Raw genomic sequence first — 72,089 nt, 5'->3', positions numbered from 1 at the left:
CATGGGTAAAAGGGGCAATTTATCCAAGTTGCAAAACGGGATGATTATCAGCTTTCGGGTCAAGGATGGCAGTATTTATGAAACAGCGCAGTTTGTGGACTGTTCGCGTGCTGCTGCGGTGAAGGAGTATCGTAACTGCACAAATGGCACCATTGCGAATAACCGACGAGGAAATTGCAGAGCACCACATGCCTTTGATGTGAGAGGTGAACGTCGGCTACGAAGGTACTTGAGGGCCAACCGACAGGCTACAGTGGAGAAGCTCACCGTCATAATGAACTTGGGGGCTTGCAGATGTGTGTCTAAAATGACAGTTCAATGAGCATCTAGCTGCTGTCAATGCTGCATAACTGGTGGTTATAATAATGTGAATATACCTTGTACCTATAAATCTGTCAATTTCACTGAGCAGCTTATCCACTATACAAAGTGCAGAATGCTTGTTTATTATTACAGCTATATATTTCATCATGCAGCGCAATCAAAATGTGTAATGTGACACATTGATGTGCTCAGTCAATCTATGTCTCCCACTTGTTCTTCAGTCACTTTCTGCCTCCCCCAGTTACCCTCTGCCACCCATTGCCTTCCACCGTCATCTACTGTATGTCCCAGTTATCTACTGTCTCTCTCAGTCACCCACTGTCTAGCCCTGTCATCCACTGCCTACCACTGTCACCCACTGCCTCCCGTACTCACCCTTTGCTCAACCCCTGCCACTCTCCTCTCCTGCTCTCATCCACTGTCACCCTCAGCCTCCCCAGTCATACTCAGACTCCTGCTGTCACCCATTACCTCCTGATGTCATCCACTTCCTTCTGCTGACAACCACTGCCTCCTGCTGTCACCGTCTGCTCCTCCCAGTCACCATCTGCTGCCTGCTGTCACAAACTGATACCCTATGCCTCCCCTTCACCACTACCTCCCCCTGTGTGTCTCACCTCCCACTGTGTTGACTCACAACCCCAGTCTGCCTCACCGGCCCTGTCCTCTTAAGCACACACACCCTCTTTAGAGACCATGTTACTTTTCCGACATGTGCATGCCTTCAGCGCGTGCAACAGTACACCCTTTTGGTATTTTATCAACATGTGCCTATTTTTTGTAATGTCACATTCACAAAAGTACTGTAACTTGCAAAAGAAAAACATGTCTGCACATGCATCAAAATTAATCATAGATACATATAATTAATGTTGGTGAGACAGGCAGCTATTGCTATTGAACTGCATGAAAGTATTTTCCATCAGCGATGATATACACTAACATACTTAAGATGTTAAGTATTATTTGAGGTGCCTAATATTTTTATACTAGTTACAGTCCGTAAAAATTACGGAACAACATAACGGTAATGTTAGCGCCGGCGGCTGTGCAAGCCCAAACGAAGCAACAATGGAATCGATCTGTCGGGCACCATCAATATGCAAAACACTTGAACACCCCCCAACAGAGGTGAGGAGCAGTGTTAGCCTTTTATTATATAAGATTTGTGACATTTCACAGATGTTTACAATATGTTACTTCTGGCACACATAGTGGTAAATTGATTGTGGTAGCCCCCTTTTTGCTGCTGTTTCATAATGCCACAAACCCTGAGGGGACAACAGAGTTATTTATATATTTTCACCTCACCCTTTTCTGAACATGAATAAGTATCTTACTGTCAGTTGGCTTTGACATTTGATACTTTATATATATACAGTATATATATATATATATATATATATTTATGTGTGTGTGTGCATAATTGGTATTTTTGTAGATTTGTTAAAATGCTATTTCTTACATGCCTTTTTGATAGCTAAGCGCTAGCTTAGCTTCGTATATTATTTTTGTTTATTTTCCATATGTAATCATATGGTAGTGTCTGTGGACAATACAGAATAATCCTCTGGTCACAGTTATCACCAATATGATTGATTTCTATAGACTGATGTCTCTAGGACAACATATAGTGTGTGTGTTGATTTCATACGTGTATATGTAAACAGTATTTACATTTATTTATTTTCTATTTTTAACATTTTTGTTAATGAGTCATTTCTTGTATGACTCACAAATATTTACTTCTCTCACAGCTCCTAATCTTATATTGCAAATAATTAATAGTTATTTTCATTAATTAGCCAATTAATTAAGGCTGCGCTCACAAAGATTTTATCCTTTTGTTTGTGCTCCCTTGCAAAAATTCTCCACTGTTTACTAGTGATGAGCGGGTTCGGTTCCTCGAAATTCGAACCACCCCGAACTTCACCCACTTTACACGGTTCCGAGGCAGACTCGGAACCTCCCGCATTGCTCGGTTAACCCAAGCGCACCCGAACGTCATCATCCCGCTGTCGGATTCTCGCGAGATTCGTATTCTATATAAGGAGCCGCGCGTCGCCGCCATTTTCACTCGTGCATTGGAGATGATAGGGAGAGGACGTGCAGCGTTCTCTCAGTTTCTGTGTTCAGTGTGCTGCAAATATCTGTGCTCAGTGTGCTGCAAATATCTGTGCTCAGTGTGCTGCAAATATCTGTGCTCAGTGTGCTGAAAATATCTACGTTCTCTGCCTGAAAAACGCTCCATATCTGTGCTGCATTGTAGTATATAGTAGGAGGACAGTGCAGAATTTTGCTGACCACCAGTATTATATAGCAGTATGGTACAGTAGTCCACTGCTCTACCTACCTCTGTGTCGTCAAGTATACTATCCATCCATACCTGTGGTGCATTTTAGTTGTGCGCAGTATATATAGTAGGAGGACAGTGCAGAATTTTGCTGACCACCAGTATATAATATATAGCAGTACGGTACAGTAGTCCACTGCTCTACCTACCTCTGTGTCGTCAAGTATACTATCCATCCATACCTGTGGTGCATTTTAGTTGTGCGCAGTATATATAGTAGGAGGACAGTGCAGAATTTTGCTGACCACCAGTATATAAAATATAGCAGTATGGTACAGTAGGCCACTGCTCTACCTACCTCTGTGTCATCAAGTATACTATCCATCCATACCTGTGGTGCATTTTAGTTGTGCACAGTATATATAGTAGGAGGACAGTGCAGAATTTTGCTGACCACCAATATATAATATATAGCAGTACGGTACAGTAGTCCACTGCTCTACCTACCTTTGTGTCGTCAAGTATACTATCCATCCATACCTGTGCTGCATTTTAGTTGTGCGCAGTATATATAGTAGGAGGACAGTGCAGAATTTTGCTGACCACCAGTATATAATATATAGCAGTATGGTACAGAAGTCCACTGCTCTACCTACCTCAGTGTCGTCAAGTATACTATCCATCCATACCTGTGCTGCATTTTAGTTGTGCACAGTATATATAGTAGGAGCCTAGGAGGACAGTGCAGAATTTTGCTGACCACCAGTATATAATATATAGCAGTACGGTACAGAAGTCCACTGCTCTACCTACCTCTGTGTCATCAAGTATACTATCCATCCATACCTGTGCTGCATTTTAGTTGTGCACAGTATATATAGTAGGAGGACAGTGTAGAATTTTGCTGACCACGAGTATATAATATATAGCAGTATGGTACAGTAGTCCACTGCTCTACCTACCTCTGTGTCGTCAAGTATACTATCCATCCATACCTGTGGTGCATTTTAGTTGTGCGCAGTATTATATAGTAGGAGGACAGTGCAGAATTTTGTTGACCACCAGTATATATATAGCAGTACGGTACAGTAGTCCACTGCTCTACTTACCTCTGTGTCGTCAAGTCTACTATGCATCCATACCTGTGCTGCATTTTAGTTGTGCGCAGTATACTATATAGTAGGAGGACAGTGCAGAATTTTGCTGATCACCAGTATATATAGCAGTACGGTACAGTAGTCCATTGCTCTACCTCTGTGTCGTCAAGTATACTACAAAAGTTCAGTAAAATGACCCAAAAATCAAAATTAAAAGCATCTGATGAGAAGCGTAAACTTGCCAATATGCCATTTACGACACAGAGTGGCAAGGAACGGCTGAGGCCCTGGCCTATGTTCATGGCTAGTGGTTCATATTCACATGAGGATGGAAGCACTCATCCTCTTGCTAGAAAACTGCAGTGCCACTCCTAGGTGGGCCAGGTGTTTGTGTCGGCCACTTGGGTCGCTTAGCTTAGTCATCCAGCAACCTTGGTGCACCTCTTTTTTTCTTTGCATCATGTGCTGTTTGGGGACAATTTTTTGAAGTGCCATCCTGTCTGACACTGCAGTGCCACTCCTAGATGGGCCAGGTGTTTGTGTCGGCCACTTGGGTCGCTTAGCTTAGCCATCCAGCGAACTTGGTGCACCTATTTTTTTCTTTGCATCATGTGCTGTTTGGGGACTATTTTTTAAATCGGCCATCATGTCTGACACTGCAGTGTCACTCCTAGATGAGCCAGGTGTTTGTGTCGGCCACTTGGGTCGCTTAGCTTAGTCATCCAGCGACCTCGGTGCAAATTTTAGGACTAGAAATAATATTGTGATGTGTGAGATGTTCAGAATAGACTGGAAATGAGTGGAAAATATGGTTTTTGAGGTTAATAATACTATGGGATCAAAATGACCCCCAAATTCTATGATTGAAGCTGTTTTTGAGGTTTTTTTGTAAAAAAAAAAAATGAATCCAAAACACACCCGAATCCGACAAAAAAAATTCAGGGAGGTTTTGCCAAAACGCGTCCGAATCCAAAACACGTCCGCGGAACCGAATCCAAAACCAAAACACAAAACCCGAAAAATTTACGGTGCACATCACTACTGTTTACACTGCTGGTCTTTCCAAGTCCAGCAGCCATAAACTAATAGAGCCTGCTGGTACTATATGCTGGTACTTTCAGGGGCAGATTAATGAGTGAGGGCTTCCCTAGGCACAACAGTAACGGCTGCTACCTGTCTGCCTAATTTTATTATTTTTATTGCTTGCTTCTAAGCCCTCATTTGATGATAGCTGTTTTAATAGAATAATAATGTATACATATTTACTAAGTAGGACATCTTACAAGTGCAGTATGTGCATGTCCTACCCGCTTACACTCCTTTCAAGATGGAATATGGTACAGTAGGAATATTTTGCAGTTACTGGTACTTTTCGGGTCGACAGTACCAACACAAGCATCCAAGTGTCGTCCCCAAACAAGTGTTGCCCCTAGGCACGTGCCTCACGTGGCTAATGGGAAATTCCCCACTGGGTACTGGTAGAACTACAAGAGCCAGCACAACATTACTGCTGTACTGTCTGACTCTTATTCACACTAACAAATGTATAAATGTGTATGTTATACCAAATATATTGCTTCCAAAGAATATTTATGCTGTATGTCCGAAGGGGAATAAATGTGTATGTTATGCCGAATATAAAGCATTGATTTATGTGACATTCACACTACAAGTCTGGAGGGAGAGCATTATTATATCAATCCCAGTGACATTTACACTACTGTACATGTCTGGAGGGAGAGCAATGCATATTGCTTAGCCTTGTTGTGTACAGTACCGTATATCTGGAGATGCTTGTTTGTTTAGGCATGCTATAATTCATTCTAATGTGAGACGTACAACACAGGGGATCACCGGTATGGGGACCACTTAAACAGATATGTCCTCATACACTGTTGCTCATATTGCGCCAAATAGCACTTCTCTGCGCACCAGGTCCTCTGTGACTTGGCTGCGCCAAAAATCTTTCTCGCTCCAAATGTGCATCATACAGGGATAAATAAAACAACTGGAATAGCAAAACTAAATTGCTGACTTGTACTGATCATTTATAATGTGCCACATACAGTATGTACATCTGTGTGCCATTGAGCGTTCTGTGGATCTTCCCGATCCAAAGTTCTTTTGTACTTCATCTGCAACTACTGTACGCACGTGATTAAATTTCCTGTGGGGTTAAAGTTACAGCCCAATGGTGTTTCGCTACAGTATGTATGTGATGCAAATAAAATGGGAAATTCAAAGACAAATACTGTACACATTACCTCTGAGAGCATCTCATTTATGGTGGGCATCATGTGCCATATGGCTTATATACACTATGTGCATGAGGACACATTTGCATATAAAATAACTTACTGTATAATTTTTTTTTAATATATGCATAGAGTGATATTTATATGTAGCCCCCTGGTCTGCCTGGACTCCAATATCTAGGGGACTGGTAGAGGAATAAACAGAGATGACCATTGTTCAGACCATAAGGGCTAATTCAGTACGGATTGCAAGTCGCGATTCATACGGAATTATTGTGGGGGTGCCTACTGTGCATGTGTTTTCTGTGGGGGGCTGCAGAAAATGTGATCTCCTCTGCCTGTCAATCAGGCAGAGGCGGTCGCGGGGCGGGAGGGGGCGGCAACGCTCCATTTTCAGGGAGGAAATGGAGCGTTGCGGGGGCGGGGCAACCCAAATGGTGGGTTGTGTGTCGCGAACGGGGGCATGTCGGGGCACAGTAGCGGCGGCTGCATGACATCACACACAGCTGTCGCGACAGGTAAAATGACGCCGGGACTCCTGCGCCCACAGCTAAGCTGCGCCGGCAGGAGTCAACCTTAATTTCTGATAACAAGCAGAAATTGTGAGGCGAACGCAATTTCTGCTTGTAGCAGGGGGGGGGGGGGGAGGCGCCGGGCAGCATGCTGGGTGGCCTTGCCCAGCGCTGGGTGGCCCCCAGTATGCGTACAGATTAGCAGAATTTGCTATCCTTACTGAATTGGCCCATAGAGCGCATTGTCTGGCAGTATCTCTTAGAGTGGACAGCAGGGGTGAAGTACAGGAGAAGCAAGACCTGGATGCTTACTGCCTAGAAGTGGTGCCGCCAGAGAGACTCTGCTAGGGAGCTGAGCAACCCCTGTTGTGTCTGGAGAGCGGGTGGGGTACTGGACAAGTCAAGGTGCACAACTGTGGAGAGCTGCGTGCAGCTGATGTTGAACCTTTAGGAGAGCTAGGTTACTAAATGGGGAGCAGAGTGTCTCCTACAAGCAAAAAAATGGGTAACTATTACCTAGCTCGCTTTCTTGCCAGATGAGTGAATTCACTAATTTCCAGTTTTCACTAAGAGAGAGAGATAAAGAGATCAGTGAGTGCTGTGACAAATATTGTAAAATACATTTAAACTGCCCAACTATTCAGAGACGTTGCACAATGCAGATAACTACTGTATAAGACCCAGTGCAAGATAATCAGGTTGTTTATTTCTTCTTGAAAGACACTGTTTGCAAAAGTTCACCTTCGTACAGCAAGTCCACCATTGTACAGTAGCAGCATCACTGTGGTCTGTGACACCTGATGCACTGCATAAACCCCCTTTGTGCAGAAAGGGTATGTGGCATTTTTAATAGATCTTTCCAATTTTGCCATCTGCTTCTATGTTATATTTTTTTGCGGATATTATCTGACTTTGATTCTGCCATTGTCTAATTCTTATTTCAGATCTATATTTCTACTATTATGCTGCTGGCATTTGTTATCCTCTTGATATTCAAAAAGGTGCCAACATTTCTCTTATATAAATATACCATCCAGGCCGTATCTAGGTATGTGCAGAGTGTGCCACTGCACACAGTGCTGCATGGTAGGGGGCACTATTGGCAGCACTTGTCAGTTACCTGTTTTAATTACTTTCACTTGTAGCTTCCCCCTTTTTGAAGCCCAGCATCTTCTGACCACCCCTGTCTCCCTCCCCCACCACTTCCATCAAAATTACATATACAAAATTCATGAACATAATATGAAAGCTCTTTGTTATTCAGTCACACTGTCCTTTATTACATTTCAAGGTGCTGACATACCAGGACTCAAACCCATCGCTTCCGGCATTGCAGTCAGACACTCTATTCATTGAGCTATCTGCCCTTGCATAGAAATCTAGAGAATTCTAAGCCAAATAATTCTAACTATTTGAAGCTTTACCTTGTACTTTCTGAAAAAAATGATCAGCCTTGCAGCTGAGCAGATATATGTAGTATGTGGCTGCAAGGGATTGGATATGTTGCTGCATACTACATAGATCTACACAATTGCAGTGCTGATTATTTTTTTTTTACAAAATGCATGTAGCTTTAAATATGTAGAAATCTCATAATCCTTACGCAAGATCAAATAGCTCAAAGAGTAGGGTGTTTGACTGGAATGCAGTAGGTTGCGGGTTTGAATTCTGGTTATGGCAGTATATTGAAATGTGTTTTTAATAAGGGATATTATAACTGAATAACAATGAGTTAAGGACATAATTCAGCATCAGTTACTAATTTAGCAAAACTGCAACTGCCTAGAATCGCATGCGGCCCAGCACAGGCCAAGGCCACTCAGCATGCTAATGGCTGCCAGCGATGTGGTCACAATTGAAGACCTGGCAAAATAAGAGTAGTCCCCTGCCTGCACAGTTGGCTGCAAAGGCAGGCACAATGCTCCATGTTTCTCTTCACAGCAGCCGCGTGTGACATCATGTGGCTGCCCCGAAAATCACCCAGACCTGCCGAGTTTTCAGCACCATGCCCCCACAATGCCATGTCGTGACCCCAACCGCCCCGTGATCGCCTCTGCCTGTCAATCAGGCAGAGGCATTTCTTGTAACTGCAAAGCAAATGCATTTTATGGGGCATGCATCTGCAGAACGGGCCCTGCGCATGCGCATTGACCCAATAATTGGGAAAATGCAAACATATTGCATTACCAATACAAATGAATAAGGCCCTACGTGCATGAATGTGGTTTAAAGAGTATTTGTTTCCATATCCATTTTCTTGTCCAAATCACACACACACACACACACACACACACACACACACACACACACACACACACACACAAACAGCTATACAAAAATGTAGCCACATTAATCATGGCTACATCTCAGCACGGATGCGGCTCAATTGCCACATCATGCACACGTCTTAGTCGTGCCCACACCCATTGAAAGTATATTGGTTGTCAAAACATGCAGTACTTTGTGTTTTTGGCAACAAATACTGGGGGTAATTCCAAGTTGATCGCAGCAGGATTTTTGTTAGCAATTGGGCAAAACCATGTGCACTGCAGGGGAGGTAGATATATAACATGTGCAAAGAGAGTTAGATTTGGGTGGGGTGTGTTCAATCTGCAATCTAATTTGCAGTGTAAAAATAAAGCAGCCAGTATTTACCCTGCACAGAAACAAAATAACCCACCCAAATCTAACTCTTTCTGCACATGTTATATCTGCCTCCCCTGCAGTGCACATGGTTTTGCCCAATTGCTAAAAAAAATCCTGCTGCGATAAACTTGGAATTACCCCCACTGTGCGGTTTTAAACTTGTGGACTGTAAAAGGCTGTGGTGTTGGGGCAGAGATTTATTGATTCAATCTCTGGTGGGAGGAAGACAGTGGCATATTTATAATGGGTGCAGTGTTTGGTGCACATGGGTCCCTCCGGTCCAGTCCACACCACACACTCTGCACCAATTTCTTCAGAACTCACCTCTCCGGAATCAGCATCCACTATGGCAGTATTGCAAAATCACTGGGAAAATGGCGCAGAAATATTAGAAATAACATAATACCATAAACCCTTATAACAGGTAAACCAACAGAAACCCCTAATTAGAAAGGAAAGTGTTGATATTTAGACAATTTGGGCCTGACTCAGACACTCACAATACACAACTGGGAGGTGGCTAGAAATGTACGCAATAATGGTCCATTCAGTGGGCTTGTTATGAGAGTGTTGCGGACATGTTAATGAAAGCAGCTGCATTCCCAGACGCACAACTGCAGACATAGGAAACCATGATCAGATGGAGAAACTGTAACTGCTATAGCACTGCTGCAAGTTTCGATGGTGTGACCGATGGTGATGTACAGTATAAAGATGCATCAATTGTAATTACACTGGTAGTTATTCAGATGCTGTTGAAGTGGTGTCAAGCACTGCGATTATCGGTACTTTGCACATGCACAGGACCCATTCTGTACATGCATGAATGGGTCCTGTGATGCAAGACAGCAGCAGACTGTTAATGATTGTCATTCTTCTGCCAGTAGGAGGGTGGGGAGGGGACGACGATGGCCTCGGTTTCTCAAAAAGGAGGCATGTTGGATTCATTGTGGGGGGAGGGATGAGGCCAGGATCCCCATTAGAGGATGGGGATTTCCTGGCCTCTTGGTAACTCCTGCAACCCCATGGGTCATGCAGCCAGCCGATGGTGTCAGAGATTATCTGATACTGCGTCCTAGGATGCAGTTCAGATCACTAATGCAGCAGGGGGAGTGATCCCTCCTGCTGCATTACCAGCATTACCATATTTAACCCCTTCAGTGGTGGGTTTTATTAAAAAGTACACACCTCCCATAGTGTGTTTTTCAATTTTGGGAGTGCAGGGGTTAAAGTACAGGAAGGGAGTGCAGAGGGACAATTGCCCGCGGGGAAACACCCACGGGCAACTCCAGCATCAGTCCTAATTAGTGGCTGATTCTCCAGGGACAGCCATGCAGCGTGCACGGCACCCGGGAATCAGCATAAGCAATGCCACAGACCCATTGTACATGGATGCTAAAAGTTGGCAGGTTGACAGAATGGATGTACAGAAATGCGCATTTGCATAAACTTGCAGATGAGTGCAAATCAGAATCAGCCATTTTCTGCAGAGATACCATGAAGCCTCTATGATCACTGTCTATTTCACTATTTAAACTACACCCAGGAAACAGCATGTTAGAATTAAAAAAATCTGCTAATAATTATGAACAGCTTGCTGAAAGTGATATACTGTGCAGTATTGAACAATGTTATACAATGTATCTATTGACCACGTGTATCTCAAGTAGTTACATTTATTTACTGAGAACTATTGTATCTGAGACGGGTTCACTACGGCTGGCCGGCGGTCGGGCTCCCGGCGACCAGCATACCGGCGCCGGGAGGCCGACCGCACTGTACATGCCTGTGTATGATTGGGGTTTTTTAGACTGTGTTTTTTTTTAACACATTCATTCCTTTGTGGTCCTCATGCTCTGTTCTAGAGAGCAATTAACTTTAGTGATCCTATTCTTTGTTATCTCAGTTGCTGCCTCTCCCCATAGCTCAAAGTGTCTGAAAGGTTTTACAACACTGATTTAGTGCCCATTGATATCTATCTGTCAAAGCTTTCATTGACTTCTAGGAAAAAAAAGGCAATCAAACTGCAATCCAGTAGTGATGTGTCTCCCTTTACAATAGTATTTTTATTTTGTCCACAAGGGGCCCTCGAAGAGTCTCATGTGGAGGACCATTTATCTTTCAATATTTTGGGGGTTAATCGCAAATATTTAGTATAACCTTAATGTATCACTTAGGTACCAAAGCAGATATCTCTGATCCCTCCATTCCACCTGCAGCCGCATACCCCATCGATTTCTATAGAGGATGCGATGCTGCCAGATTTACCAACACCCCCACAGATATAGCCATCTAAAGATGGTGGTAGTCCATTGTATGGGCTACAAATCGCATACTCAGCTATGAGAGAGTTCCTCCGGGAGATAAGACCCACAGCATGACAAGCAAGTAAGAGTCATGGAATTGTTTATTGCATGTACCCCATGCCCCCAGTGTGAAGAAACTGAGGAATGTGGCTCGCAAAGGTGGCATATCCTGTGAGGTCATGTCCCTTGTAGCAAAGGCCATGCTCCTTTTCTGGGAGTGTGCGTGCTGAAGGCTAACCAGTCCCCGTCTCCTCCTGTCATTTTCTTCTGGAAACTTAATAAATGGTAGAAATACATTAGGGCAGTGCACAGCTAATTTCAAACCCTTTATCTTTTCCTTTCACAATTCTTATCAATATGTTTTTCATAAATATTTTGATTACATATTCTAAAAATTCTAAATAAAACGTCAACTCCAAGTAAGGTCTGAGATGGACGCAAAAGCACAGCCGCTGCGTCTTTGTCCCTGGCTGCATTTTTTATTATTCTGTTTGATTCACTGTCTATCAATACTGGAATCTATGCCTGCCTGCACAGGTACTGGAGCTGTTTGAGCCAACTTTAGTTGAATATTGTAAATACATATTTCTGCTACTGGAAGACATATCTATAGCTATTTATTATCATTTTACTTCAAAGCTTTAAACTTCATAATAGTTTTAGAATCTCACTTTTGATAAGTCAGAACAATTTAGAAATGTGTTAGAGCACTCAGCGGTAAATACCCCATGGGTAAAATACTCCTTTCCTCATTCTTTTATACAGTAGTTGTGAGAACTGGCTTCTATATAATCGTTCTAAGCAGATATCCAAGCTACAGTACATACTAGCAATGAGACACTGCACAAGACATTACAAGACATTGTATATACAGTACAGCTATAGGTAAATTGTACAGTAGGTTATATCAGTATATAATATTCCCCAAATGGTACATACCTACTTACAGTATAAGGATTATAAATGACATGTTAAGGACATTAGATTAGAAAGTTAATTAGAATACAATGCCTAAGGCAATTTACCTGAGGTGAAGAGTGCCTCTAGAACTGCTAAATTATAGAATAGCCAGCAAGGAGGTCAATCAGGAATGTTGCACTTTTTGATCTGATAGTTCGGCTGAAAATTAACAAAATATTTATAGCAATAAAAAGGTTGAACAGCAGATTCGGATAAATTTAGTTTATTTTCCAGGTTTGAAGCCCTGAATTGCACAAGCAGTCTTCAGTTTTATTTATATGATTATATATCTTTAGATAGTGTTCTAAAATCCTATAAAACAGAGTTTTGGGGTAGATTTTTGAGTCTTTGCAAAATAAAAAAGATAGCATGAATTGTATCAATTCAAAAACATATAATATAATTGTAATTGATGTCATTTGGATAATTGAATAAATAAATAAATAAATATAATAAATAAATAAATACATTTAATTAAATTAAAAATTAAAAATAAATAAAATGAATCATACAGTAGCCCATGATTTAATGATCTGGTTTACTTAATGAAATAAAATATTAATAGGATTTAACAAAATAGTGGATTAATAATTATTATAATCAAATCCTTCCATTATCTCTTCACTGAGTAATTGTATATTTTAGCAGCCAATGTTATTAATGCTTTTGTAATCAGGTTAATCCTTCTGATCTTAAGGTGTTGGTTCTACTAAAGAATCTTTCACCATGACTATTTTTGACCTAGTTTACATTATTATGCATGTGTTTTTATACATACTACTCAAAGTATCAGTATGGCAGGCACATTTCATTAATTGCTCATAATTACTTAGTTAGTGACTGACCCGCAGGCACCTCTATTACTGTATGCCACTTTGTTATCCTGATACAGAATCATTTCAGTAACAATATGTTAGTCCATTAGAGGAGCACTCCAAGACCTCCAAGATGGTGTATAATTTGTATGAACTGCTATCTTTCAAACACAGTATTTATTACTGACACGTTCCCTTTACTGGCATATTAACACTCCAGGACATAGGTTTTAAAATATTAATAATTCAATAAAGAGCATTTCAAACCTTACTTTCAATAGGAAACATTTATTTTTACTATAGCTCGTGATATTAATTGAGTAAAATAATGTTCCAAAGTTGGTTGGAGATTTGCCATGTATTAGGGTTTGGACAGCGCAGGGAATAATTTATTTGCGTAGGCTGGTTATTTTAAACTGTTTCGGTAACTTCTCAGTAAAAACATGACTCATTTGAAATTTCCACTGTTGCAATAAGAGAGTTTGCTAATTTCCTACGTTTTATGCAATAAAACTTTTCTACAAAATATTGTAAGGACTTTACCATAAAGAAACTCTAGAGGTGTCAATGGATGAGTGTCTGAGTCAATGACAGCTTAGAGCTACTATTGCCAATACCCAAAGCACATGATGTGCATGCCTTGATAAGCATTGATGAGCTCTCTGGAGACTATAGAGTTTTAAGTGCTTTTTATTTGCTGGATGGTAAAATGTTCTTCAATTTGTCCTCGTATTCCTACTATTTTATTGTTCACTCTGGAAAAGGACAACTGAGATGAACTGCAGCAACTAGAGTTATATATTCTATGACAGTTTAATGCTTGTAATCTCACACTGTCAGGATGAGTAATTAGTTATTTTATGTGATCTATGTGAAGTTTTCAGATAATACAACATGCTGGCCAAGACTACCTTTGATTCATCTCAATTATCTTTCCACAAAGTGCATTTTTTTCAGAAAAAAATGTCTTTTCTACTTCTTTATTTAGTATAACATCCTAAACTTCTGTCTTTTATGTTTTTCAATTGTTTCCATATTATTCTCTTGGTATTCACTATCTCTTGTCACCCCCTTTGCTCTAATTTCTTCTATTCTATTTTTTTATTTTTTTAGCAAATTTCTTTACATCTAAAACTTATATCTGTCTAAAATGCTCCTATATCCACCCTGCAACTATGTAATACTGTATATTCCTCCTCATCTGCTATTATTAACTGCTTCACTGCTGTATTTTAATAAAATAGATGATAGATAGATAGATAGATAGATAGATAGATAGATAGATAGATAGATAGATAGATAGATAGAGTGGCCAACATATTTGGATATTTCACTAGAACTACTTTATATTGTAGCAAGCAGTTTGGAGTTATCAGCTAAAAATGTGCTGTGTACTGCATGCTAACCACCAGATTGCGATCTGCTTTATATATTGTAGTAAGCTTTAGATGAGGTTGCACTTTAAATCCAAACCAGAGTCACTGACTAGTAGATGTACAGCAATGTGATGAATTACAGTATGATTTACTTTCAGGCTCTCACACAGTTCCCTCACATATACCCTTTCTACAGGAAGGAGACATGTGTTAGCATGGCAGGGAATAACAAAAAACTCATTAGTAAAGCTATGTTGTAATTGTCTCATTCAAGACAATAATAATATAGTTCATTAGCCGTGAAAAACCAATCAATGGTTCATTGCTCCATCACATACATATTATACCTTAACTAACATTGAAGCTCGAAGGGAAGGGGACAAGAGGGAAACCTAAGCACTAGTATACAGTACTTGCTGAGTGCTATAATAACATAGGGAAATCCACATACGAAAACCATCATGCCAACATAGGCTAGATACCGTAAATTGGTGGCGGTGCACTCATGAGAGTAAAAAAGGTCAAACTACAACGAGAAAAGAGGGACCGTACTCTCTTTGTTTGGGGCACTCACCCTACTTCTCTAACTATTTAAAACACAACGTATATTATTGCAGTTACAAGGACATAACATATAAGTAAAGGCAAAAACTCAGAACAAACACATCATGAGGACAAAGCTCGTTAGCACTTACGAATCTATATTGACTGTGTATCCGCACATCAATAAAACCAATTACAATATCACCATGAAGGACAGTTACGTGAGTCCATACAAGTTTAATATTGGCACAGCCAATGGACTCACGTATCAGTCCTTCATGGTGATATTATATTGTAATAGGTTTTATTGGTGTGCTGATGCACAGTCAATTTAGATTCGTAAGGAATAATGTGCTTTGTCCTTCATGACGATAACGTAATTTTAGTACAGTATGTTTGTTTTGAGTTATTTATGCCTTTACTTAGAAGTGATGTCCTTTTAACTGCAATAATAAACATTATGTTTTAAATAATTAGATAATTAGGGTATGTGTCCCAAACAAAGAGAGTATCTTCCCTCTTTTTGATGTACCAATATTAAAGCCATAAATTAAGAAAGAGGTATAAATAAGGAAATATACACACAGACATAGTAATTGGTAGAAAAGTCCATCCTAATATTATTAATCAAATTAGAATTAGTCTTAGCCAAAAAGGATCCATTAAATAAATTAGGTGGCACCCAGCCCAGAAAAAATAGGATTTAGGTACTTGCCAGGTAAATCCTTTTCTTTGAATCCATAGGGGGCACTGGAGTACTCTTGGGATATGGACGGGGCGTAGCCGGAAATGGCACATATTTAAATATTTAAATTAGTAACTGGCCATCCCCTCCATATTCCCATAGAGCCTTCAGTATTTTTACTGGGCCGAACAGGAGTGATAGAACCATAGAGAATTACATATAACATTATATGAACCTATAACATTATAATATAATGGTCAACACTAAAGTTGACACATAACGTAACTGATAACAATCAGTTGACACCATAAGATATTACCATAACATCGTATGCATTGGTGCTAAAGTGTTACCATAAGATCCACAGAACTTACCACAAGACAGGTGAACTGCTCTGGGTGGGCGTCCAGTGCCCCCTATGGATTCAAAGAAAAGGATTTACCTGGTAAGTACCAAAATCCTATTTTCTTTTTCATCCACTAGGGGTCACTGGAGTACTCTTGGGACGTACCAAAGTTTCCCGTTGGGTGGGAGAGCTGTTTGGCACCTGTAACACTACACGGCCAAAGCTAGATGCTGATGCCGTAAACGTAGCCAACCTGTAAAAGCGCACCAACATGCGCACTGATGGTCATGCACTGATTGCCATGTAGCAGCTCGTCTAAGTAGTTTCGTAGAAACTCCACGACCTACTGCTCCTGACGTTCCCAAAGAATGTATGGAATGGTCTGACACTGATGTAGGCGGTTGAAGCCCGCTTATGACGTTCACTAGAACGTGTGGAATGGTCTGACCCTGATGTAGGCGTTGTAGCCTATCATGAAGCTAAGCCTGACGTATGACATAAGGTCTGCTTGGAAGCTGGTAAAGCCATCTTCACTACATTATAGAGAACAATGTGTCTATTCTACGTACAATTGATGTTTGGGTTACATAAACGCGTAGTGCGCGTACCACATTCAAAGTAATTTAAGTTCCCGAACCTATTGATAACCCAGGAACTACATTAATTAATTGATGCGTGACATTATACTATCTTTGACAGGAAAACGGAATTCGTGCGAAGTTCCGCCCTATGATCATAAAACACCAGATAGGATGGCTTGCATGACAAGGCCCCCAATGTTAAAACACGCCTTGCTGAGAGGCTAAGGCTAAGAGAAAACTGTTTACCAATTGAGAAACTTAACATCCACCTGTTGTAAGAATTCAAAAATGAAGACTGTAAAAAGAAAAACCTAAAACCAGATTCAAGTCCCATGACTTGCAGGAAGGTGTGTACAATCGGCAAAGGAGCCAAACGCCTTTGCAGGTAAATTGACACGGCAGAGACCTGCACCTTGAGTGTAGAATATAGTCCTCCACCAAACCCAGTCTGTAAAAATATTAAAAGACGGGATAACTTGAAAATGATGTTGGAAACTTCTGAGCGTCACACCAACCTATAGAGGCACGCTAAATCCTGTGATAATGAGCTGCCGTACTGGCTTCCCAGCCCCTAACATGGTTTGTATACCAGATTCTGGAATGCCATCCGTTCTTAAGAGAGCGCTTTGAACAGCCACCCCGTCAAACGCTGCCGCGCTAAATTGGGGTAAAAGAACGGACCCTGGTGGAACAGGTGCAGACGTGGCGGGGAGCACTGAAGGATCGGCTGTGAGTAGTTCGTGGAGATCCGAGAACCATGCCCTCCGAGGCCAATGTGGCGCCACTAGTATGACTGTCATGGAGTCTTGTATGATCCATTTTAGTACCCGAGGAAGCAGCGTAAACGTTGTAACAGATGCACAACGCTGTACAGCCACGCGATCGTGAGAGCATCCACAGCCACTGCCTTCGGAGCTCTTGTACTGGACACATACTGGGATGGACACATATGGGATGTTTGATGATTTTTGGCGAGATGCCAATAGATACCCCTGTGGGTAACTCCACCGCTGCACCAACATCTGGAACACTTTAGAATTCAATGCTCAGTGTCCTGGAATAAGCTGCCTCCCAGCTGTCCACTCCCAGAATGAACACTGCCGACAATAGCATCTGGTGACACACGACCCAATTGAGGATTCGAGCAACTCGCCGCATGGTCATGCGACTGCGAATCCCTCCTTGATCGGTGATGTATGCGATCGCCGTCGTGTTGTCTGACCGCACCTGGACAGTCTGAGACCGGAGCATGTGCCCCGCTTGCCGCAGCACGTTGTAAATTGCCCTGAGTTCCAGGACATGCAATTGACCGCAATCTTCCGTGATTTGTGAAGTTGATCATTTGGGACCCCAGGTCCCCAACCTCTGAGACTCGCGTCCATTTTTAGAATTATCCAATTCCAGACGCCGAGCATTGTCCCTGCGGTAAAATTTTGTACTTGGAGCCACTAGAGTAGTGAAACTCTGGCCCTTAGAGACAACTGTACTATTTGATGAACTTGTAGGAGCGTGCAAGTACATCAAGGTGAAAATGACCTGAGTGACTCCTGTGAACTGGAGTGCGTCAAAAGACGCCACTCTCCTTCCCAATAGGCGAAAGCCCAAACGGATCAAGACTGTCCGTGGCTTGCGTACGAACTGTACGTGATGACGAACAGTTTGTGTGGTGTGTTCAGGCAGGTAAATCCCTTTATTCACGGAATTATCCCTATGCATGAGTCCGTTGTTACGGAATGAGGCTTGATATCTCGAGGTAAACAATCTAACCGTGCTGAACGACGCCATTGTACGTAAGTAAGGCCCATTGCATGACGAAGTGTTGAGACGGAGCTTTGATGAGCAGATCTGCAAAATATGGAACTGTTATCACTCCCAGGGATGAGCTATCACGACAGCCATCACTTGTGACAACCCTAGGCGCCATACGAAGCCAAACGGTAGCGCTTGAAAGCGAGAATGGTTTTCACTGCAAACTTAAGTAGGCCTGATGCGTCTAAGTACTTATTCTTGTTGAAATCCAGAATCACTGTGGATTTCAACCTGCAGTCACCAATTGCAGGTATTCCCTGTTGAATCTGTAGTAAGCGACGCACTGATTGACCTGAAGGGTCAGTATCGGACTGACAGAGTCAGCCAGCTTTGGAACTACCCCAAACTGGAATAATGACCGTGACTCTGTTGTTGACCGCAGTCAAACTGCTCAATCTACTAGAGCTTGTATGGCGGTGTGCAGAACCGCGATTTTATCTTCTGACCTAGGCAGACCCGTCTTGCAAATTGCAATGGTGGAAAAAAATCGACTTTTATCTTGTAAACTGCGAACCCAAAATTGCGGATCCCCCAACTGTGGATGCCCACAACTGACGATCGGCGATGGGCTGGAAACTCATTATGGCCCTGGCTTTTCAGTGGGCTTAGCTGTAAACGCCACTGAAACCCTGGTTAGAGATGCCTGGAAGTAGGTGGCAGCACTTTAACCGTATATTGACGACAATCAGACAATTAGAGGTTATTGAAAAACACGTTCACTACCACCTGACCCGTCTGTGGCTGTTCCTGTAGCATGGCCTCGAAAGGACTGAGATGTAAAGACTATATCCTGAGTATATTTATTATGGAATTTTTCCAAGACAGGACCAAACCTGTAGCCAGCGTAAGATAATGCTTCTATTCTCGTTTAGAAACTGACGCCATCCTGTTAAGAACGTAGCGAAAAAGCACGTCGTGCCGCAACTAGTGAAGCTGAAAAGCGAGAACTAAACTGGCTGACGTCCACAGAAGCTGTACCTAGATATCGAGCAGATTCACAAGTGTGATCAGCGAGAAGCGTAAGGTGTTCTTCTTGTAGGGCAAGTGTGAACTGTATTGCCATGCAACCACCGCCTTGTTAATCCAAAACCCGCCCCAAAGCAGGTTAAACACCCCTACTGCTGTATACTGTAGGGCACACTGCGACGGGTATCCCTGAAACTGTCAAATTATAAGACAATAATAACAATTTCCCCCAGTCAGTATATACGCCAGCCTCCCCCAACGAGGAACGGCAATAGTGCGTATGTGCAGTCGTATTTGTCCGACGGACTTTGCAGCGAAGCTGCTATGCCTTAGACTTACTCCTTAAGTACACGGACAAGCAAGTACAGAAGGACAGACCAGTACCGTGACTTAGTACCACGTAAATAAAGTGTGTATAAATCTGCATTACAGCATACGTGTTCATCTTGTGCTGTACAAAACGAAGAAAATAAAATTCCTAACAACACCCCGACTCCTCTAGAGGCCGAGTGTTGTAGGGCAGCAACCTCCTGGGAAGAACCAGGAAGTAATGTTAAAATGGTGTCCGGCCATGTGCTTGCTTATTGCAAGATTGCTGATACACCAATTTCCATATATATATATATATATATATATATAGATATATATTAATACATGTATATGTATATACACAGACACACATATCTGTATACCATCAGTCTGTAAACACACAAATACATATATATACACATATATACATATATACACATACACACCCACAGTTATATATATATATATATATATATATATATATATATAACCACATACATACATGTATATGTAACAGAGACTCTGATATTGGCCACAGGCTGAAAATCCTGATTATCTTGCTGCCTAAACGCAGCTTAGTTATTGGGGCCTCCCTGCGGGCTTCCTCCCCCCCTCTCTCTCCTGCAGAAGAGTATTATTTGCAGGTGCAGCCTTTATTCTGGCTGCCGACTCCCCCCCCTTCTCCCCCCCCCGTTGTTCAGCAGACGGGAGACGGGGAGTGCGGGTCTTACCGCGGCCATGTGAAGGATCCCGGAGATTGGTGAGCGGATGCCAGAGCAGGCCGCGGCAGCAGCTGTCCGCGGTCAGCTCGGCCGCTCATTCCACCAGAGCCGTACCGGGGTAGGGAGGAGGACGGATTGTGCGGGCGCCGGAGAGACGGGGAGCGGCGAGCGTTCCTGCAGTAGTGGCAGGAACTGCTCGCTAGCTACCCCTGCAAGCGCCCAGCGGCTCCGGGTGTCCTTCCACAAAGGATCTCATGAGCCGGGGAGCGTAGAGCGGCCCTGCACAGTGCCGGGGTTCGCTCGCTGGCTCCCTCTGCAAGCGCACAGTGGAGCATTATAGTGCAACAAGGGTTTTACTAGTGGCAGGCAGCAGGGGAACGTTTACAGAAAATAAAGTATGTAAACACATACAGTCCCCCCATAATGGGCGGCAGCGTGAGCTGACCGCCCGCAATAGACAGAAAAAGAAAGTAAGTGAGCGGCGGCAGTGAGAGCTGCCTAGCCGCTCAGTACCTGCACCACCTGCGGAGGCCATGACGGGACTTCTCTGTAAGCGCCGTCCTGCGTCCTTATGCAGCTGGTGGCTGCAATCAGCTGCGCTGATTGTGGTCAATGGCGGGGCTCCTTGTCTGAGCACCGGCAGACCATCTGCTGACTTATGCAGCACCAATGATCCCGGACCCGAACTTCTCTGATAAGTTGGGAAGGGATCAGGTAGAAAAAACAAAAATATTATATAATCTTGCTTGAAGAATCGAAGGACATTCAGTCCACAGTACCTTCCGACTAGAGGCACAGCAAAATACTGAAGGCTCTATGGGAATATGGAGGGGATGGCCAGTTACTAATTTAAATATTTAAATATGTGCCATTTCCGGCTACACCCCGTCCATATCCCAAGAGTACTCCAGTGACCCCTAGTGGATGAAAAAGAAATAAAGAATGGGGACAATCAACCCCCAACCCTTTTATTGGCCTAGCACTGTTATCTCTATGAGAAGGTGACCATGTCCTTCCCTTACTGTAGTTAAAGACAAAACTCACTGCTCTCACAGGGGAAGTGCCTACCAACCATTCTTGTGGCACAGAGACTGCTGATTAGCACTGCCTTTTGCCAGAGCCAGGTTTAAATAACATGGCCATGTTAACTTTGTGCCTAACCCTATCCAAGTTGCACCACTTTGAGATCCTAAAATGGATGCAGTGCTCTCTCTGATCACACAACGCCTACAAGGGGCCAGAGTAAAAATACAATAGTTCTTGCAATTCAGAATTAATATAATTGATTAACTCTATGCCCTTATAAGTCCACATACCAGCTTTAACCCAGAATGCCACTCTGCCTACCAAAGACTATCAAGTAGGCAACTCTAATGCCCCCCTCTCCCTAAACTACCCAATATCCTTGTTCCATAGCAACTGAAGGGCCATCCCAGCCAAAGGATATCTACTAGACCAGTAATATGAGTGGCACACAAATCAGACCTGACAAGACTTCATGGGAGCACCGGTATACAAGGGCCCAAAGTAAGAAAAGAAATAATAACACCAAAAACCATATAGCTAAATAGTGATAAATGTTTTGGTCAACCCAAAAGAAGTGGAAAATCAAAGAAACCTGTATGAAGGAAACAATGCTGAGCACTTCATGTTTCCAAAATGGCAGCTGAAAATTATGTGTTTTACTAGAAAATAAACCATGCAGGAATCACAACTAACCTTACAATTTATATGATAATGACCACCAATGACCTATCTGTTTTAGGGAGTTGATAAAGTGCATTAGGTATGCGAGACCGGCGGTTGGGATCCCGGTGGTCAGCATGCCAACTCCGGGATCCTGGCTGCCAGAATGCCAACAGGGGGGTGAGCGCAACAAAGCCCCTTGTGGGCTTGCTGTGCTCACCACACTACAGGCTTGGTGGCTCGCTGCACTCGCGACAGGTTCTATTCCCTCTCAATGGGTGTCGTGGATACCCATGAGTGAGAATAGCCCTCGGTCCCCTGTCGGCATTCTGGCAGTTGGTATCCCAACCACCGGTCTCGTAACTACATCCCGATGGAGAACCCACCACTGATACACAAGTCACTGTGCCAATTCTAAAAGAATGAGTTCCATAATCATAGTAAACTAATACTTTGTAAAGGGAAACAATCTGCATTTATAAGCCATTAACTCCACCATGCAACAGCAATTTACAGAATTGCTCAGCACAAAAAAGAACAGGTCACACTACTGAATCAGCATGCACAGGAACTAAGACCCAAAGACCCCTAACCAATTGTTGTCCCTTGGATTTTTGTAATTTAAATAACAAAACATAATTCTTTACTGAGACATTAGGAAATAGCAAATTAGAGGACAAATAACTGTATAGTAATTAACAGCAATGAATTCACTTACAGTATTCCCAAGAAGCACTAATGAAAAAGCTACACGAAACAGCACTTCTTCATAATTATTAACTGCCACCTTGGAATCTAAATTGATCAAATCCTTGCTCCAAAGATCAACTTTTCAATTTCTTAGAGAGCAAGGTCAACTAAACCTTTCATCTTAGATAAATAAGAAATTTCAGCGAAATCAGCAGATGTAGAAGCCTTAGAATGGTGTACCTCCCAACATAACCCTTTCAAGGAGGGACTAAATGCACTTTTCCTGGACTTTCCTCTTCATTTGATTGCCATCACCTGTGTTGAAACACTTTTCTTATCATTTAACCTGTACAACACAGGTGACAGCAATCAGTAGTTAAGAAGGAAGTCTAGGAGCAGAGTGCTTTATCCCTCCTGGAATAGGTCATGTTGGAGGTATGCAAAATATATGCTCAAGCTAATCCCATGCAAATGCTGACATCGAGTCATGAACTGTTTTACCTCTCTTTCCATAGCATGCAAAGAAACCCGCCAATCAATTAAAAATGTTAAATAAATCTATACAATACCTAGAGCCATTGCCATTACTGTAAGACCCTCTATTCTGGCTTGATGCACTGCATACATAGCCAGAACATGATAAACCAACCAGGACATGATAAGCCAAACAAAATTACAAAGGATGCCAATTATCCCAAGCTAGCCTTTGAATACACTGTAAATCTTGTTTTCCCAATACCACCCTATCGTGTTTTGGTTTTGGAGCTGGATGATTTTTGAAAAAAATATATAAAAGGCTAAATCACAAAATGTGGGGGTAATTTTCATCCTACAGTATTATTAACCTCAATAACATTAATTTTCACTAATTTCCAGTCTGTTCTGAACACCTCACACCTCACAATGTTGTTTTTGGGTCAAAAGGTTGCACCAAGGTGGCTGTATGACTAAGCTAAATGACACAAGTGTGCGGCACAAACACCTGGCCCATCTAGGAGTGGCACTGCAGTGTCAGATAGGAGAGCAGATGTAAAAAAAGGCCCCAAACAGCACATGATGCAAAGAAGAAAAAGAGGTGCACCGAGGCAGCTGTATGACTAAGCCAAACGACACAAGTGTGCAGCACAAACACCTGGCCCATCTAGGAGTGGCACTGCAGTGTCAGACAGGATGGCACTTTTCAAAAGCTAGGCCCCAAACAGCACCTCATGCAAAGATGTAGAAGAGGTGCAATGAGGTTGCTGTATGACTAAGCCAAGCGACACAAACAATTGTTCCATCTATGAGTGGCACTGCAGTGGCAGACAGGAGGGCAGATATCCCAAAAAAAGGCCCCAAACAGCACAGGATGCAAAGAAGAAAAAGAAGTGCACTGAGGTTGCTGTATGACTAAGCTAAGCGAAACAACCACTTGGCCCATCTAGTAGTGTCACACAGTGGCTGAATGTCAAAAGTGGGATGCAATTGTTCGGTCCACTGACAGCATCTCCTGCACGCCCCTGTCATTTTTCAAAAAGTCTGCAATTGGTGGATTTATACTGCAGTACCCCAGGACTAATACAGCAGTATCCCTGGACTCATATGGCAGTGTCAGACAGGATGGCACTTTTCAAAAACTAGGCCCCAAACAGCACCTCATGCAAAGATGTCAAAGAGGTGCAATGAGGTAGCTGTATGACTAAGCCAAGCACCACAAACAATTCCCACTGGAATTATACGTCCAAATCACTGAAACTATACGTCCAAATCACTGAAATTACATGGCAAAATCACTGGAATTTTACATCCAAATCACTGGCATTATACTGCAAAATCACTGGAATTATACGTCCAAATCACTGGAATTATACGTCCAACTCACTGGAATAATACATCCAAATAAATGGAATTATACTGCAAAATCACTGGAATTATACTGTGAAAGCATTGGAATTATACGTCCAAATCACTTGAATTTTACATCCAAATCACTGGAATTATACTGCAAAATCACTGAAATTATACTGCAAAATCACTGGAATTATACTGCAAAATCACTGAAATTATACGGCAAAATCCCTGGAAAAATACGTCCAAATCACTGGAATTATACTGCAAAATCACCGGAATTATACTGCAAAATCACTGAAATTATACGTCAAAATCACTGGAATTATACTGTAAAATCACCGGAATTATACTGCAAAATCACTAAAATTATTCGTCAAAATCACTGGAAAAATACGTCCAAATCACTGGAATTATACGGCAAAATCACTGGAATTATACGTTCAAATCACTGGAATTATACTGCAAAATCACTGGAATTATACATCAAAATCACTGTAATTATACAGCCAAATCAATGGAATTAAACAGCAAAATCACTGGAATTAAATGGCAATATCACTGGAATTAAACGTCAAAATCACTGGAATTAAACGTCAAAATCATTGGAATTAAACATCCAAATCACTGGAATTAAACATCCAAATCACTGGAATTTTACGTCAAAATCACTGGAATTAAATGGCAGTACCACTGGACATATATGGAAGTGTCAGACAGGATAACACTTTAAAAAAAAATAGTCCCCAAACAGCACATGATGATAAGAAGAAAAAGAGGTGCAAGATGGAACTGTCCTTGGACCCTCCCACCCACCCTTATATTGTATAAACAGGACATGCAAACTTTAACAAACCAATCATTTCTGCGACAGGGTCTGCCACACGGCTGTGGCTGAAATGAGTGGTTTGTTTGGGCCCCCACCAAAAAAGAAGCAATCAATCTCTCCTTGCACAAACTGGCTCTAGACAGCCATGTTGTCCTCATCCTCATCCTCCGATTCCTCACCTCTTTCAGTGTGTACATTCCCCTCCTCGCATAGTATCCTGCACGCCCCTGTCATTTTTCAAAAAGTCTGCAATTGGTGGATTTATACTGCAGTACCCCAGGACTAATACAGCAGTATCCCTGGACTCATATGGCAGTGTCAGACAGGATGGCACTTTTCAAAAACTAGGCCCCAAACAGCACCTCATGCAAAGATGTCAAAGAGGTGCAATGAGGTAGCTGTATGACTAAGCCAAGCACCACAAACAATTCCCACTGGAATTATACGTCCAAATCACTGAAACTATATGTCCAAATCACTGAAATTACATGGCAAAATCACTGGAATTTTACATCCAAATCACTGGCATTATACTGCAAAATCACTGGAATTATACGTCCAAATCACTGGAATTATACGTCCAACTCACTGGAATAATACATCCAAATAAATGGAATTATACTGCAAAATCACTGGAATTATACTGTGAAAGCATTGGAATTATACGTCCAAATCACTTGAATTTTACATCCAAATTACTGGAATTATACTGCAAAATCACTGAAATTATACTGCAAAATCACTGGAATTATACTGCAAAATCACTGAAATTATACGGCAAAATCCCTGGAAAAATACGTCCAAATCACTGGAATTATACTGCAAAATCACTGAAATTATACGTCAAAATCACTGGAATTATACTGTAAAATCACCGGAATTATACTGCAAAATCACTAAAATTATTCGTCAAAATCACTGGAAAAATACGTCCAAATCACTGGAATTATACGGCAAAATCACTGGAATTATACGTTCAAATCACTGGAATTATACTGCAAAATCACTGGAATTATACATCAAAATCACTGGAATTATACGGCCAAATCAATGGAATTAAACAGCAAAATCACTGGAATTAAATGGCAATATCACTGGAATTAAACGTCAAAATCACTGGAATTAAACGTCAAAATCATTGGAATTAAACATCCAAATCACTGGAATTAAACATCCAAATCACTGGAATTTTACGTCAAAATCACTGGAATTAAATGGCAGTACCACTGGACATATATGGAAGTGTCAGACAGGATAACACTTTAAAAAAAATAGTCCCCAAACAGCACATGATGATAAGAAGAAAAAGAGGTGCAAGATGGAACTGTCCTTGGACCCTCCCACCCACCCTTATATTGTATAAACAGGACATGCAAACTTTAACAAACCAATCATTTCTGCGACAGGGTCTGCCACACGGCTGTGGCTGAAATGAGTGGTTTGTTTGGGCCCCCACCAAAAAAGAAGCAATCAATCTCTCCTTGCACAAACTGGCTCTAGACAGCCATGTTGTCCTCATCCTCATCCTCCGATTCCTCACCTCTTTCAGTGTGTACATTCCCCTCCTCGCATAGTATTACTCCGTGTCGTAAATGGCATATTGGCAAGTTTACTTTTCTTCTCAGATCATTTACATTTATTTTTTGGGGTCTTTTTACTGAACTTTGGCTTTTTGGATTTTACATGCCCTCTACTTTCACATTGGGCATCGGCCTTGGCAGACGACGTTGATGGCATTTCATTGTCTATGTCATGACTAGTGGCAGCTGCTTCAGCACTAGGAGGAAGTGGTTCTTGATCTTTCCCTATTCTATCCTTCAAATTTTTGTTTTCCATTATATTTCTGGAGTTATATAACACAATATGCGGCACAGGAGCACTGGACATATGGCAGCAGAGTATACCACTGTGACTGCCTGGTCACTTGAATGACTGATGGCTAATGCACAGGACACTACCACTGGACTGATGCAGCACAATACACCACCACTAAACTGATGCAGCACAACACAGCACCACTGGACCGGACTTATACAGCAACACTGGACATATGGCAGCAAGAGGACACAACCACTGTGGCTGGACAAATGCAGCACAAGACACAGACACAGAGAGAACGGAGACACATCCTCTCTCTACACTTTCCAATGCCAGAGTGAAAATGGCGGGGACATGCGGCTCCTTATATGGAATCCAAATCCCGCGAGAATCCGACAGCAAGATGATGACTTTTTGCCTCATTCTGCTAAACCCGAGCCTGACTCGGATCCGGACTTGGATAGCGATGTTCGGTATGGCTCACTTCTCAGAGAACCGAACCCGCTCATCTCTATTGAAAAGTCAATATTTCTGAAGAGACACATAAAAATAATTCCTTAGCAATCAAAAATCTACATCAAACTTCTGATTGTTAGTACTGTAGCTTGTATAGCAATTCGGTTGTACCATGAAACAATGTGCTGAAACTAAAGCCAGGTACACACTTGGCGACCTCAGCTAGTTAACAATCAGTGCTATATCACTGATTGCTAATTATGTTAGATCACCAGTGCATACATACTGAATGCTATCGATGTACGATATCATTCAGTGACGTCATCCCCTTCACTCCCCGAACATGCAGCTCAAAGAAATAGTTAACATTGAGCTGCATGTTCGGTAGATCATGGATGAATGAGAACGACCCGCGGGTGCGCGCATCATTAATTGTTTATCCATACACTCTGGACAATATGAACGATATATCTTTTAAAAAAGATTGTTGTCATTCATATCGTTCAGTGTGTCGCCCAGTGTGTACGGGTCTTAAGTCTGTCCATTGATAGATCAACCACTACTGCTATAAGAAAAAAGTCAAACAGTATTAGAGATGTGTTGTGGACACTTTTCTGGTTTTGTGTTTTTGGTTTTGTATCTGGATCCCCACTCGTGTTTTGTATCTGGATTGGTTTTGCCAAAACCACCCTTTCGTGTTTTGGTTTTGGATCTAGATGATTTAAAAAAAAAAAAAAACCAGCTAAAAGCACAGAATTTGGGGGTAATTTTGATCCTACGATATTATTGACCTCAATAACATTCATTTTCATTCATTTCTAGTCTATTCTGAACACTGAACACCTCACAGTATTGTTTTTAGGCCAAAAGGTTGCACCGAGGTTGCTGAATGACTAAGCTAAGCGACACAAGTGGGCAGCACAAACACCTGGCCCACCTAGCAGTGGCACTGCAGTGGCAGACAGGATGGCAGTTTTAAAAACTAGGCCCCACACATCACATAATGCAAAGAAAAAAAGAGCTGCACCGAGGTCACTGGATGACTAAGCTAAGCGACACAAGTTGGCGGCAGAATCACCTGTCCCATCTAGGAGTGGCACTGCAGTGGCAGACAGGATGGCAGTTTTAAAAACTAGGCCCTAAAGAGCACATAATGCAAAGAAAAAAAAGAGGTGCAAGATGAAAATGGTCCTTGGGCCCTCCCACCCACCCTTATATTGTATAAACAGGACATGCACGCTTTAACAAATCAATAATTTCAGTGACAGGGTCTGCCACACGACTGTGGCTGAAATGAATGGTATGTTTGGGCCCCCACAAAAAAAGAAGCAATTAATCCCCCAACCAAAAAAGAAGCAATTAATCTCTCCTTGCACAAACTGGCTCTACAGAGGCAATATGTCATCCTCATCCTCCGATTCCTCACCCCTTTCACTGCATACATCCTCCTCCTCACAGATTATTAATTCGTCCCCACTGGAATCCACCATCACAGGTCCCTGTGTACTTTTTGGAGGCAATTGCAGGTAAAGGTCTTCCTGGAGGAATTTATAATTCATTAAACATCATCTTCTCCACATTTTGTGGAAGTAACCTCCTACGCCGATCGCTGACAAGTTTACTGGCTGCACTAAACACTCTTTCGGAGTACACACTGGAGGTGGGGGGGGGGCAACTTAAGTAAAATAAAGCCTGTTTGTGCAAGGGCCTCCAAATTGACTCTTCATCCGGCCAGTATACATATGGACTGTCTGACATGCCTACTTGGATGCTGTCAGCGATATAATCCTCCACCATTCTTTCAGTGGTGACAGCATCATATGCAGTGACAGTAGGCATGTCAGTAATTGTTAATGGAGAAAAGAGAATGTTTTGGGAACCGCACAGGTCTTTAATTATAATAATCAATAGCCTCTGAATAAACTGAATTATTCCGAATTACTTCTAGATACAGCAACTAGGGGTATGGATAGTTAATCCTGGTCCCAATTGTTTGTTGCTTTCAGTGGTGCTCCCAAGAGTCAATTTAAAACAGACAGAACAAAACCAAAACAAAGAAGTATTGGAAAGTAGACTCTTTTTTGGGAGCACTCAAATTCAGAAGGTGGCAATGTGATTTATCAATACTGGTAAAATCATTTTTATTATGTTATTCATTCAAAAACTGTTTTTGGAGTATCTGCGTGAAAAGTTGTGAGCTTTGCGAAAATATGAAATGCATTACACGTAGTACGTGATATCCATATCACAATATATCAATTGCCGGAGATAAATGGCTTTGGTTACAGAGTTCATGAGCCAGTACACATTCAGACTCATGTGATATATGACCATCATTTGTTCAGCGAGTATCCATCATGGATTACAATCAATGCTGAGAATTAAATCATAGGTCATATGAAATTAGGTACCCAGTAGTATATATATATATGTATATTGGTGAGTGATACTGTGTAGGGGAGTCAATTTCTTGCTGTACCTGGGTGTTCAGAGGTGGTCTCCCATCCTAGTACTAACCCGGCCTTTCACTGCTTAGCTTCCAAGGTCAAAAGAGATTGGGCATCTCCAGTGATGTATGACCGCAAATATTGTACTCTCCCTCTCGGATCACCAAATACGTGCAGTCACTTGGTATTGCCCAATATTTGGGGTATGGATGGTACTATAGGGGAGTCAATTTCTTGCAGTACCTGGGTGTTCAAAGGTGGTCACCCATCCTTTTACTAGCCCGGCCTTCCACTGCTTAGCTTCCAAGGTCGGAAGAGATTGGGCATTTCCAGTGAGGTATGACCGCAAATATTGTACTCACCCTCCTAAATCATCCAATTTTTAAATTGTGTTTGCCAGAAATAACAATTTATATATACATAAGGTACAATAAAGGATTAAGTATGATAATGTGTAGCCACCTGGCTTAATCACCTCATAACATATCAGCCACAAAAAAACAATATACTCATGAGTGAAGGCCTGTTGTGTGGGTAGAATTCCAAAACTCCACACAATGTCCACAATTAGGACTTGCCTTTCGCTCTTGAAAATACCCGAAGAGCACCAGAACGGTCGAACAACAATCAGTAAATTTGTAAGAGCAGAATAAAATTATGCTGCACAAAATTACATTTGCTAAGTCGTCAATTTCTGGTACACCCTAAAGCACTAACCCAGACAATAAATTGGAAGTACCTGATGTTTTGTAGTCTCTAATGAGTACCTGCATATATTATAAGAGAGCAGGCTCTAAATGGTACTTGTAGATAACTTGCACATATGTTGAATTGCTTGAGCCAATTAACTTCAAAATTCTGAGCATATGCTGAGATCCTCCATTGTTAAATTGCATCAAAATTGACACCTTCAGTGTTTCCTATAAAGTTATTGTCAGCTTGCTGTAAATGTTTGTAGCCACATGCATTTGCTGAAATTAGCCAGTATTGAAATTACAAAGGAAAATGATATCCACTGGGAATGTTGTTTGTAGCAAATGAGGATAGTCCCAGTTTGTATACCTTGATCACTGAGGAAAAAATCCTTATGGTATTTAAATATGGACAGTTTATCCTGTGTTGCTCTTTATCATTCACTTATGTGGCTGCTGTGGTACAAAGACAAGAAGGAAGAAAGAAAAGGAGAAGAATAGAGAAGAAAAAAACTTTTGGGCTGACAGGCTGATTGTTTGTATGTGTAGATCGCAATGAGGGAGTGCAGGGTATACGATACCAGCTCCGGTTGTTTTGGGATCCGCCCGCTGCCGTGCCCGTGCTCCAGAGGCTTCGGTGGCTACTGCGGCGTGTGGTCAAGGTTTCCCCATTCAAATGACGGAGCTTGCGGCTGTTGCCTGGTGACCGTCCTCGGGATTCCGGCTGGTGCGGTCACGTGTGCGCATCACGTGATCGCAACTTCCTCCTGACGTACGTTTCGCATAAACTGCTTGGTCACAGGACGTGTGGTGTCAGCTGGGAGTTGCAGTTTTTAAAACAAGAATGCTGATGATTGATTAACCTGATGATTGTATAACACTGGGTCAAATTTATTTAGATCATTGAATCGCAGGTTAAGGATAATAAATGAATGATTCTGTAGCATAACACTTAAGAAAATGTGGATAATATATAAATCCATATGATAATTATTATGCAGGAGATGATATACTTCCATAATTGCTTGACTATTCATTGATAATTAGATTTATAAATCTAATTATCAATGAATAGTCAAGCAATTATGGAAGTATATCATCTCCTGCATAATAATTATCATATGGATTTATATATTATCCACATTTTCTTAAGTGTTATGCTACAGAATCATTCATTTATTATCCTTAACCTGCGATTCAATGATCTAAATAAATTTGACCCAGTGTTATACAATCATCAGGTTAATCAATCATCAGCATTCTTGTTTTAAAAACTGCAACTCCCAGCTGACACCACACGTCCTGTGACCAAGCAGTTTATGCAAAACGTACGTCAGGAGGAAGTTGCGATCACGTGATGCGCACACGTGACCGCACCAGCCGGAATCCCGAGGACGGTCACAAGGCAACAGCCGCAAGCTCCGTCATTTGAATGGGGAAACCTTGACCACACGCCGCAGTAGCCACCAAAGCCTCTGGAGCACGGGCACGGCAGCGGGCGGATCCCAAAACAACCGGAGCTGGTATCGTATACCCTGCACTCCCTCATTGCGATCTACACATACAAACAATCAGCCTGTCAGCCCAAAAGTTTTTTTCTTCTCTATTCTTCTCCTTTTCTTTCTTCCTTCTTGTCTTTGTACCACAGCAGCCACATAAGTGAATGATAAAGAGCAACACAGGATAAACTGTCCATATTTAAATACCATAAGGATTTTTTCCTCAGTGATCAAGGTATACAAACTGGGACTGTCCTCATTTGCTACAAACAACATTCCCAGTGGATATCATTTTCCTTTGTAATTTCAATACTGGCTAATTTCAGCAAATGCATGTGGCTACAAACATTTACAGCAAGCTGACAATAACTTTATAGGAAACACTGAAGGTGTCAATTTTGATGCAATTTAACAATGGAGGATCTCAGCATATGCTCAGAATTTTGAAGTTAATTGGCTCAAGCAATTCAACATATGTGCAAGTTATCTACAAGTACCATTTAGAGCCTGCTCTCTTATAATATATGCAGGTACTCATTAGAGACTACAAAACATCAGGTACTTCCAATTTATTGTCTGGGTTAGTGCTTTAGGGTGTACCAGAAATTGACGACTTAGCAAATGTAATTTTGTGCAGCATAATTTTATTCTGCACTTACAGATTTACTGATTGTTGTTCGACCGTTCTGGTGCTCTTCGGGTATTTTCAAGAGCGAAAGGCAAGTCCTAATTGTGGACATTGTGTGGAGTTTTGGAATTCTACCCACACAACAGGCCTTCACTCATGAGTATATTGTTTTTTTGTGGCTGATATGTTATGAGGTGATTAAGCCAGGTGGCTACACATTATCATACTTAATCCTTTATTGTACCTTATGTATATATAAATTGTTATTTTTGGCAAACACAATTTAAAAATTGGATGATTTAGGAGGGTGAGTACAATATTTGCGGTCATACCTCACTGGAAATGCGCAATCTCTTCCGACCTTGGAAGCTAAGCAGTGGAAGGCCGGGCTAGTAAAAGGATGGGTGACCACCTTTGAACACCCAGGTAATGCAAGAAATTGACTCCCCTATAGTACCATCCATACCCCAAATATTGGGCAATACCAAGTGACTGCACGTATTTGGTGATCCGAGAGGGAGAGTACAATATTTGCGGTCATACATCACTGGAGATGCCCAATCTCTTTTGACCTTGGAAGCTAAGCAGTGAAAGGCCGGGTTAGTACTAGGATGGGAGACCACCTCTGAACACCCAGGTACTGCAAGAAATTGACTCCCCTACACAGTATCACTCACCAATATACATATATATATATACTACTGGGTACCTAATTTCATATGACCTATGATTTAATTCTCAGCATTGATTGTAATCCATGATGGATACTCGCTGAACAAATGATGGTCATATATCACATGAGTCTGAATGTGTACTGGCTCATGAACTCTGTAACTAAAGCCATTTATCTCCGGCAATTGATATATTGTGATATGGATATCACGTACTACGTGTAATGCATTCCATATTTTTGCAAAGCTCACAACTTTTCACGCAGATACTCCAAAAACATTTTTTGAATGAATAACATAATAAAAATGATTTTACCAGTATTGATAAATCACATTGCCACCCTCTGAATTTGAGTGCTCCCAAAAAAGAGTCTACTTTCCAATACTTCTTTGTTTTGGTTTTGTTCTGTATGTCAGTAATTGTTGGCAGGTCCTTCAGTCCAGCCCAGATGTCAACACTTGCTCCTGTATGCCCTGTATCACCACCAGCCGGTGGGCTAGTACATTTTATCTTTTCCCTCGCAGCCCAGTTGCCAGAGAAAATTAATGAGGAGCTGTTGACAGGTCACATTCCACTTGAGTTGACCATTTTCTCACCAGCAGGTCTTTGCATCTCTGCAGACTTGTGTCTGCCGGAAAGAGAGATGCAACATAGGCTTTAAATCTAGGATCGAGCACAGTGGCCAAAATGTAGTGCTCTGATTTCAACAGATTGACCACCCTTGAATCCTGGAAAAGTCAATGAAGGGCTCCATCCACAAGTCCCTCATAATTAGTGGAGTCACTTTGTCTTAGCTCCTCCTTCAATTTCTCCTGCTGCTTCTGCAAAAGCCTGATGAGGCGAATGACCTGACTGAAGCTGGCAGCATCTGAGCCGACTTCACGTGTGGCAAGTTCGAAGAGTTGGAGATCCTTGCACAACATGGAAATCATGCTCCACTGTGCTTGAGTCAGGTGCATTCCCCCTCCTCTGCCTATATCATAGGTGGATTTATAGGCTTGCATGGCATTTTGCTGCTCCTCCATCCTCTGAAGCATATAGAGTGTTGAATTCCACCTCGTTACCACCTCTTGCTTCAGGTGATGGCAGGGCAGGTCCAGGAGTGTTTGCTAGTGCTCCAGTCTTTGGCAGGCAGTTGCTGAATGTCGAAAGTGGCCCGCAATTTTTCAGGCCACTGACAGCATCTCCTGCACGCCCCTGTCATTTAAAAAAAAAATCCTTGCCACCAAATTAATTGTATGTGCAAAACATGGGACGTGCTGGAAATTGCCCAGATATAATGCACGCACAATATTGGTGGCATTGTCCGATATCACAAATCTCCAGAAGAGTCTAAGTGGGGTAAGCCATTGTGCGATGATGTCCATCAGTTTCCATAAGAGGTTGTCAGCAGTGTGCCTCTTACGGAAACCGGTGATACACAGCGTAGCCTGCCCAGGAACGAGCTGGCATTTGTGAGATGCTGCTACTGGTGCCGTTGCTGTTGTTTCTGTGGTAAGCAATACATCTACCCAGTGGGCTGTCACAGTCATGTAGTCCTTAGTTTGCCCTGCCCCACTTGTCCACATGTCCGTGGTTAAGTGGACACTGGGTACAACCGCATTTTTCAGGACACTGAGGACACTTTTTTTAATGTCCCTGTACAGTCCACGAATCGCTTTCCTAGTGAAGTGGAATCTAGATGGGATTTGGTACCGGGGACACACTACCTCCATCAGTTGTCTAAATCCCACTGCACTAATGGCGGATACCAGATGCACGTCTTACACATCTTATAGATGCTCAAAAAACCTTTGTCTCATATATATTACTGTATAGACTTGTCTCCGCCATGTATAAGTCACACGATTGTATATGCTTCAAAAAGGTAGAACGTAGAACCAAAAATAGATAAGGGGAAAGAGGAGCCACAAGTTATAAACCACTAAAGGAGGGGGGCTAGTTTAAACATTATTTAGCTCAATATTTTTTGAGACCTAAAGGGAACAGGGTATCTAAAATACAGATCCAATAGGCATCCCTATTACAAAGATGGTTATATCTATCCCCACCTCGAAAAGTCTGGTTTCTATGTTCCACTCCTTGTATAGATAGAACCCCACAGTCACCTTCATGCAATGTGTTAACATGCCTCAGTGCACTATGGTTTGTTGATTTCTTAAGAATTAATCTTCTGTGTTCTAAGAACCTGGTGTTGAGTGGGCGGGTGGTCCTACCCACATATTGACTCTCACAGTTACAAGAAATTACATAAACAACAAATGTGGTTTGGCAATTTATATTGCCCACTATGTCAAAGGATTCCTTGGTTCTAAATGTTGAAAATTGTTGAGTCTCCTTGACATATCTACAGGTAATACATTTTGACCTGTTGCATCTATAACAACCCGTTCTCAGGACACTTGTGTTGGAACTTAAAGGCCCCTGCTCATTGGATGCAGAAAAATGACTAGGAGATAGACAATTTTGAAGATTCTTCATTTTCTTAAAGATAATTTTAGCTTCTTTTTCTAGGGAATCTGCAAGGATTCTGTCCATTTTTAATGTTGGAAAGTTCTTCTTGATTATTTTCCTAATTGAGTTTGAGGCATTATTACATTTTGAGATGAAAACTGGTTCATGGTTGGTTGGCGCTGTCAAGGGGGGAGCATCAGGATACCTCATCAACAGGAGGACTTCTCTATCTCTTGCAAGAGTTTTGGAAAAGGCTTTATCCAGGACCTCCCGGGGATAACCCTGATCTCTGAATGATTACGTTAGCTCGTTACTCTGTATTAAAAAATCAGAGTCACTCGAACAATTTCTCTTCAGCCTTAAATACTGACTTTTTGGAATGTTAGTTAGCAAAGGACGATAGTGACAACTCGAGTAGTTTAAAGGGGGTTACAATCAACCTTTTTCTTGAAAGTTTTCGTAGATATTTTACCCGTAGTCAGCTCGGCGTGTAGTGCAATATCCAGGAAAGTGATCTCAGAACAGTGAATTGTGCTTGTGAAAGTGAGACCATAGGTGTTGGTATTCAAATAATCAACAAAAGATGTAACTGAAGAAGGGTCCCCAATCCAAATAATATGAAAATATCTCTTTCTACAGAGATCGCGTGTGTACCTATTTAGTTTGATGTAGAGGTCGAAGAATTGAGGATCTTTTGCTGGCGCAAACTTTAATCCTTTAGCCAAAATGGCTTTATCACTCTCAGATAAAACTCTGGAGGACAAGTTAAATATACCTTTATTTCTCAATTTTGTTTTGAGTTTTTTACGGGATTCGACTTAATATTAGTTGTTTTTTATACATTTATGGAGAGTGGTGAGAATAACTGGAAATATGAAACCTTTTTTATAGGAATAAAAAGGAAAATAAACAGACATACTGTAGGGCCTGAGTCTGTGCGACACACAGAAGTGCACACAGCAGAGTCTATTGGTGGTTGCCATCTGTGACTTTATGCAAATGTCGCTACAAACTCCTCCCCTTGTGCACATTCATGGGGCAGAATGTTCAAGGTGTGAGACATACACGTTTAGAGTCTGTGAATGCTGTAATACCATTTGGTGAGTCCTTATACACACACTTCCAAAACTTGTACAAGCCCTAAGGCAGGGGCAATTTCTCCATCTGATTATGGGTTCCTGTGGTTGTGGCTATATGTGTCTGTGTATGCAGCCACTTGCATTGACATGCCTGCAACAATCCCATAACATAGCCACTGAATGTACCATTTTTGCACTCATTTCTAGCCACCTCCCAGTCTCTACCCAGGAATGCCCATCACTTTTTCACTAAACTTCTGATACCATCTGTCTTGATAGTAGCAGTGCCTACAGTATGTGAACATTGACATTTTGTGCAGATAGCATGCCGCTCTGAATCAGGCTCACAGCCTTACATAGCACTGACCCATGTCTTTCATTGCCCAGCTTCTTTCCTGGCAGGTTTACTACAGTCATCGGACAGGCGGTTACCCTGTACAACATACAGCAGTGGCTATAACAACATGTTACTAATAGTATAATACTTGCCTCCAGGGCTGCCCTCACATACCCTCCAACTGTACCGTTTTGGCAGGTACAGTACCTTTTTTTTATGTTCTGTACTGATTTTTGGCTCTCCAAACTTCCATTGAAAGAATAGGAAAAGGGGCGTAGTCACTCCCCCATTTACCCGTGGCCATGCCCCCTTTCCTACTTTGTACCGATTTTTATGTGTAAAATGTTAGAGGGTATGCCATGATGGGGGGATTGTTGGGACTCCAGTCCTGGGCCCTGACAGAGAGGGGTCCCGAAACTTTCTATTCACTATGGAGATTATGTTAATTTAAATGCAACTGGCCAACCACCTACTCTGATCCATCCCAGGATCCTCTCCTCTGACTTACTAATGACTCTAAGCCTTTTTATATACCACTTTATATCATAAGCCCCTAGAATTAGGGGGACCAGTATAATTTATATAATTAATAATAAAATATGGTAGTCCCTATTCATTGAATTCTGTATGTCAACTACATAGGCAGATAGTGAAAATATTACATCATTTACAATCATAATGGATAAAAGGCACAATAATTTGCCCTGGGGTGGCCCTGCTTATTCCGTCAGTCCCGTGCCCCACAATTTCTGACGGCAGCCTTGCTTGCCACTACCTGCAGTGGTAAACCCTGGCCTAGCCCTAGAAGGGGCTGCCTGGAAGCCCATCAAATGAGGTTTAATCTGCTAAGTGTCCTCAAGTCACACCTTTTAAGCTAAACCTCCAAATCTTCTAACCATCCTGCTTTGAAAGAGCAGTTTGTATTATCGGTACTAGCAGGGACTTCTCAATGGTCGGCAAGCATGGTGCCCAGTAAGTAGTGATGTCATGGACTGGAATGAAAATTCTGGAGATGTCAATGTACTGCAGGACCAGGTAGAGAAAATTAGGATAAGGCATTCACCTGGACCCATGCAGCTTGGAACCGATACATGTATAACATCTTCTGCAACAACCCGCTTCTGCTAAACCAGTCTAAAAGGACTATAAACATTATATATGTTTTTTATTGCTTAAACGTTATTGGTGCCGTCGGAAATAACGCTTGTTTTATACTTACTGTTATTCCCCCTTTTAACTGAGCAGCTTAAATATTATATTTTAGACTTAATGCAGATTATAATATTATTTATGGAACGGATACTCACATTAGCATAAAGTAGTAAAACAGGATTCCGCAGCTGCCTGCATCTGCAGCCACTTTGCATTCTACTCAGAATCAGCCCCACAGCGTGAAACATGCAGTGGGAAAAATAAAACAGAGAAGAATGTAACAATTGAAATCAATAAACAATAACAGTGCTAAACACGAAAACACAAAGGCAACCTACATGATGTCTTGGGGTATCAAAACTGGCTCCTCTTCCTACCTATTCAAAGACAATCTACCCCCTCCCACTAATTATAACAAATTAACTCTTGCTAAAACCAAACAATGGATTACATAAAGAAAAAACCCTGCATGCATACATATTTTCACAGTTGAGCTGAAAGGTTAACAAAAGGCTCCAGTAATTGCAATATGTTGGATAATAATAGCATTATCTGTAAGCAATACAATAACCTGTGACTAAATCTGTCTCTAAAGCAAACATAAATACAATTACACATGCATAGGGGACTATTTATATAGAAAAGGGGGTTGCCTCCCAAAATGGACATTGCAGCATATTGCATCAATAAGGTATATTTTTTGCACAGATATTTAACATTGGGTCGTCCCTTCAATGGGACAGAATAAAGTAATTGCTTACATGGTCATTTTACTTCTGGCCACTCTACTATACATGCACAATCATTCTCCAGCTGGGCTGCTCCATAGATATAAGCAGGGTAATGCCATCTTCAAATCACTCTGACTTCAGGGACTGAGATATGCTTCAATCTTTGTGTCAAATGCAGGAGACATTTGCAATATCTCCCCCCTTTTCTTATTGGTTAATATATACTATGGACCCTATGGTTGGAGGGGTGGAGGGTGGCATTATTACTTGTCTGTTCCATTTTTTTTATATTGGTGGAGCCCTAACAAATGTTGCTATGGGCCCACAACTGATTAGTTACACTCCTGTTTATATCTTCATCTCAATATCCTTATACCTATAAATATCTATCAACATACTGTATTAAATCTGACACGTATACAGATTGCTCAAGACAATGGGGAATATGTAATAGGGTCCGAATCTGCCGGAACTGCGGGATGTCGGCCAATCTCGGATGTTTTGTTAAAGTGGCAATCATTACCAAGGCAAAAACCATGCCTTGTAAATGATTGCCACTTTAAAAAAATATCAAAATTGTCCAGCATCCTGCAGCTCTCGCAAACTTGGACTCTATTACATACTATATGCCCCAATATGTTTATTGTGAACCAATAGGCTCCTAAAGTAAATGATTAAACTCATAATTAATTACTTGTCTGTTAATTTTTCTGTTAAATATAAAAACTGAAAAATGCTGCTTTCAGAAGCATTCAATATCTGCAGATTAGTACTTGGTGGGACAACCTTTTGCTGCAATAACAGATTTAGGTCTGTTGGGGTAAGTCTCTACCAGATTAGCACACTGGCCCTGATTCCAATTTGTACGCAATGCCAATGTTCATGCGGGTACTGGACTCAGGGTCGACAGCAATTAGGTCGACAGCAATTAGGTCAACACCCATTGGTTGACAGTGGGTAGGTCGACACTAGAAATAGGTCCACATGGCCATTAGGTCGACTTGAACAAGGTCGACATAAAAAAGGTCAACATGAGTTTTTTATGTTTTTTTGGTGTAGTTTTTTCAGTCAAGTGACCAAAAACCCCAATTAGTGCACCGCATCCTCTTGCATGGCTCGCTTCGCTTGCCATGCTGCTGGTAAGGTGCCTCGCTGCGCTCGGCACAGGTTATCGTTCCCAATCGTAGTCCACGTGGATCCTAAAGTAAGGAAAAGTGAAAAAAGTGAAACACTCATGTCGACTTTTTATCATGTCAACCTTGTTCATGTCGACCTAATGGCCATGTCAACCTATTTTTAGTGTCGACCTATCCACTGTCTACCATTGGGTGTCAACCTAGAGTTCGGATACCGTTCATGCAACTGAGCAATTATCTGTAGACTGCACATATGCTCTGACTGCATTGCGCACGTGCCAAGGTAGCTTTGCAATGCCGCTCGCAGTGAGGATTTATTTCAGAGTGTTTGACAGGAAGGGATCATTTGTGGGACGTAATGGGGATTGGCTCCAATAACACAGGCATGTCATGGCCATTTTTGGGGGCATGTTACTACCTTCAGCTGTGATCACGTAGAGAAACAGTGTGACAGCATTGCTACTGCCATGGCCAGTCTGTGGGACCATAGACTCACTTAGGGAGATGATGTTCCTCATTTCTGCATTGATGCTGCGTATGTGTACATAGCTGCTAAGGACCTTGCAATGGCTCCAGTGCGAGTCTCTAATCTTTTCTGTGCAACTGCTTCACTTGTGATGTAGCCAGAAAATGTGCAGCTGCTTAGGCTTTGCATACAAATTGGAATTAGGCCCACTGTTTGGGAATGAGTTTTGCCAATGTACAGTATCCTGGCAGATTTGCTCCAGCTTGTTCAGATTGGTTGGATAATGCTTGTGGACTGCCATAGTACCACATACTCTTAAATGAACTGAAATCTTGATTTTGACTTTATCATTGTAGAACATTCACCTTTTTGTTGTTGGCTTTGTGCTTGGGATAATTGTGCTTCTGAAAGGCACTCTGCTTACATTTTCTAGCGTACCGAAGCATTTTCTCTTACAGTATCTCCATGGATTTTTCATTGTCCATCAATCCTCAAATTTTGTCAAGTTTCCCAGTCCCCACTGAGGAAAAGTATTTCCACATGAAGTTGTTATCACCCAACTTAACTGTTGAAATGTGTGCTGAGGAATGGGCAATGTTAGGTCTGTGCTATACATTTTGAATTGGGCCTTAAAGGCTCTACTTTTGTTATTCCTGATCCAAAAACCTTATGTCAGACTTCAGCTGGATTGCTCTGATGTTATCCATACCCTCCAACACGACCCATTCCATTAGGTACAAAATGCTCCCTACCTGGACATTTTTGCCAGTGGTGGCTCCAGAGTTGGGGCTGTAGCATAGTCAAAAATTCAGATAGGGGATCCACACCAACTGCCAAACATTGCCTGCTGGGACTTATTGGCAGTTGTTGTAGCTCCCCTATTTGAATTTTGGACTGTGCTGCAGCTCCACCTCTGCAACTGCCACTGACAAAGAAGTCCAGGAACAGAGCATTTTGTATCTAATAGAATGGGTCATGCTGGGGAATAAAACTATTCTGGTATGCTCTAGATGTGCTGTGATTTTCAGTAATGATGTCTTACTAGCCATTTTACATGCAGAACTTTGATATGGCTGACTGGTGCACCTTCACTCCAGTCTAAACCACTGAATCAACTAATCAACCACTGAACTCTCTAACTCCTTCCAAATAACAGTTGGCCTCTCTGTGACTTCCCTGACAAGATTCCTTCTTGCTCTGATGCTGTCTTTTGAGGGACAGCCTTATCTAACTTATGCTCCTGATGAAGCTGGATGTCTTTTAACCAGCAAAACGCGTAGAGCCTGAATCTGTGAGCCGATACCACAACAAGCTATCCCAGACTTCCGTCACCCATCTCTGGCATCAGTTGGACATTGTGCTCCACCATCTGGATCAGCAGCTAAGCACTTTTCATCTGGATTCCCTTCTGGCCACAAATGGACAATTTCTAAGGCTGACAGCACATCAAGGGATGACCATAACCGATTTCTGGTAATATCCATTGCTTATATTCTGACTGTGATCCTTTGGAGGAGGTCCTGGCCTAATGAGGATTTACCTTTAGGAGCCAATATAGTTGATCGGCTGAGAATCAAATATTCCAATCTGATGGCATTATTTATCCTATCAATTTGCCGGCATTGTCTATTTTACTAAAAGCTTTTAGTCTAAACATATACCCTTTTATATATACTCTTTTGAATGTGTATTGATAAATAAATTGTCTAATATATATTTTACAACAAACCATCCAGATTGTTTACATTTTTACAGCCAGTGCTGGTTCCTATATTGCTTATCTAACCAATGCCTGGGTGGTATGATGTACTGTACATTACATTACCTCACTAGTGATCCAACAATGTCATTGGGATATTCAAGTACCTGGATATTATTTTGTAGCCTTTTCCTATGTTGTTCATATCTATAACTTTAATACAGGTTGAGTCTCCCTTATCCAAAATGCTTGGGACCAGAGGTACTTTGGATATGGGATTTTTCCGTATTTTGGAATAATTGCATACCATAGTGAGATATCATGGTGATGGGACCTAAATCTAAGCACAGAATACATTTATGTTACATATACACCTTATACACACAGCCTGAAGGTCATTTTAGCCAATATTTTTTATAACTTTGTGCATTAAACAAAGTGTGTCTACATTCACACAATTCATTTATGTTTCATATACACCTTATACACACAGCCTGAAGGTCATTTAATACAATATTTTTAATAACTTTGTGTATTAAACAAAGTTTGTGTACATTGAGACATCAAAAAACAAAGGTTTCACTATCTCACTCTCACTCAAAAAAGTCCGTATTTCGGAATATTCCGTATTTCGGAATATATGGATATGGGATACTCAACCTGTATTGGTCTTTGGTCTTCATTTTACAGCTATCCTACAGATTACCAGAATGTCCAATTTCATTTGAATTAGGAGGTATTTTGTTAATAACATCTGACCTTTTGTAATGATTCATAGGTTAGAAACTAAGTGAAAGTCAAATGTTAAAATAATATCTGTTATCTGTGCATAGATTTTCATTTGTTCTTTAAATAAATCTGTAGACAAATAATGAAATACAGCATGAGTTGTGAGGGAGGGAGCTGTGCAGGGCAAGTGCGATGATCTGCAATGGGGGAACTGAGAGGAGTTCCTCTGTGTGGAGGCAGTGTGATTTGATGGGGGGGGGGCTGTGTGATCTGTGGGGCATTGTGATCTGCAGTAGGAGCCTGTGTGTGGGGATAGTGTGATCTGTGAGGGAGGGACCTGTGTGGGGCCGGTGCGATGATTTGCAATGGGGGGGAGGGGCATGAGATAAGTCCCTGTATGTGGGGGCAGTGTGATCTGATGGGAGGGGGGAAGGTTGTGTGATCTATGGTGACACTGTGATCTGCGAATGGGGCTTGTGTAATGTAACAGTCTGATCTGTGAGGGAAAGGACTGTGTGATGATCTGTAAGGTGGGGGCTGAGAGAATGGCCTGTGTGCTGGGGCGCCAACAGTTCTGCCAGGCCAGGTAATGAGAGGGGGCATTCTGAATGGAAAAGACTTCTAACGTGTGGACGGTGGGGGGCACCTATATTACATTTGGTGGATGGCCGAGGGGCAGGTACGACCGCCTCCCCACCACACATTGGAGAGAGGCTGAATGCTGCTACTGCCTCTCTTCCTAGCTCAGAGCACAGCAGACTGTGCTGCGCATGGGGAGAGAGTGTGATCTGTCAGTGAGGGAGCTGTGTGGGTGCAGTGTAATGATCTGTATAGGTGGGCTGAGAGTGACTGTGAGATCTGTGAGGGTGGTGCAGTGTGATCTGTGAGGGGGCAGTGTGATCTCTGAAAGGGGCTGTGTGATATATGAGGAAGGTACTGTGCATGGGAGCAGTGTGATCTGTGAGGGAGGGTGCTGTGTTTTCTTTAAGGGGGTCCTGTGTGGGGCAGTATGATCTATGAGAACGGGCAGTGTGATCTGTGAGAGGGGCCTGCATATTTGGGACAGTGTGATGATCACAAGAAGAAGGAGGTCCATATGGAGTGACACAATGAGTTACCACACTGGGTTAAACAACCCATACCACACAACTGACCCAATTTTGGCAGAACAGCCCATTTTCTTGGGCACTGTCCCAATCCTGGGCTGCCATGTTCTACAGTGGTAGGGGAGTTCAGAGCCCCCCCCCCCCCTTACTCATTGCTATGCTTAGAATTAGAAGTGAATATACACATGGCATCTATTTACAGGAGAATGGGACTGGGGGCAAGTCCAGCAGCTCCCAGAGCACTGGGCATGCCCCCAAAGTGATGAAAAATGGTGCATGGCTCATGGAGTGGAAGGCATTTCCATTGAGATGACACCTCCTAACTGCCAGGCCAAACCCCCTATTTTCAGTGCCTCTGTTCTTCTCAGGAGAAAGTTAGGAGGTATGCACCAACCCTAGTGATGCCAGTGATTAGATTAGCTGAAGGCTGCATAAGCCTGAGGCCATATAAGAGCCCAATTTTTTGTGATTGGTTGTCTATGACTAAGCAGTTGCTAGGTAGTTTTTTGGTTCTGTGGTAATTTTTCCTATAGGATTGTTGGGCTGTCCATCAAGGTTTTAGGGGCGTGGGTTTAGGAATATACATAATCCCAGTCATGTGCCTCAGACTTCCTCTTGCCATTTCGGAATGGCCCAGGAAGGCTGAGTACGGATTGCATTAAATTCTGTCATAGTTATTTCTTTTGGTTGTCTCCTCTTTGCCCTGTTTTTGCCCCCTCCTCTCTTCCTACTTGCTTTTCTTTATTTCAATATGGTACTTGTGGCTCCTGTTCCTCTCGCTGCTATGCCCGCATCCCTGCTGGTCCTCTCCCCCCCCCCCTTTCGCTTAGCTGCAGCCGCGGGCTTCCGGCGCTTTCGTCCCAGAAGCGTGGCCTCCCCTGTCTCCTTCCTGGCATCTGATAGTGCACGGCGGGGTCAGACTGCTGCGGCCCCCGCTTCTCCCCCTGCTGCTCATCTGGGCGGGGTAGTGTGGTGCCCCTACCGCGGCAGGTGCTGGTGATGTGCGGCCGCGCTCGCGGGGGTGAGCCCCGGTGACTGTTGGGCTGCGAGCGGCTCTCTCCTCCGGCCCAGGTTTTCCTGGTGCGTCCCCTGCCTCCTCCCTGTTTACGGCCCTGGCCTGAGTCTCCGGAGCCCATGTGGTGCCTGTCGGCCCGGGGCTGGCTGCGGGAGGGGCGGGCGGCGTGTCCTATGGCTGTGGTGGAGCTGGGGTAGCAGCTGTTCAGTGTGCCCATGGCACACTGAATGGGGGCTGGTTGTGGGGTCCCTCACTGGGTGTGGGTGGGGGATCATGGCTCAGGCACCCTGGGTCTGGGGATGGGTTTTCGATGGGGGGTGCCATGCCGCGGGTGCAGCGGGTGGCCCCTTTAATGGGGGTCGCCCAGGGCCGGCTCTACCATTAGGCAGCTTTAGGCGGCTGCCTAGGGGCGCCAGCCACTGGAGGGCACCACTGAATTCATCTAGTGAAAAACTAAATGAAGCATTTTGTCTGTATGCAGGTTAGTAATGAACTTACAGATGGGAGGATGAAACACAATAAGGAGCATAGAAATATATGTATTTCTGTGTGTATATATGTATGTATACACATACAATTAAAGGGATGTAGGTGGCATCCCGGCGGATGGGATGTTGCATTCAGAATCCCGAAAGCCAGCATCCTGAATGTTAGTATGACGGTTAGGGTTAGGCTGGGGCGAGGGAGGGCTAGCTTAAGGGGTAAAGTTAATTAATTTCATTCAAATTTTGGAATTATGGTGGTCCGGATGCTGCGGGATATTCTGGCCAGTGCATCTTGTACCCAATCCCAACTGAATATCCCCCCCAGATCCCATATACAGTATTATAGAGTAGATAAAGAATAGATGGCACTGAAGGAATTTTAAAGTGAAAGTACAGTATACTGTGAAAAAAGTCACAAAAACTTTAAAACTCCTTGAGAGTTGTCCCATTTCTCTGTATATGTATTAATGATGCAATTCACCCCAGCACACCTAGTGGGCACCTGCATCTCCCGTCTGAGAGGGCAAAAGATTTGCCTAGGGTGCCGCAAGACCTTGCACCGGCCCTGGGGTCGCCGACCGCAGGACTCGCGGCGGGGGTCTCTCCTGCGTAACCCCCCCCCCTTCTAGCACTGGGCTGTACCGTCCTGTGCCCTCCCCGTTTCCCGGCTTGCAGGTGCCCCCGTATTTACAGGCTGGGATGGTGCGGATGGTGGCGGCGCAGTTGCCTATGGTGGCATCATTCCACCTGCCTGGCCCTCTTTCTTGTTTTCTACGTTGGCTGGGTTTGCCGGGGGTCGGTTCACGCAGTTTTTACCAGGAGCTCATCCCTGGCCCATGGCGCAGCCGGTTACCACATCTTCCATGGCACGCTACCCGGGTCTTCTGGCTCCTACTCCCTGCAATTTTCACCCTATTGCTCAGTTTAGGCCCCTGGGGTTCAGCCCACGTGGTCAGTCGCCTGCCCTCAGGGTGCCCCCCCCTCCCGCCTGTCCCTCCTGTATCGTCGTTGAAGCGCGGGCGCTTCAACTGCGCTTGTTGTCCCCTCTGTTTTGTCTGCGGGTCCGGGGGAGTCAGGGCGTCAGCACGGAGGAACCGGAGACCGAGGAGGGATGCGGCTGCAGCGGCAGCGTAAGACGCACCGCCGAGGTCGGTGGCGGTGGAGGCAGCTGATGGTGTTCCAGGTCCTTCAGGCACCGGTGAGCATGCTGTTGTTTCTCCTTATTGTTACAGTACTTCTTTTAACCTTCTGTAGTGTTCCTCCGGTTCTCCTTGGCGTTAGTTGGCTAGGCTCATTGCGCGGCGTGTGGCGTTAGGCATCTCGGAAAGGCAGGGCGCCGGCGGCTACTGTTCCCTCCGCCCCCTGCGGTTCGCAGAGAAGGCAGACGGGGGGGGGGGGGCATTGGGGAGACTGCTTTCCGTACTTTTCATCTGGGGTTACGGTTTTTGGATTTTACGGCTTGTTACTCCGGGTCGCGACCTGCCGAATATCCCCACATGGTGCAGTATTTGTTTCAGCGCACGCATTTTAAATCCGAGGTTTACGCTTGGGGAGATTACGACGTGAAGTCCATCGTGATCGGGGGTAACATCATTTTACCTTGGGGGTATGGTTGGGGGTCGCCCGGCAGGCTGGGCCGCACAGTGGGGTCCCAGGCCACAGGCCCCTCGCAGTTGGCGCTTCTGTTTTGCGCTTCTTGGGAGGGTTTTTTTTTCCCGCTTATGGCAGGGGCAAGTACACCATAGGCATCCACTCCCGTTTTCGTCACTCATGCAAATTTGCAAGGCCTATCTCCCGTCCAGTGACAGTGCCCCAGCCACGAGCGGGTACCCTTGACCGCGGTGGCGCGCCGGTGTTTTATGTCCGCACACGCTTTCCTGCATCAGGTCCGGCGGAAGGTGGACGCAGAGCCGGCTTGGGACTCGTGTGGGCCCTATGCCATTTTTTCCCCTCTTCCCGACTTGTGCATCTTCCCTGTGGGTTTGGTGCCCAAGGACCCCGGGCTAGTTCCGCCTTATCCTACATTTTTCTTGTCCTCATGGGGTTTCTTTTCATGCTCCATTTCCGAGACCGTGCGCAGGGTGAGTATCACTCTTTTATAAACTCTGCATTTTGTTTCGTAATATGGGCCGGGTGCCCCCTTTTGGCTAACTTATACGTTGGGTCGTATTTTCACCGCTTCCCCTGCGCCCCTATCCCCTGCAATTTTTCGGGCCTCAATTAGGTAGGTTGCCAGGTCTTTATTCGGGGTCCTGGGTGTTCCCGTTGCCCCGGGACGCTGATAGGGCCCTACCGGTTGCCTGAGTAATCAGGGGTTTGCGCTGGGTGCAATTGCGGGTTGCTGTTGCCTCCCCGCTGACAAGGTACCGACACTTTTGGGTTTTATTAATGACTGCTTGGGGTAACGCGAAGTTCGGCTTAAGCGGGTGCAGTTGTTGCTTAGCTCCTCCCCTTTTGCAGGCAGGTTTATCCCCATGGGTGGCATCGTTTGTGGGAAACCTGCAGGCTGCTGCGGGGTTGGCCAGGTAACATCACGCAGTTTACCTTCCCGCTAGATCAGAGATGTTTTTGTGGATTTGGTTTTCATTCCTATAGTCTTTTTACGGGGAGGTTTTTGGGGCCTCCTCCTTCTTGTTCCCTCCAGTCCCCCCAGGCTTTGCGACTGTTGCGCAATTTGCTTGTCTGCTGGTGGCGCAGTTTTACCATCACGCTCCCGGAGTCGCAATGGGATTGCGGATGCTTTGTCTCATTTGCAGTTTGATGAGTGCCGTGAGTGGGTTCTGGGGGTGGCGACAGAGGGTTTATCATGCCCGTCTCTGTCGGGCAGATTGTCCAGGTGGGTTGGCTGCTCGGTCTAGGCATGCGTTGGCTCCTTCCTCGTTTGGGGCGTCTGCTGCGTCATGGTGTTTTTTCAGTAGCTTGGATGCAGCGGGTGTGTCCCTGGTAGACGGTTTGTTGGCTTTCGTGTTGGAGCATTCTCTGGCAGGTAGGTCCAAGGCGGCCATGTATCCTGCCCTTGCGGGCATTTCCTTCCGTTCTAGGCTGCGCGGGCTGGTGGACCCCGCCTGGTCTTTCGCCCCTTTCGCAAGCGCTTAAGGGTTGGGCTAGGGTGCGCCCTGCACCTGCAGATACCCGTAGTCCTGCTACGTGGCAACTTTTGGCGGAGTTGTGGGGTGTGCTGCCTCTTGTCGCCAAGTCAGTGTTGGATGTGGCCCCCTGTTTAGATTAGCCTTTGCTTTGGCTTTCTTCTGGGTTTTGCGGGTAAGCGAGTGGTGGCAAGCAGCAGACATTTTCGGGATTCCGGGGCCTTTTTCGGTAACGCGTGTTGCCGGATGGTCGGTTGCTCTGCAGGATGGTGTGATCCAAATCGGATCAAGCAGCTGGGGGTCGCTGGGTGTCCTTGGAGGCCCAGGAGGCTGTGGGTGTCTGCCAGCTGCGCCTGGCGCATGAGTATAGATGGGCCTCCGGGGGGGCGACTAGTTGCTGATACAGGCGCTCGCTGGTCCTCTCACTAATTTACAGATTGCCGCTGTGTTTGGGTTCGGTACCCATTCCTTGCAGATTGGGGCGGCTGACCATGCGGCAGCCACAGGGTCCGCCACGGCAGCTATTCAGGAGCTGGGTCGTTGGAGATATACTTTTTATGTCCTATTCCTTGCGGATTGGGGTGGCTGCCATGCGGCAGCCACAGGGTCCTCCACAGCAGCTGTTCAGGAGCGGGGCCGTTGGGGGTATACTTCTTATAGGTCCTATTCCTTGCGGATTGGGGCGGCTGACCATGCAGCAGCCACAGTGTCCACCACGGCAGCTATTCAGGAGTTGGTCCGTTGGAGGTATACTTCTTAGGTCCTCTTCCTTGCCGATTGGGGTGGCTGCCATGCGGCAGCCACAGGGTCCTCCACGGCATCTGTTCAGGAGCTGGGGCATTGGAGGTATACTTCTTAGGTCCTATTCCTTGCGAATTGGGGTGGCTGCCATGCGGCAGCCACAGGGTCCTCCACGGCGGCTATTCAGGAGGTGGTCCGTGGAGGTATGCTTATTATAAGTCCTACATGCATGTGGATAATGTTTAGTTGCGCCTGTTGCGCTAACCCAAAAACTTGGTTTACCCGTCGGTTTTTGAACGGGTAGCGTTCAGGAATCGAGGGTGTGAAGTGAATTTTTACATTTTCCTCCGAAGGGGCCTAATTACAATTGGCTCTTCAAAGGTCCATGGGAGGTTTTTGAGTTTTCTCCTTCACTTGGGTCATTTTGGTTCTCTGTCACTTGGTTTTCCTATGTGATGTATGTCAGTGTGATGATGTTAGGGTGTTTTTCTTTTGCAGCCGTCGATGGTTTGAACAGGCGTGGCTGGTTGGCCACTCTTACATTTTTTGGGGCGGCAGGGCATCCCTTGGCGCGTAGGACAGCTGATGTTTTGGTACCAGGGTGGTTTGTTGGTTGGGTGTCCGTGGTTAAGGGATACTAAGGGTTATTTGTACAGCTCCTTTTCCACCGTGAGCATAGTTGGGGTCGTCCTGGCGGTATTGTCCTGCATTTGGGCGGCGCTGATAGGCATCGACCTCAATTTGTTCATTAAGACTGCTTTCGAGGGCCACGTTGTCACTGGCCGGAGCTCCGTTTTGGGTGGTCAATAAGTCCAGCGTTTTTTTTCATTGGAAGGGGGCGGTGCGTTTCTCAGCTATTGAGAAAGCCTGCAAGATGGTAATTCTGCTGTTTCGTTGTTTGTTACAGCTTTAGGTGGAGTGGTTGTTAGGCATCCTCTGCTTGTACTGCGGCAGCGGCAGTTCTACAAGGAGGATGGGGTTCGTCTTGAGTTTTTGGGTTTTCTTAGATGGGGTTTTGGTCCTTTCCTTTAGCGATCTTATTTTCCTTGTTTTCTTTGTTTGGATGGTGAGCGGTTTGTTAAACCTTTGTGGCGGGAAGTCGCTACCTACCAGCGGTCAGATGTGCATAAGTGGTCATTGTGGGGCACCCTCTTTAGAAGTATGGCAGGTGTGTCCTTACCTTGCGGTTGGACATTTCGACGTTCCCCTGTGGGAACCGAACGTTTGCCAGAGATAAGAGTGGCGAGTCCTGCACAATGCGGGTTATGCAGGGAGGAGGTGGTGTTGTGGTTTAGTCCCCTCCTCAGTTTTTGTGTTTCAATCTAAATGACTGGAGCTGGTGTCTGGTAGCGACTTTTCCTTTGCCATCCTCCAATATAAAATCAATTCAGTTACAATTATAGTTTAAAGAACAGGTCAGCGATCAATAAATATCGTTGACCTTTTACTACAGCTAACCGTGTCCGTGTCGTTATTTTAGTGTGTCGTTATTTTAGTGGTAAGCTAGCTTAAAGAAGTGTTTATGTCAATCGCAATAAAATTATGGGCGCCTCATAGTATTAAATTATAACCATATAAATTGAGAAGGTAATTAGATTGCTGAGGTTAAGCAATAACTTATTGATTGCTAGAAGAGGGTGACTAAATACATATTTGCTTACCAAAATAATATGGCTTCGGCAGGTCCTTGTGGTTGGACTTCAGCAGCAGAGCACCACTCCGAGTTACACTCCTGTCAACTAAGAACAGGTAAATTGGAGATACAGTAGTGGTTACAGGCTCACCAAAGCTGGACAGTTGAAGACTGGAAAAACATCACCTGATCTGACCAATCCCTAGAAGCATACCGATTTCTAGGTAAGGCTTTGCAAGGAGTTTATGATGCTTGGCTCCTTTGTAACTAGAATTAAAAATCTAAAAATGAAAAAATGTTGAACAAATTCCTTCCTCACAATGTCTTAGAATATACCGGACTACTGCCCAAACTCCAAGTGAGGCCTATGGCCAGTTTGTCCCTGCATAGATTTTTGCTGCTATGCAATGTGGAAGAAGCTGACTGAATGCTCTCTCCTGGATACATTTATTTAAAAAAAATAAAAAAGATTCTGTGCAGTTTACATATAATTTTATATTTGTGATCATCTACTGCTAACCTGTTTTTGCTCAACATTTCCGACACTCTATATCTCCTAATGTATCACAGTGATAACCTGCTGACAACACTACTAGTCAGGGGCGGAACTGCCGGAGTCAACGGAGTCGGTAGCCGCTGGGCTCCCAGCCCTAAAGGGGGCACCTCCTCCATTGTCCCCCCTGCCGTGCCCTTTCTGCTGTAATAGAGCGACTCAGTGCTTTACTGAGTGCTCTGATCGTTTCCGGGACCCTGGGTAAGGAGATGGAGGGAGACAGTGTGCTGCCATTCAGAGTAGTGATGTGCACCGGACATTTTTCGGGTTTTGTGTTTTGGTTTTGGATTCGGTTCCGCGGCCGTGTTTTGGATTCGGACGCGTTTTGGCAAAACCTCCCTAAAAATTTTTTGTCGGATTCGGGTGTGTTTTGGATTCAGGTGTTTTTTACAAAAAACCCTCAAAAACAGCTTAAATCATAGAATTTGGGGGTCATTTTGATCCCATAGTATTATTAACCTCAATAACCATAATTTCCACTCATTTCCAGTCTATTCTGAACACCTCACACCTCACAATATTATTTTTAGTCCTAAAATTTGCACCGAGGTCGTTGGATGACTAAGCTAAGCGACCCAAGTGGCCGACACAAACACCTGGCCCATCTAGGAGTGGCACTGCAGTGTCAGGCAGGATGGCACTTCAAAAAAATAGTCCCCAAACAGCACATGATGCAAAGAAAAATGAAAGAAAAAAGAGGTGCAAGATGGAATTGTCCTTGGGCACTCCGACCCACCCTTATGTTGTATAAACAGGACATGCACACTTTAACAAACCCATCATTTCAGCGACAGAGTCTGCCACACAACTGTGACTGAAATGACTGGTTGGTTTGGGTCCCCACCAAAAAAGAAGCAATCAATCTGTCCTTGCACAAACTGGCTCTACAGAGGCAAGATGTCCACCTCCTCCTCATCGTCCGATTCCTCACCCCTTTCACTGTGTACATCCCCCTCCTCACAGATTATTAATTCGTCCCCACTGGAATTCACCATCTCAGGTCCCTGTTTACTTTCTGGAGGCAATTGCTGGTGAATGTCTCCACGGAGGAATTGATTATAATTCATTTTGATGAACATCATCTTCTCCACATTTTCTGGAAGTAACCTCGTACGCCGATTGCTGACAAGGTGAGCGGCTGCAGTAAACACTCTTTCGGAGTACACACTGGAGGGGGGGCAACTTAGGTAAAATAAAGCAAGTTTGTGCAAGGGCCTCCAAATTGCCTCTTTTTCCTGCCAGTATACGTACGGACTGTCTGATGTGCCTACTTGGATGCGGTCACTCATATAATCCTCCACCATTCTTTCAATGGTGAGAGAATCATATGCAGTGACAGTAGACGACATGTCAGTAATCGTTGGCAGGTCCTTCAGTCCGGACCAGATGTCAGCACTCGCTCCAGACTGCCCTGCATCACCACCAGCGGGTGGGCTCAGAATTCTTAGCCTTTTCCTCACACCCCCAGTTGCGGGAGAATGTGAAGGAGCAGCTGTTAACGGGTCACGTTCCGCTTGACTTGACAATTTTCTCACCAGCAGGTCTTTGAACCTCTGCAGACTTGTGTCTGCCGGAAAGAGAGATACAACGTAGGTTTTAAATCTAGGATCGAGCACAGTGGCCAAAATGTAGTGCTCTGATTTCAACAGATTGACCACCCGTGAATCCTGGTTAAGCGAATTAAGGGCTTCATCCACAAGTCCCACATGCCTAGCAGAATCGCTCTGTTTTAGCTCCTCCTTCAATGTCTCCAGCTTCTTCTGCAAAAGCCTGATGAGGGGAATGACCTGACTCAGGCTGGCAGTGTCTGAACTGACTTCACGTGTGGCAAGTTCAAAGGGTTGCAGAACCTTGCACAACGTTGAAATCATTCTCCACTGCGCTTGAGTCAGGTGCATTCCCCCTCTTTTGCCTATATCGTAGGCAGATGTATAGGCTTGAATGGCCTTTTGCTGCTCTTCCATCCTCTGAAGCATATAGAGGGTTGAATTCCACCTCGTTACCACCTCTTGCTTCAGATGATGACAGGGCAGGTTCAAGACTGTTTGCTGGTGCTCCAGTCTTCGGCAGGCGGAGGCTGAATGCCGAAAGTGGGCCGCAATTCTTCGGGCCACCGACAGCATCTCTTGCACGCCCCTGTCATTTTTTAAATAATTCTGCACCACCAAATTCAATGTATGTGCAAAACATGGGACATGCTGAAATTTGCCCAGATGTAATGCACGCACAATATTGCTGGCGTTGTCCGATGTCACAAATCTTCAGGAGAGTCCATTTGGGGTAAGCCATTCTGCGATGATGTTCCTCAGTTTCCGTAAGAGGTTGTCAGCTGTGTGCCTCTTCTGGAAAGCGGTGATACAAAGCGTAGCCTGCCTAGAAACGAGTTGGCGTTTGCGAGATGCTGCTACTGGTGCCGCCGCTGCTGTTCTTGCTGCGGGAGGCAATTCATCTACCCAGTGGGCTGTCACAGTCATATAGTCCTGAGTCTGCCCTGCTCCACTTGTCCACATGTCCGTGGTTAAGTGGACATTGGGTACAACTGCATTTTTTAGGACACTGGTGACTCTTTTTCTGAGGTCTGTGTACATTTTCGGTATCGCCTGCCTAGAGAAATGGAACCTAGATGGTATTTGGTACCGGGGACACAGTACCTAAATCAAGTCTGTAGTTGCCTGTGAATTAACGGTGGATAAAGGAAACACGTTTCTCACCGCCCAGGCTGCCAAGGCCTGAGTTATCCGCTTTGCAGCAGGATGACTGCTGTGATATTTAATCTTCCTCGCAAAGGACTGTTGGACAGTCAATTGCTTACTGGAAGTAGTACAAGTGGTCTTCCGACTTCCCCTCTGGGATGATGATCGACTCCCAGCAGCAACAACAGCAGCACCAGCAGCAGTAGGCGTTACACTCAAGGATGCATCGGAGGAATCCCAGGCAGGAGAGGACTTGTCAGACTTGACAGTGACATGGCCTGCAGGACTATTGGCTTTCCTGTGTAAGGAGGAAATTGATACTGAGGGAGTTGGTGGTGTGGTTTGCAGGACCTTGGTTACAAGAGGAAGGGATTTAGTGGTCAGTGAACTGCTTCCGATGTCATCCAAAGTTCTTGAACTTGTCACTGACTTATGATGAATGCGCTGCAGGTGACGTATAAGGGAGGATGTTCCGAGGTGGTTAACGTCCTTACCCCTACTTATTACAGCTTGACAAAGGCAACACACGGCTTGACACCTGTTGTCCGCATTTGTGTTAAAATAATTCCACACTGAAGAGGTGATTTTTTTTGTAATTTGACCAGGCATGTCAATGGCCATATTCGTCCCACGGACAACAGGTGTCTCCCCGGGTGCCTGACTTAAACAAACCACCTCACCATCAGAATCCTCCTTGTCAATTTCCTCCTCAGCGCCAGCAACACCCATATCCTCATCCTGGTGTACTTCAACAGTGACATCTTCAGTTTGACTATCAGGACCTGGACTGCGGGTGCTCCTTCCAGCACTTGCAGGGGGCATGCAAATGGTGGAAGGCGCCACCTCTTCCCGTCCAGTGTTGGGAAGGTCAGGCATCGCAGCCGACACAATTGGACTCTCCTTGGGGATTTGTGATTTAGTAGAAAGCACAGTTCTTTGCTGTGCTTTTGCCTGTTAGGGTCTCCTGCCCTGTGCTGCCACGTCGTCATGGCAACCGGGAGACAAGTGCTAGTGGAGTAACCTGAGCGCAGCTGATACTCCGGTTCGGGTCTTTTGCTGTGCAGTGGTTATAGGCTCTGTGCACGGCAGGGGATCCGGTGCTGGTTTTTGTGCTCACAGTCTGTGAGGTCTGAGTGGGGCGTGGACAGCACCTGCTTTATAAGGCCTCTTTTCAGGGTAAGCAGATGCTGCTGAATCTTTGTTGGTTAGTCAGTTCATGAAAGTTAGCCAGTACTGTGTAGCTTTGTATTTGTTTGTTGCTTACTGCAAATAGGCCTGGGGATTTGGTATTACACTCTGCCAATCCAGACCTAGCAGTAAGACTGGAGTCAGTCGTTTAGCTTGCTGGGGTTCTGTTACCACTCTGTGAACTTAGCAAGTTTGCGGCTGTATTCTAAGACTTGCCTGTCTAATCCTGTCTCACTGTGCTAGGTGTCAGGGGTCAGTTTAGTGGCAGTAAGCTAAAACCTGTGCACTGCAAGTGAGAAATAGGATTGTGGAGACTCTCCTTGTGTCTATCATTCCATCTCTGACCAAGGAGTTTACTGCCACACCCGTTGGTAACCCTTTAGGGTTTTGCTGTTGCCCTTAGCAACAGCATTTCGGGTTCTCTATGTATTAAAACACAACATCTTGCTTTTTCCATCTGTGCAGTTCTAATACAAAGGAGATACCCAGTTCCTTAGCCTCTGGGCTTCTCTGTTCACTTTGTGTGTATTTTGTTACCCTATTACCTTCTGTGTACGTTATGTCATATTCCCCAGTTTGTCTGTGAGTCCATTTGTTTTGCATAACAGTTCAAACACCAGTACATTCCTGCACAAAAAAGAGATTTGGAGAGGAGTGTACAGCGCTGAAAAACCCTTAAAATCTGGATAGTGTCTATATATAAAACACAAAAAGGATTATTCTATCCTTTGTACATAAAAATGGGCAGTAATCCAAGCTCTAACAGATAGCTTAGTGGATAATTAGTGAAAAAGCATATGATATAGAGAGCATTAATTAGAGCAGTTGGTAATCGTTATGCAAACTTTTATCCTTTGTACATACAAATGGGCGTAATACAAGCTCTAATAAATAGCTTAGTGGATAATTAGTGAAAAAGCATATGATATAGAGTGCATTAATTAGAGCAGTTGGTAATCGTTATGCAAACTTGATATCCAGCTGATTGTCAGTAGTGAGATCGGTTTAAACAGAATCTCTGTTTTTTGCTGTGCTCACTATGAAACTGACACTCACTTTAAAAAAAACCAATACCGTTCACTGAAAGGTATCTTTGTATTCCTTAATCCCATCTGGTGTCATCAGGATTCAGGACTCCAACAGACCAATCACAAATGGATAAAAAGAAGTACCCCTTAGGGAATTTATTCACAAAGACGTAACAAATTTTTCTTTAAAAAAGAAGGAGAACACGGAACGCATACCCGCTCCCAGACAGAGGCTGTGCTTCACCACTGAGATGTCCGGAATATCTCAGTCCGCTGTAACGGCAAACAGCCTCAGGCGTGCGGGTAAGTTGCAGCTCTCTCCTGGATCAGTTCCCACGTCACTACAGCATCAACCGGTTTCGGGGGTCCGCCCCCTTTCTCAAGATACACTGTAGTAGATCCGGATCTTCCTTATATGCTCTTAATTGGGTTCTGATTGGATCATTCTCAATGAGGTCATTGTAGGCGGATAGTTTTAAATTCAATCACACACCCATTCAGACCATTATGTGTTTCACTATTACATTGACATTCGTCTACATATTCAGCAAATACAATATACATGGTAATTTGCACAATAGTAAATAAATAATAAAAAGCATATGTTTAATTAACAATAAATACTAAAAAAAAACATACAATAAAAACTATGCTAGCATTTCATTCCCATTCATACTATTCCTCCATGGATGGGCTCCATATGCATAGGGGAAGAGAAAAGGAAAAAAGAGACAATTATTAGTGATGGTCATTATAAAAACCATTTGGTCTCAAAGTCTTTATTAAGGCCATCAGGTAACAAGGTTCTCATCTCAAAAATCGTTTGCATTTCCAACTTTGCAAGTCTGACAGATCTATCACTAGTCCTCCAGTTGCATCTTGCAATTTTTATCCCTGCAAACATTTTGATATATTTTGGGTCGCAATTATGTGCGGTCTTAAAATGCATTGACACATTGTGGTTTTCATAGCCCCGTCTGATATTCCTGACATGTTCTGTCAGCCTATCTTTTAGTGGGCGTGTCGTTCGGCCGATGTATTGCTTGTTGCACTGACATTCTAACAAATAAATTACATATTTGCTATTACATGTAATAAAGGTATCAATCCTCTCTCTCTTGTTATTACTGCTTGATGTTACTTCTACAATCTTTCTTTCTGTTTTGCAGGCTTTGCACATTGCACATTCCCCACATCTATGAAAACCCTTAGTTATAATTGGCATACTGGGCTTAGGGGTTTCTATTGCGCTATTCACTAAAATATCTTTAAGATTGTCCGCTCTTCTATATATAAAACGAGGGGTTTCGGCGATGTACTCCTTTAGACCGGAGTCCGCCTGAAGTATTCCCCAATGTCTTTTTATAATACTCTCCATCTCTCTATGATGATTAGTGTATTTGGATATAAAGGGTACTCCATATTTCTTATCTGGTATATCCCTTCTTGTATTCTTTAAGATGGTGTCCCTATCCAAATCCCTACATCTACTGATGGTCTTATCCAGAGCCATTTCTTTATATCCTTTGCTGACAAAATGATGTTTCATTCCGACAGCCTGTTGGTCAAAAACATTAACATCTGTACAGTTCCGACGTAGTCTTTGGAATTGGCTGTTAGGAATACTAGACAACCAATTACTATGATGATTACTGCTCATATCAATATAAGAATTACAGTCGGTGGGTTTGCTATAATTTTTGGTATAGATATGGTTATTCTCCACATAAATGGTTAAATCTAAAAAGTTTATGGTGGTGTCACTAATTGTGAAGGCTAATTTTATATTGCGATCATTATTATTTAACCCTTCACAAAAAAGGTCAAGAGAGGCTCTACCTCCTCTCCAAATAAAAATAACATCATCTATATAACGATTATAAAGTACCAGGCCGGCAGCCGCCCGCCAATCCGTCCACACCGCCGACTCCTCCCAGTGGGCCATGAACAGATTGGCATAGCTTGGTGCCAGCCTGGTACCCATCGCAGTGCCTGTACACTGCAAATGAAAGTCACCACCATACCAAAAATAATTATTGGTTAAGATCATGGATATACCCTCCAATATGAATTGTTTGTATGTGGTGCTATGTTCACTCTTTTCTAAGTAGAATTTAACACCTTCTAAGCCATCAGCATGACAGATATTGGTGTACAGTGCTGCAACATCCGCTGTAACCAACAAATATCCTGGTTCCCATTCGATCATAGCTAGTTTGTTAACGATGGATATAGTGTCCTTTAAGTAGGATCTCGTTGTCACTACAAGTGGTTGAAGTTGATGGTCCAAATAACAAGAGAGATTTGCAGTTACCGAATTCACCCCGGCTACAATAGGGCGGCCCGGAGGTTTGCTTAAACTCTTATGCACCTTTGGCAGTGCATATAGCACCGGTATGGAGGGGTTTTCCACTAATATATATGAAGCAATATCCTCAGTAATACTGTTATTATTTGTATATAAATTAAGAAACACCTCTAATTTTTTTGTGATCATATTTATAGGGTCTCCTTTTAGCTTCTTATATGTATGCTGATCTGCAAGTTGGTTCATAATTTCAGCATGATAATCGTCTCTATTCAACACAACAACCCCCCCACCCTTATCTGCTGGCTTGATTACTATCTGATCGTTATCTTTTAAGTTTTTAATTGCCTCCCTCTGTTTTTTATTACAATTTGTAGACTTTACAGGTTTAAAGACTGTCCTTTCCAGATCCTCTTTGACTAGCCTCTCAAACGTCTCGATAAAACAGCCTTTTTTGTGATGAGGGAAGAAAGTGGATTTTTTTCTAAAAACTTTCACAGAGGGATCATATGAAGTACTCTGCGTACTGTCATTTGTTTGTTCAGAGAAGAATTTTTTCAAAGTTAGTCGCCTAATGAATTTTTGGAGGTCTACAAACGTCTGAAAATTATTGATCTTATTGGAAGGTGCAAATTTTAAACCTCGCTCTAAGACCTCTTGTTCATCCTTAGATAGTACATAATCGCTTAGATTATAAACCATTGTGTTATTACCTTCAGTATTGACCTGTGTTACCACTGATTCATTACAATTTATTGCTGTTTTATGATATCTCTTAGATCTATTTAAGTGGATGCCACCCCTTTTACCACGTTTTCTCAGTTTCGGGGGTTTATGTTGGTCATCCACTACTTCCCTAAAAAACGACCCCTATTATCCCGGTTTCTAGGTGTTCTATGGCTGGTACTGGGTCTGGGGGTATTAATTACTGGGTCCTCCCCCTGATGGTTTTCCATTCTATCTTGTGTTTGTATTAGATGGTTTGAGTGGTTATGCTCAGTATTCCCCCTATTTGCATGATATCTGGGGCTATGATCAGGTTTATTTGTTCTTTCCCTTTCTCTCCTATCTCGCTGATAGTTCCAATTTCTCTGTGGGGGTGCCCTGTACTTCCTATTGTCTCTGTATTCCCTATCATGTTGTCTTATATATGTGGCTTGAGTATTATAATAATTATTATGTTTCCTTTGTTCATAAATGTTATCTGTATATTTCCTTCCATTATTCCTATTTGTCGGTGTTCTATCTCTTTTATTATCCCTATTATCTAATCTTCTTGGTGCATGTGGTGTCACAGATCTATTGCGACCCCAATTCCTAATTTTATCCTGTGTTGATGATTCTTTGTTTTTATAGGTATATTCTGATCCACTCATATAATCCTGTTTATCTCTTCTATATTTGTTCTGTTTTTTTTGAATCAGATCTCTCTCATTTTTTTCTATTCTAGTTGTTATTCTTTCCTCTAAATCCTTATATTCTCTTGAATCTATAAAAGGTTTAATTAAACTGTGTAATGTTTCTACCTCTGATTCGATTTCTTTCCTTTTTTTCTCTCTTTCCTCAATAATATGGCTCATTAATTTAGATGAGCAGTCATTCAAAATCTTATGCCATCCTTTGGTGAAAGTCTCTGATTCATCACCGAAGGTGGGCAATTTGTCAATTCGCAGTCCCCTAGGAACAATACCTTCTTTAATGTATTGCTCCAGGGTGGCTATCTCCCACCAGATTTTCCCTTCCCTGATGAGTAGTTTTTCTAATTTATAAACACTCTCATTTAAATTACCATCATACAAATGTGCAGTCGTAACCTCATTATTATGATTATTGAAAATATCCTTGCATGCAGCGTCCCTTAAGCTCCTATAACGGAGCATTTTATAAGCAGCAGTGAGTAAGAAAAAAGGTGTATTCTAAACAGAATGAAAACAGAAATTATTCCCCCTCACAGCGCTGGTAATCAGCTGCTCAACTCCAATCCCAGGTATACACCAACACCTGTAGTTAACACTGCACAAAAAAGAGATTTGGAGAGGAGTGTACAGCGCTGAAAACCCCTTAAAATCTGGATAGTGTCTATATATAAAACACAAAAAGGATTATTCTATCCTTTGTACATAAAAATGGGCAGTAATCCAAGCTCTAACAGATAGCTTAGTGGATAATTAGTGAAAAAGCATATGATATAGAGAGCATTAATTAGAGCAGTTGGTAATCGTTATGCAAACTTCTATCCTTTGTACATACAAATGGGCGTAATACAAGCTCTAATAAATAGCTTAGTGGATAATTAGTGAAAAAGCATATGATATAGAGTGCATTAATTAGAGCAGTTGGTAATCGTTATGCAAACTTGATATCCAGCTGATTGTCAGTAGTGAGATCGGTTTAAACAGAATCTCTGTTTTTTGCTGTGCTCACTATGAAACTGACACTCACTTTAAAAAAACCAATACCGTTCACTGAAAGGTATCTTTGTATTCCTTAATCCCATCTGGTGTCATCAGGATTCAGGACTCCAACAGACCAATCACAAATGGATAAAAAGAAGTACCCCTTAGGGAATTTATTCACAAAGACGTAACAAATTTTTCTTTAAAAAAGAAGGAGAACACGGAACGCATACCCGCTCCCAGACAGAGGCTGTGCTTCACCACTGAGATGTCCGGAATATCTCAGTCCGCTGTAACGGCAAACAGCCTCAGGCGTGCGGGTAAGTTGCAGCTCTCTCCTGGATCAGTTCCCACGTCACTACAGCATCAACCGGTTTCGGGGGTCCGCCCCCTTTCTCAAGATACACTGTAGTAGATCCGGATCTTCCTTATATGCTCTTAATTGGGTTCTGATTGGATCATTCTCAATGAGGTCATTGTAGGCGGATAGTTTTAAATTCAATCACACACCCATTCAGACCATTATGTGTTTCACTATTACATTGACATTCGTCTACATATTCAGCAAATACAATATACATGGTAATTTGCACAATAGTAAATAAATAATAAAAAGCATATGTTTAATTAACAATAAATACTAAAAAAAAAACATACAATAAAAACTATGCTAGCATTTCATTCCCATTCATACTATTCCTCCATGGATGGGCTCCATATGCATAGGGGAAGAGAAAAGGAAAAAAGAGACAATTATTAGTGATGGTCATTATAAAAACCATTTGGTCTCAAAGTCTTTATTAAGGCCATCAGGTAACAAGGTTCTCATCTCAAAAATCGTTTGCATTTCCAACTTTGCAAGTCTGACAGATCTATCACTAGTCCTCCAGTTGCATCTTGCAATTTTTATCCCTGCAAACATTTTGATATATTTTGGGTCGCAATTATGTGCGGTCTTAAAATGCATTGACACATTGTGGTTTTCATAGCCCCGTCTGATATTCCTGACATGTTCTGTCAGCCTATCTTTTAGTGGGCGTGTCGTTCGGCCGATGTATTGCTTGTTGCACTGACATTCTAACAAATAAATTACATATTTGCTATTACATGTAATAAAGGTATCAATCCTCTCTCTCTTGTTATTACTGCTTGATGTTACTTCTACAATCTTTCTTTCTGTTTTGCAGGCTTTGCACATTGCACATTCCCCACATCTATGAAAACCCTTAGTTATAATTGGCATACTGGGCTTAGGGGTTTCTATTGCGCTATTCACTAAAATATCTTTAAGATTGTCCGCTCTTCTATATATAAAACGAGGGGTTTCGGCGATGTACTCCTTTAGACCGGAGTCCGCCTGAAGTATTCCCCAATGTCTTTTTATAATACTCTCCATCTCTCTATGATGATTAGTGTATTTGGATATAAAGGGTACTCCATATTTCTTATCTGGTATATCCCTTCTTGTATTCTTTAAGATGGTGTCCCTATCCAAATCCCTACATCTACTGATGGTCTTATCCAGAGCCATTTCTTTATATCCTTTGCTGACAAAATGATGTTTCATTCCGACAGCCTGTTGGTCAAAAACATTAACATCTGTACAGTTCCGACGTAGTCTTTGGAATTGGCTGTTAGGAATACTAGACAACCAATTACTATGATGATTACTGCTCATATCAATATAAGAATTACAGTCGGTGGGTTTGCTATAATTTTTGGTATAGATATGGTTATTCTCCACATAAATGGTTAAATCTAAAAAGTTTATGGTGGTGTCACTAATTGTGAAGGCTAATTTTATATTGCGATCATTATTATTTAACCCTTCACAAAAAAGGTCAAGAGAGGCTCTACCTCCTCTCCAAATAAAAATAACATCATCTATATAACGATTATAAAGTACCAGGCCGGCAGCCGCCCGCCAATCCGTCCACACCGCCGACTCCTCCCAGTGGGCCATGAACAGATTGGCATAGCTTGGTGCCAGCCTGGTACCCATCGCAGTGCCTGTACACTGCAAATGAAAGTCACCACCATACCAAAAATAATTATTGGTTAAGATCATGGATATACCCTCCAATATGAATTGTTTGTATGTGGTGCTATGTTCACTCTTTTCTAAGTAGAATTTAACACCTTCTAAGCCATCAGCATGACAGATATTGGTGTACAGTGCTGCAACATCCGCTGTAACCAACAAATATCCTGGTTCCCATTCGATCATAGCTAGTTTGTTAACGATGGATATAGTGTCCTTTAAGTAGGATCTCGTTGTCACTACAAGTGGTTGAAGTTGATGGTCCAAATAACAAGAGAGATTTGCAGTTACCGAATTCACCCCGGCTACAATAGGGCGGCCCGGAGGTTTGCTTAAACTCTTATGCACCTTTGGCAGTGCATATAGCACCGGTATGGAGGGGTTTTCCACTAATATATATGAAGCAATATCCTCAGTAATACTGTTATTATTTGTATATAAATTAAGAAACACCTGCAAACGATTTTTGAGATGAGAACCTTGTTACCTGATGGCCTTAATAAAGACTTTGAGACCAAATGGTTTTTATAATGACCATCACTAATAATTGTCTCTTTTTTCCTTTTCTCTTCCCCTATGCATATGGAGCCCATCCATGGAGGAATAGTATGAATGGGAATGAAATGCTAGCATAGTTTTTATTGTATGTTTTTTTTTTAGTATTTATTGTTAATTAAACATATGCTTTTTATTATTTATTTACTATTGTGCAAATTACCATGTATATTGTATTTGCTGAATATGTAGACGAATGTCAATGTAATAGTGAAACACATAATGGTCTGAATGGGTGTGTGATTGAATTTAAAACTATCCGCCTACAATGACCTCATTGAGAATGATCCAATCAGAACCCAATTAAGAGCATATAAGGAAGATCCGGATCTACTACAGTGTATCTTGAGAAAGGGGGCGGACCCCCGAAACCGGTTGATGCTGTAGTGACGTGGGAACTGATCCAGGAGAGAGCTGCAACTTACCCGCACGCCTGAGGCTGTTTGCCGTTACAGTGGACTGAGATATTCCGGACATCTCAGTGGTGAAGCACAGCCTCTGTCTGGGAGCGGGTATGCGTTCCGTGTTCTCCTTCTTTTTTAAAGAAAAATTTGTTACGTCTTTGTGAATAAATTCCCTAAGGGGTACTTCTTTTTATCCATTTGTGATTGGTCTGTTGGAGTCCTGAATCCTGATGACACCAGATGGGATTAAGGAATACAAAGATACCTTTCAGTGAACGGTATTGGTTTTTTTTAAAGTGAGTGTCAGTTTCATAGTGAGCACAGCAAAAAACAGAGATTCTGTTTAAACCGATCTCACTACTGACAATCAGCTGGATATCAAGTTTGCATAACGATTACCAACTGCTCTAATTAATGCACTCTATATCATATGCTTTTTCACTAATTATCCACTAAGCTATTTATTAGAGCTTGTATTACGCCCATTTGTATGTACAAAGGATAGAAGTTTGCATAACGATTACCAACTGCTCTAATTAATGCTCTCTATATCATATGCTTTTTCACTAATTATCCACTAAGCTATCTGTTAGAGCTTGGATTACTGCCCATTTTTATGTACAAAGGATAGAATAATCCTTTTTGTGTTTTATATATAGACACTATCCAGATTTTAAGGGTTTTTCAGCGCTGTACACTCCTCTCCAAATCTCTTTTTTGTGCAGTGTTAACTACAGGTGTTGGTGTATACCTGGGATTGGAGTTGAGCAGCTGATTACCAGCGCTGTGAGGGGGAATAATTTCTGTTTTCATTCTGTTTAGAATACACCTTTTTTCTTACTCACTGCTGCTTATAAAATGCTCCGTTATAGGAGCTTAAGGGACGCTGCATGCAAGGATATTTTCAATAATCATAATAATGAGGTTACGACTGCACATTTGTATGATGGTAATTTAAATGAGAGTGTTTATAAATTAGAAAAACTACTCATCAGGGAAGGGAAAATCTGGTGGGAGATAGCCACCCTGGAGCAATACATTAAAGAAGGTATTGTTCCTAGGGGACTGCGAATTGACAAATTGCCCACCTTCGGTGATGAATCAGAGACTTTCACCAAAGGATGGCATAAGATTTTGAATGACTGCTCATCTAAATTAATGAGCCATATTATTGAGGAAAGAGAGAAAAAAAGGAAAGAAATCGAATCAGAGGTAGAAACATTACACAGTTTAATTAAACCTTTTATAGATTCAAGAGAATATAAGGATTTAGAGGAAAGAATAACAACTAGAATAGAAAAAAATGAGAGAGATCTGATTCAAAAAAAACAGAACAAATATAGAAGAGATAAACAGGATTATATGAGTGGATCAGAATATACCTATAAAAACAAAGAATCATCAACACAGGATAAAATTAGGAATTGGGGTCGCAATAGATCTGTGACACCACATGCACCAAGAAGATTAGATAATAGGGATAATAAAAGAGATAGAACACCGACAAATAGGAATAATGGAAGGAAATATACAGATAACATTTATGAACAAAGGAAACATAATAATTATTATAATACTCAAGCCACATATATAAGACAACATGATAGGGAATACAGAGACAATAGGAAGTACAGGGCACCCCCACAGAGAAATTGGAACTATCAGCGAGATAGGAGAGAAAGGGAAAGAACAAATAAACCTGATCATAGCCCCAGATATCATGCAAATAGGGGGAATACTGAGCATAACCACTCAAACCATCTAATACAAACACAAGATAGAATGGAAAACCATCAGGGGGAGGACCCAGTAATTAATACCCCCAGACCCAGTACCAGCCATAGAACACCTAGAAACCGGGATAATAGGGGTCGTTTTTTAGGGAAGTAGTGGATGACCAACATAAACCCCCGAAACTGAGAAAACGTGGTAAAAGGGGTGGCATCCACTTAAATAGATCTAAGAGATATCATAAAACAGCAATAAATTGTAATGAATCAGTGGTAACACAGGTCAATACTGAAGGTAATAACACAATGGTTTATAATCTAAGCGATTATGTACTATCTAAGGATGAACAAGAGGTCTTAGAGCGAGGTTTAAAATTTGCACCTTCCAATAAGATCAATAATTTTCAGACGTTTGTAGACCTCCAAAAATTCATTAGGCGACTAACTTTGAAAAAATTCTTCTCTGAACAAACAAATGACAGTACGCAGAGTACTTCATATGATCCCTCTGTGAAAGTTTTTAGAAAAAAATCCACTTTCTTCCCTCATCACAAAAAAGGCTGTTTTATCGAGACGTTTGAGAGGCTAGTCAAAGAGGATCTGGAAAGGACAGTCTTTAAACCTGTAAAGTCTACAAATTGTAATAAAAAACAGAGGGAGGCAATTAAAAACTTAAAAGATAACGATCAGATAGTAATCAAGCCAGCAGATAAGGGTGGGGGGGTTGTTGTGTTGAATAGAGACGATTATCATGCTGAAATTATGAACCAACTTGCAGATCAGCATACATATAAGAAGCTAAAAGGAGACCCTATAAATATGATCACAAAAAAATTAGAGGTGTTTCTTAATTTATATACAAATAATAACAGTATTACTGAGGATATTGCTTCATATATATTAGTGGAAAACCCCTCCATACCGGTGCTATATGCACTGCCAAAGGTGCATAAGAGTTTAAGCAAACCTCCGGGCCGCCCTATTGTAGCCGGGGTGAATTCGGTAACTGCAAATCTCTCTTGTTATTTGGACCATCAACTTCAACCACTTGTAGTGACAACGAGATCCTACTTAAAGGACACTATATCCATCGTTAACAAACTAGCTATGATCGAATGGGAACCAGGATATTTGTTGGTTACAGCGGATGTTGCAGCACTGTACACCAATATCTGTCATGCTGATGGCTTAGAAGGTGTTAAATTCTACTTAGAAAAGAGTGAACATAGCACCACATACAAACAATTCATATTGGAGGGTATATCCATGATCTTAACCAATAATTATTTTTGGTATGGTGGTGACTTTCATTTGCAGTGTACAGGCACTGCGATGGGTACCAGGCTGGCACCAAGCTATGCCAATCTGTTCATGGCCCACTGGGAGGAGTCGGCGGTGTGGACGGATTGGCGGGCGGCTGCCGGCCTGGTACTTTATAATCGTTATATAGATGATGTTATTTTTATTTGGAGAGGAGGTAGAGCCTCTCTTGACCTTTTTTGTGAAGGGTTAAATAATAATGATCGCAATATAAAATTAGCCTTCACAATTAGTGACACCACCATAAACTTTTTAGATTTAACCATTTATGTGGAGAATAACCATATCTATACCAAAAATTATAGCAAACCCACCGACTGTAATTCTTATATTGATATGAGCAGTAATCATCATAGTAATTGGTTGTCTAGTATTCCTAACAGCCAATTCCAAAGACTACGTCGGAACTGTACAGATGTTAATGTTTTTGACCAACAGGCTGTCGGAATGAAACATCATTTTGTCAGCAAAGGATATAAAGAAATGGCTCTGGATAAGACCATCAGTAGATGTAGGGATTTGGATAGGGACACCATCTTAAAGAATACAAGAAGGGATATACCAGATAAGAAATATGGAGTACCCTTTATATCCAAATACACTAATCATCATAGAGAGATGGAGAGTATTATAAAAAGACATTGGGGAATACTTCAGGCGGACTCCGGTCTAAAGGAGTACATCGCCGAAACCCCTCGTTTTATATATAGAAGAGCGGACAATCTTAAAGATATTTTAGTGAATAGCGCAATAGAAACCCCTAAGCCCAGTATGCCAATTATAACTAAGGGTTTTCATAGATGTGGGGAATGTGCAATGTGCAAAGCCTGCAAAACAGAAAGAAAGATTGTAGAAGTAACATCAAGCAGTAATAACAAGAGAGAGAGGATTGATACCTTTATTACATGTAATAGCAAATATGTAATTTATTTGTTAGAATGTCAGTGCAACAAGCAATACATCGGCCGAACGACACGCCCACTAAAAGATAGGCTGACAGAACATGTCAGGAATATCAGACGGGGCTATGAAAACCACAATGTGTCAATGCATTTTAAGACCGCACATAATTGCGACCCAAAATATATCAAAATGTTTGCAGGGATAAAAATTGCAAGATGCAACTGGAGGACTAGTGATAGATCTGTCAGACTTGCAAAGTTGGAAATGCAAACGATTTTTGAGATGAGAACCTTGTTACCTGATGGCCTTAATAAAGACTTTGAGACCAAATGGTTTTTATAATGACCATCACTAATAATTGTCTCTTTTTTCCTTTTCTCTTCCCCTATGCATATGGAGCCCATCCATGGAGGAATAGTATGAATGGGAATGAAATGCTAGCATAGTTTTTATTGTATGTTTTTTTTTTAGTATTTATTGTTAATTAAACATATGCTTTTTATTATTTATTTACTATTGTGCAAATTACCATGTATATTGTATTTGCTGAATATGTAGACGAATGTCAATGTAATAGTGAAACACATAATGGTCTGAATGGGTGTGTGATTGAATTTAAAACTATCCGCCTACAATGACCTCATTGAGAATGATCCAATCAGAACCCAATTAAGAGCATATAAGGAAGATCCGGATCTACTACAGTGTATCTTGAGAAAGGGGGCGGACCCCCGAAACCGGTTGATGCTGTAGTGACGTGGGAACTGATCCAGGAGAGAGCTGCAACTTACCCGCACGCCTGAGGCTGTTTGCCGTTACAGCGGACTGAGATATTCCGGACATCTCAGTGGTGAAGCACAGCCTCTGTCTGGGAGCGGGTATGCGTTCCGTGTTCTCCTTCTTTTTTAAAGAAAAATTTGTTACGTCTTTGTGAATAAATTCCCTAAGGGGTACTTCTTTTTATCCATTTGTGATTGGTCTGTTGGAGTCCTGAATCCTGATGACACCAGATGGGATTAAGGAATACAAAGATACCTTTCAGTGAACGGTATTGGTTTTTTTTAAAGTGAGTGTCAGTTTCATAGTGAGCACAGCAAAAAACAGAGATTCTGTTTAAACCGATCTCACTACTGACAATCAGCTGGATATCAAGTTTGCATAACGATTACCAACTGCTCTAATTAATGCACTCTATATCATATGCTTTTTCACTAATTATCCACTAAGCTATTTATTAGAGCTTGTATTACGCCCATTTGTATGTACAAAGGATAGAAGTTTGCATAACGATTACCAACTGCTCTAATTAATGCTCTCTATATCATATGCTTTTTCACTAATTATCCACTAAGCTATCTGTTAGAGCTTGGATTACTGCCCATTTTTATGTACAAAGGATAGAATAATCCTTTTTGTGTTTTATATATAGACACTATCCAGATTTTAAGGGTTTTTCAGCGCTGTACACTCCTCTCCAAATCTCTTTTTTGTGCAGTGTTAACTACAGGTGTTGGTGTATACCTGGGATTGGAGTTGAGCAGCTGATTACCAGCGCTGTGAGGGGGAATAATTTCTGTTTTCACCAGTACATTCCTGCAGACACTGGAGTGCATAACAGTTCTGACACCAGTACTTTCCTGCAGGCACTGGTGTGCATAACATATTCAGCAGCCTAATACTCCTGTTGAAATTTTGTGGGAATATGGAGCATACCCCTCAAAATACGTTGCAACAGGTGGTCGATCAGGTGCAGGTCCTGACTCGACAATTTAATGATTTGTCCATTAAAATGCACACCTCCCAGGCTGCTGGTGGAGCTCCCGCAGCAGCAGCACCTGCAGGGGTTAAGGAGCCGAAAGTAAATCTCCCGGATCGTTTTTCTGGAGATCGCTCGCAGTTCTTTTGTTTCAAGGAGAGCTGCAAGCTATACTTCCGGCTTAGGCCTCAGTCTTCTGGGTCGGAGATTCAGCGGGTGGGCATAGTGATTTCCTTGCTACAAGGAGACCCACAGGTCTGGGCATATGGGTTGCAGCCTGACTGTCCGTCGCTTAAAAGTGTTGATGCTTTTTTTACGGCACTGGGCATGTTGTATGATGACCCTGACAAGACGGCCTCAGCCGAGGCTCAGATTTCGATCCTTAAGCAAGGGCGAAGGCCAGTTGAGGTTTACTGTACGGAGTTTCGGAGGTTGGCCCATGATACCCAGTGGAATGACCCAGCCCTGAGACACCAGTACCGAAGAGGTCTTTCTAACCAGATAAAGGACCAACTGGTACAATATCCCTTGCCTGATAGCTTGGATCAGCTCATGCAGTTATCCATCCGGGTGGATAGACGGCTGAGAGAGCGTAGGCTTGAAAGGGAGACTGAGATTTCCTTCCTTCCCAAGGGAACCTCAGACTCTGAGGAATTTTCTGAGGAGCCTATGCAGATTGGGGCTACCCGCCTCTCCTCGCGTGAGAAGACGCGGAGGAGACAGCAGGGGTTGTGTTTGTACTGTGGGAATAAAGGTCATGTGGTAGTATCATGCCCAGAAAAGCCGGAAAACTTCAGGGCCTGAGGGTGATGGGAAATATCCTGTCAGGCCAGAAGTCAGAATTTCCCAAGAAGACTTTTATCATTCCGGTGACCTTGAAGATCCTCGGTCAAACTGTCAAGACTGAGGCCTTTGTGGACAGTGGGGCCGACGGGGTTTTTATGGACCGCCAATTCGCCCTGAAACACTCTGTTCCCTTAGTACCCTTGGCATCGGAAATTGAGATTTGTGGGTTAAACGGGGAACCATTATCCCAAGGTAAAATTACCTCTTGCACTAGCCAGATTTCTTTGTTTATTGGAGCCACACACTCTGAAAAATTGTCCTTTTATGTGACTGTCTGTACTTTTGCCCCATTGGTGTTGGGGTTACCCTGGTTAAGGGCCCACAATCCTCAATTTGACTGGGTCTCTAGGGAGATTCTTAGTTGGGGTACTGATTGTTTCAGGAGTTGCTTGAGCCTTCCAGTCAGGCTCTCGCAGCTAAGTTTGCCAGGATTGCCAGGGTGTTATGCAGATTTTGCGGACGTGTTCTCCAAAAAAGGTTGCAGAGGTACTACCTCCCCATCGCCCCTATGACTGTGCCATTGATTTGTTGCCAAATGCGAAGCTTCCCAAGAGCAGGTTGTACTCCCTGTCACGTCCTGAGACTCAGGCTATAGCAGAGTACATTCAGGAGAACTTGGCTAAGGGATTTATCAGACCTTCACAGTCTCCAGTTGGGTCGGGGTTCTTCTTCGTGGGTAAAAAGGACGGTTCGTTGCGACCCTGCATCGACTTCAGGGAATTGAACCGTA

The 72,089-nt window shown here is 42.8% G+C and overlaps 4 pseudogenes; 2 read left to right on the top strand and 2 right to left on the bottom strand.

The window, feature by feature from the left end:
- Window positions 1-30,318: 30,318 nt before the first annotated feature.
- Window positions 30,319-30,438, bottom strand: LOC134945743 (5S ribosomal RNA; annotated as a pseudogene).
- A 91-nt stretch (window positions 30,439-30,529) lies between these two features.
- On the bottom strand, window positions 30,530-30,649 carry LOC134937651 (5S ribosomal RNA; annotated as a pseudogene).
- Window positions 30,650-33,435: 2,786 nt separating this feature from the next.
- LOC134949240 (5S ribosomal RNA) lies at window positions 33,436-33,555 on the top strand (annotated as a pseudogene).
- Window positions 33,556-33,646: 91 nt separating this feature from the next.
- On the top strand, window positions 33,647-33,766 carry LOC134939235 (5S ribosomal RNA; annotated as a pseudogene).
- The last annotated feature ends 38,323 nt before the right edge of the window (window positions 33,767-72,089 follow it).

The sequence above is a fragment of the Pseudophryne corroboree genome, chromosome 1 (genome assembly GCF_028390025.1).
Source record: "Pseudophryne corroboree isolate aPseCor3 chromosome 1, aPseCor3.hap2, whole genome shotgun sequence".
Classification (NCBI taxonomy): domain Eukaryota; kingdom Metazoa; phylum Chordata; class Amphibia; order Anura; family Myobatrachidae; genus Pseudophryne; species Pseudophryne corroboree.
This window is presented reverse-complemented; position numbering and strand designations above follow the sequence as displayed.